The following is a 69,511-nucleotide window of genomic DNA, read 5'->3' on the forward strand; positions in this document are numbered from 1 at the left end:
TGGGTGTGGGACAAAATTGCTTCCACCAGGCTTTCCGTGGTCCACGTGGCTTCAGTGGATGTGGCCACTGCTACTAATGCCTTCACCCACCCCTGTTCATTTCCTCTTCCTCCCCTGGTTGAGCCAAGGAAACCGGATTTGGAATCTGCATTTCGGCGCCTGCATCCCTGGCGTATGGGATTGCAGCCTTAAGATTTGCTTTGCAGATTAAAATGTACACCCTCAATTCATTGCTGCTGGCATGGCAAATAATAATAATAATAATAATAATAATAATAATAATAATAATAATAATATCTGGATCGAGGTGGGGTACAGCAAATAAAAACACCATAAAATACATACAACTAATTCAAACGTTTAAAACCAGTGCATCATTAAAAGCAGCACCCCATTTTAAAAAAAGCATCTTAAAATTCAACTGGGTAGGCCTGCCGGAAGAGATCAGTCTTTATGGCTTTCTGACGAGTCTGTCCCCATGAAGCCAAGGGGAATTAATAGAGCCTCCCCATTTAGGGGTAGTATACCTGTGAATTACCAGCTGCTTTGGACAAACGCTAAGGCAACGCTATCTCTGCTCCGTTCTTGCTTAGGCTCGCTGGTAGAAACCGGGAACAGGCTTAGTGGCTTTTTAGCCTGATCCATCAAGGACATTCTTGCACTTTTAACATTGACATAAACGTGGCCTCCCTACATTCTTTACTTGCTACCGGGAAAAGAAGTCACTGGATTTTTCAAGGCTAGATAAATATGAGTCCTGTTTCCTTTTTGCAGGGGCGGAGGGGTGGTGTTCATGCGTGTGGGTGCATCAAGTACCTGGCATTCAAACATCAAGGATTTTGTGAGAATATATGTGCCAAATGTTTCTTCAGTACGTTACGAGGAAACTGCAATGATTCGCATAAACCGAAAGTTAGGGTGAGGGGGAAAACATCCGTTCTTGGCTGAATTCCTTTTACCTGACTGAGCTGCTTCAGGATTTCCAGGGAAAAGAAACAAGTGATTCACTCATCTGTGTTCTAGTAAATATGCTAGTGTTCCACGGATCTCTCTCTCTTTCTCTCTGTTCATGGTTCATCATGCTTGGATATTATTTTTACTGACCTGGATGACTACTTTTGCATAATTCAAATTGTTTTGAAAACCTGCTGTCTCAACATTCTTTTAAATTGGTGAATGCAAATTCACGGCGCTTCTCCGTGCCTCCCAAATGCCGGGTTTTCTGTTCCTTCAGTGCAGAGTCAAAAGTGGCTTTACTTACTTAGGGTACTATCTTTAAGACACATTGGGAGTTGCAGGACTATTTTCCGTCTATACATACATAGGATTGTGCCTTAAGTCCCTTTCTTCTGTTGTCTTAGTTATCTTGGGGGGGGGGTGAGGGGGGTTACTTGGCCCCTCCCCTTTCCCCTAGCCACACCCCTTTCCCCAATCGCCTACAGTTCGGATGTTTTGTCTTTGGTACAGATTTCCCCCTTTCTAAAAGGTTGAAATGCTTCTACGTTTCCGGCAATAAGAGCTCTAAGCTAAACTACACCGGCATTTCGGATGTTTTAGCCCCGCCTTCTTTGGCCTTCAGCCCTCCGCACCACAGATGTGGCCTCCGAGAACTTGAATTCAGCACCCCAACCAAAGGGAAAAGATAGCCGTTCTACAATTCTCATGCGGACTGCCACCTTTGTAGGTTCGAGATTTCTTCTAGCCCATACTAGAGCACAGGCTAGTTTTGTCATTCGGCGTGCATCGTCCCCGCAGCGGTGCCACCACAGAGAAGGCCCTGTCCTTTGTATATGCGTGGTACGTATCTCCCCCTGATGCTATCTCGAAGGGCGTCTCGGCGTATCCCAAAGGGCCTCTCGGCTTTTTGGAGCCAGAACTGGCAAAGAAGCTGTCCAGATTATGTTCCGGGAAAGGGAGGGAGAATTTAAGAAGGCCCCAAGGAATGCGAAAGTTCCCTGCTCCTCCTGTGTCCTTTCACTTTTTTAAAAAAAGGAAGAAATGAATTGTGGATTTTCTCGGGCACTTGAAGAAATTCACGCAAGGTTATGAAAGGTTTGCCGTGTCCCCCGCGTGCGTGGACTTCGCCCCCCCCTTCTTTCCGATTTTAATTTTGGAAGCTGCAAGGGGGCAATTAAGTTTGCAAAATGCAGCCTGCGTTTGCACAGAAGCCTCGCTGTTTATTGCGCTCGCCTCTGGAGACGCTCGTATCACTGTAGGGGAGCGTCGATTTTTAATTAGTTGAGGTTTTTATTATAATGAACACTACATATTAGCTAGAAAAGCCTCCCACACACACACACACACACACCAAAAAACACACCCTTCAGTGGTTAATATAACCAGACTTGTGTTTCTCTAAGCCGTCAAAATGATAAATAACTTAAATGTTTTCCTTTTATGCTTGAGGCTTTTTAAAAAAGGCTTAACATGGTGGTATTCCGTATGACTGGCATAGAAAACAGGCATGCCAAATGTCTCTGGAGAGGTTGCATCTTAACTTCATGCCCCATGTTTTAGCCAAAACTGGCTCTTCAAAGCAGCTGGACAAGGCTCTTCCAAAATTCTATTTATGTACATCTACGGTATTTGGAGTCATTAAAACAATATCTTAAGCATGTGACAGGAAAGGGTATTTTCACATGCTCAGAGGTATTTTAAGAATACCATGGGCAGAAGATAAGTTGGTATCTGTTTATTTATTTATTTATTTAGAATATTTATATACCGCTCCCCATTGAAAAATTTCGGAGCGGTGTACAAGGTAAAATGAAAATAAAAACAGAATAAAAACAGTTCAAACAAAATTTAAAAAGAAGCAATAACAGTAATCCAAGGCTGCATGTTAAAGAAAGGCTTCTTGGAATAAAGATGTTTTCAGGAGGCGCCGAAAGGAGTACAAGGTCGGAGCCTGCCTGACCTCCAGAGGCAGGGAGTTCCACAGGAGGGGGGCCACCACGCTGAAGGCTCTTCCCCTGGTGGATTCCAATCGGAGGATGGATCTAGGTGGAACCACCAGGAGCAGGCCCTCGGAAGACCTCAGTGACCGGGCAGGTTGGTAAAGGAGAAGGCGCTCTCTCACGTATCCTGGTCCCATGTTGTAATTATCTGTTGTAATTCAACACAGTGATTTGCACTAAATTTGCAAGGGTTTCTGAGTTTGAGCTGTTTAACAATAGCTGTAACAGAATTACTTTTGTTCTAGTTTGATGAGGCTGCTGAAATGAAGAAAACTTGGGGGAATGTTAAACTTCAGTTTTACAATCTAAAAAGACGCGACACAAAAGGAAGAGGGAACGGGCAGGGCAGAGGAAAGCATCAACAGATCTTTCGACAAAGCTGATGGAATGGCCCTGTTTCCCCTGCCCTTCTTTCGGCACAGCCAGCTGAAATGTCCAGATCTGAATGCTGTCTCTTTCTTTCTCCCTAGGTCAAAAAAATGACACATTGCCTTTAAAACGCAAACATCCTGGTTCTTGTGCCAGTTCCTGCTTTTCAATGAATTGAGTCATTTTTAAATTTTTAAGGTTGCGCCATGAGGAAACAGAACGATAGGGTTGTGACTGCATTTTGGTGCGAAATTGCTAAGAGGGCTGTTTTGTGTGGGACGTGCACGTTGGCCCTAAGGATGTGTGTTTGTATGTGTATGTATAAATACATAAATCAAATTTTCAGAACCTAAGAAGAGCTCTGCTGGATCAGACCGAGGGTCCATCTAGTCCAGCACTCTGTTCACACAGTGGCCGACCATCTATTGATCAGGGACCCACAAGCAGGACACAGTGCGACAGCACCCTCCCTCCCATGTTCCCCAGCAACTGGTATACACAGGCATATTTCCTTTGATACAATACCTCCGTCACCCCCTTCCAAGAGAGGTCTGTGTGTCTTCTTTGGTGTCTTTTTAAAACGCTGTATAATTTTTATTTTATTCTTGTACTTTATTCTCTAATTGTTATGTTTTTATTGCATTTCAACGTATTGTTTTAATTTTGTCTAAGCCGCCTGGAGTGCCATTTTTGGGTGTGTGAAAATCAAATAACTCAAAAAATGGTGTTGCGAATTTACACTGTAAGATACTTGGGGCAGATACTTTTCTGCTGTTTTGGTGAAAAATACTGCATGCATTGTTTTCTCATTTTTGCTTACAGGCTATAATTCTGGTACACTGGCTGCTTACATCATGGTGAGTGAACTTCAGTGGTGGTTTTTTTTGCTCCCTTGTGATTTCCGGATCTGTCACTCGTGAATCGTGCGACGACAACACAGGATGAGTTCAGTTTTGTTTTTTAAAAATGGAAAATAACGTCCTGTGATGACTCTCTTTCGCAATGATGTCAGGTCATCTACGAAAGCGATGTGAGGGGGAATGACAAACTACAAGCGAAGTCGCATCAAAGAGGGACTCATTGCCACATGATTGGTAAAATGGGTTTTCCACATGCAACAGCAGAGGGCGCTATGGTGCATTGTGGTCAGTCAGCAACAAGGAAGAGGCGGAGACAGGAAGTGGGCCAAAAGCTTCCTGTCTGACCATCTCTATTGTTACAAAAAAACATCCAATATCTTCCTATTTTTTTTTTAATCTTTTCCTTTTTGTGGATGGAAACGTTGCTTTTAATGGTTTTTTTAATAGATACAGGGGTCCCCAACTTCTTTGGTCCGATGGGGGTATTTTGAGAGAACAGTGGGCGCTCTCACAAAATGGCCACCCTAGCGAGAGGCTTGCCCGTTCGTAAATTGACTACCGCGGCGGTTTTACAAATAATTCAAATATTCTTAAGAAATAAAAGTCAGGAGGGGCAGAGAGCCAGTCAGACACTGGGAGAGGTGTTTTGGGCACATAAATCACATTTGATTTGGGAAAGGCCATTTTTATATACCTTCCCCCCCCCCCCAGGTGTCTTCAAATTGGTTTATGCCAGGTGTGTTCGGAATTGCTTCTGTCCCATTTTTCTTTTCTTCCTTTCCTCCACAGGGCCTGCATGGTGGAATGGTTACCTACTTCCTATGCATGGGGCAACTTTACCACACTTGCCGTGGGTGTTTGGGCAGTGGCCCAGAGAGATTCCATTGATGCTATTCTCATGGTTGGTTTTTAAAACTTTTTTTCCGCTGTGTGTGGGTTAATGTTGGAAGTAAAGTGTGTCAATGGAAAACCAAGTCTTGGCATATCACCATAAGAATTTTCCATCTCCGTCTTCAAAAGGTTCTTCCCTGCCAACTAGCACATAACCCGTCCCCTCTCTAAGCCCTGTGTGAGATTTCTCCTCCAAGCCAAAAGCTGACCTTTTCCCTTCTCTCACAGAAGCTGTGCTGTTTGTGAACATTCAGTTGCATGCATGTAGTGCAAAAGGAAGCAACCAAGCTGAATGCAATGCAGCAGCCAAAGGTGGTGATTTTATATGCATTTTGGTGTGTTAATTCCAAATGTATCCCTGTGGCCTTACCGATGTCGGTGGACCACAACACCTAGCAGCCCTAGGCAACGGTGAAGGCTTGATTGGAGTCCAACAACATCTGGCAGTCCAGCAACATCTGGAAAGCCGCAACACACACACACACATCCATCCGTTTCAGAAGGCTTTTAATAGATGAATAAATTAAGGGTTGAGTCCCCAATTATTAAAGGTTCATTAAAGATGACACCAGACCTTTAGTCTGATGCTTTGGCTATTATATTTACTGTGGGTTATTTAATATTTTAAAATGTTTTCACATCCTGATAGTTTCATTGTTGCATTTATTGTTTGGGTGGGTGTTTTATTGCTGGTTTGAGGTTTGTCGGTATCTGTTGATTGAGTGGTATATAGATTTAATAACAACAACAACAGCTGACAACTGCTCTGAGAAAGGAGGGAAATAGGAGCAGACAAAGGGGACATCTGGGCCTGCTCCAGTTAGACTTAGAGGGCCTAAGTGGAATGGCCCTGCCAACAACCTACTTCTTCTTTTTCCTCTTCCCTCCCCATCCCCTTTTCCTTGCGTGCCGTGTCTTTTTCTCCCCCTTATTTTTAGATTTGTAAGCTGTTGCGCAGGGACTGTCTCGTTTCACCGATTGATTGCAAGCCATTCCGGGAGGGATTTTTTCTTTGCTTGTTTTTGTTTTGGCTGAGGAGCAGGCTAAAAAATACTTCAATTAAATCGGAAAACCTATAAATGAAAGACCGCTAATAATAAAGACTAAAAGACTTTTCCGGCAGGCCTATCCAGATCAATGTAAAATCAAGAATTTTTAAGATGATGTTTCTTAATAATAATAATAATTGCAAAAAATGACAAAATCAGAAACTCCTGAAGACCAACAGCTTGTGTGTTCCTTGTGTGTGTGTTTTTCCTTTCCAGTTCCTCACCGGCCTGCTGCTGACGATCTTCATGGACATCATTAATTTCAGCCTGTTCTACCCTCGCCTGGCCTCGCATCTGACCGACACCGTCCGCTTCAGCACCGGCATGGCCATTTTCAGCCTCCTCCTGAAGCCCTTGTCCTGTTTCTTCGCCTACCAGATGTACCGGGAGAGGGGAGGCGAGTACGCCTTCAACATAGGTAGGCCGCCGTCGGTGGCCAATGGAGACACATTGTCCGGTGTTTGGCGCAAGGGATTCCCTCCACGTTTCTTGACACAGCCTGGGACGGTCTTCGGCTCGGTCTTCCTTTGCTACGCTTCCTCTCATTTTCTCCTTCCTTTTGTCCTTTCTCCATCTGTCCGTCCACCCTCCTCTCCTGATTTATTCACTTATTCCTTTTTTACGTTCACGATACCACCCAATAGTCGAAGCTCTCTTGGAGGATCACAACAATTTCTTTGCCTGTACCATCCATCTGTCCTTCATTCCATCCATCCATCTCCTCTCTCTTTCTGTGAACCTTTTTCTATTCCTTCCATTCGCATTCTTCCTATTTTTGATTTTTCTCTTCCCTTCCAGACATGGAGTCTTCGCCGGAGAGCCGTTTTGCCCGCGGTGGTGTTCACTCCACCTCCATACCCCTTGTGTGCCGCTATTGAAACAACTCCTCCTCTCGTTCGCACATTTCTTTCCCTTGCTTGTGCGTTGGCCATTTTGGAAACATTTACGTGGCCCGCCAACCTCTTGCCTCCATCTTCCTCCCCATTTTTAGACGCTCAAAACAGCTAGAGGAGGCCACGTATCCGAGGTCAAGATGGCCGCCCTGACGGCCATGCGGGCCGTTCGGATGTGCAGGGTCACGTTGCCCGTGCAACAACTCCCAGCACCTTCACCCTCGTGGCTTCTCCAAGGGCCTCAGAGGTCTTAAGAACTGTAGCTGTCTTTTTAGGAAGGAAATAAATATTACTTCCTTGTACAAACTACACTTTCTTTGCCCCGCTACAGTTCTAAAGTACCTTTTTTTTTAAAAAAAAAAATGGTTTAAGCTTGAAATGTAAACACGGCCTAAACGTTGATAAGCCGCTTCCGTTTCTCCAGATGTTCTGGTCTTCAACACCCATCAGCCTGAGACAGCACAGCCAATAGTGAAGGATCATGGGAGTCGTAGGCAAAAACACGCGGAGGCCTGCCCCTGTCCTGGATGTAAAGCCTTCAGCCTTCCTTACTCTAGCTGTTTCTCCAGTCCGTACATGGGCAGATGCCATCCTCAGAGAGGCGGTGTGAGAAATAAGGCTGGCTTTGATGATCCTATTTTGTGTGTAAGGGAGAGTTTGGGCAATAAAACCCCTTCACGTATTCTTTGCACACTTACTGATATGCCACCTCCCTCTGGTGTGATAGAACAGTGCTATAAACACAGAACATCTTCATTTTTCATTCCGCGGCTGTGATCTCTCTCTTGCCAGCTGGGAAACTTATTTATAACAACGTTGCGAGAACGCTAACGCTGGTTTCACCTTGTGTTGAGGTTTCACTGTTGTTCAGCGATGGCAATTGCTACAGTTCGGTTATAGTCAGGGCCGGCGGACGCTGACCAGAGCACCCTGGAGTTGTGCCTCCTCTTCTTCAGCGTTGCAACCTGTTTGTTCACTTGCTTCTCGCTCTGGCCCTGACAACAGTGGTGGTGTGAAGGAAAAGGAGGAGACGCCACGGCCTCCTCGCTCCCTGGCTCTCTGCCTGCCGAGCAAGCAAGTGGGAGCCGTGATTTATTTATTTATTTATTACATTTATATCCCGCCCCATAGCCGAAGCTCTTTGGGCGGTTTACAAAAGTTGAAGCAATGAACATTAAAAAGTATACAAATTTTAAGCCATCCAAAATATAAAAACAACCGTGTAAAACGGTATCCATTTTAAACAACGACAGTTCTGGGGTCCATTAAAAACAAACAAACTTAGCGTTGTTAACTGCTGTTAAATGCCTGGGAGAAGAGAAAGGTCTTGACCTGGCACCGAAAAGATAACAATGTTGGCACCAGGCGAGCCTCATCGGGGAGATCATTCCATAATTGGGGGGCCACCACTGAAAAGGCCCTCGGAGTAGGAACTCAGAGGAGGACCTTAGACGTTGAGCGCAGTGTACAGGTAGGTTCATGTCAGGAGAGGCGTTCCGTCAGGTATTGTGGTCCCAAGCCATGTAAGGCTTTATAGGTTAAAACCAGCACCTTGAATTGGGCTTGGGAACATATAGGCAGCCAATGCAAGCGGGCCAGAATCAGTGTTATATGTTCAAACCTCCTTGTTCCAGTTATCAATCTGGCCGCTGCATTTTGTACAAGCTGCAGCTTCCGAACCGTCTTCAAAGGCTGCCCCACGTAGAGGGCATTGCAGTAATCTAATTTGGAGTTTACCAGAGCATAGACGACTGAGGCTAGGTGATCCCTGTCCATCAGGTTATCCCTGATGAGGAAGAGGAGGAGGTACAACAGCAGCGGGTGACCATGGCAGTGAGAAGGTGGACCCGCTGAGGAAAGGAGAACGTGACTTGCCCAGCGGCGCTCAAGACCCTGAGCGGCATTTCCTCTGGCGCTAATAAGTGGTCGATACGACATCCACGCCCAAGCTGGGAAGTGCAGAACACCACATCTCAAAACATGTCCACGTTCAGTGCTCCAACCACGTCCCAGTGGGAACTGCAGTTTCAGATCTATGCACCGTTTTCTTAGCATCGTGGGACAATGCTCCTCAGATGCAATTTCCCATAAAAAGAATCTTTATTAAGTCAAGGACATTTGGGAAGAATTTGGACTTGGCTCCTTAATGTTTCATGTCCTGCTTCTTGTAGAGATGAGGCCATCGTCTCTTCCAAAGGACTCTCTCTCTCTCTCTCTCTCTCTCTCTCTCTCTCTCTCTCTCTCTCTCTCTCTCTCTCTCTCCTTCTCTCCATCCCATCTTTTGTTCTTGTACAAAATGTCCCCTTAACCTTACTTGGCTCTGCTTCAGCTCTTATCAGTATTTCCCGACTCGCTTCTACCCCCTACAAGACAGTCATTCTACGGTTACCCGGGCAAACGTGATTTTGACATTGCAGCAGCCACGATGCTGGCTGGCCTCTAAAACAAGGGTGGGGAAACTTTTTCAGCCCGAGGGCCAGATTCTATTCCGGAGAAGCTCTCGGGGGCCGCATTTTAGGGATGGGCGGGCCCGAAGACAAAAAGAAGCAGGCAACAAATACCAGCATGTTCTAGCTAAAGTTCTTACTGCCAGTAGCGTAGCCTGGGGAAGGGAGATTTCAAACTTTCAGAATGGGGGGAAATTGCACACAGCTGGGAAATCACCAAAGTTGGGGGAAAGCAGGTGGGGTGGTGGAAGTGGTTATGGATGGTGGCAGAAGTGGGATGGTTAGTTGCGCAAGAGGAGGCATGATTGGAAAGCTGAGCCAAACAGCCTCACCCTGATCTCCGTGCGGATCGTGACCAAACACGCTCCCTGTTCTTCATACCAGCTTCCATGTAAGCCACACTGTATCTCCGAAACATAGTCTCTTTGCATTCTCAATTTCACTGTGCGATATTTGTGTCTTTTCTCCTGTCTACTTCCTGGGCAGTTCCGTAAAGTGGACAGAGTCAGAGACAGCTGCCAGTGTGGAAAAGGAAGCATTTAGTTTAAGGGTGGGCGACTTTCATTTTCATTCGTTCGCTTATTACGTTTCTACACCTCCCAAAAGCTGACGCATTCTGGGCAGTTCATTGAGCCTCCTGGAAATGGTACCCTGCCCCAGCAGGAATACAAATCTGTTTTGTCACTAAATTCTGGTGACAAAGCACTACGGTGGCCGAAGAAGCCCAATTTTAGTTTTGAAACAAGGCTTTAAACCTAAATTTTGCCCTTTTAAGCTGCTGCTGCTGCTGCTGCTATTTGCTGCCGAAATTTGGAGGCAAAAATGCCAGCTTTGTCTGTGCTGTTGCCACAAAAACAAATTTTGGTTGTGGCAGGGGCTGTACTTAAAAGATGGGGAGGGGCCCCCATGATTCAGTAACTGTTCTTCCCTACTGTGTACATGCACGCTCTATTAAAATATACTTTCCAAAGAAGCTTGTAATGAAACAGAAGAAAAAACCTTTGGGCTGCATTAATAGAAGTATAGCTTCCAAATCATGTGAGGTACTGGTTCCGTTCTATTCGGCCTCATCTAGAGTATTGCGTCCAGTTCTGGGCTCCACAATTCAAGAAGGACGCAGACAAGCTGGAGCATGTTCAGAGGAGGGCAACCAGGGTGATCAGGGGTCTGGAAACAAAGCCCTATGAGGAGAGACTGAAAGAACTGGGCAGGTTTAGCCTGGAGAAGAGCAGATGGAGGGGAGACATGAGAGCACTCTTCAAATACTTAAAAGGTTGTCACACAGAGGAGGGCCAGGATCCTGATGTCCAGCCGGATTCCTCACAGATTCCTCACCTTTGCATGAAGGGTTCCTTTAGCCCAGGAGTGGAGAATCATAGAATCATAGAATCATAGAATACTAGAGTTGGAAGGGGCCTACAAGGCCATCTAGTCCAACCCCCTGCTCAATGCAGGAATCCACCCTAAAGCATCCCTGACAGATGGTTGTCCAGCTGCCTCTTGAAGGCCTCTAGTGTGGGAGAGACCACCACCTCCCTAGGTAACTGGTTCCATTGTCGTACTGCTCTAACAGTCAGGAAGTTTTTCCTGATGTCCAGCCGGAATCTGGCTTCCTGTCACTTGAGCCCGTTATTCTGTGTCCTGCACTCTGGGAGGATCGAGAAGAGATCCTGGCCCTCCTCTGTGTGACAACCTTTCAAGTATTTGAAGAGTGCTCTCATGTCTCCCCTCAATCTTCTCTTCTCCAGGCTAAACATGCCCAGTTCTTTCAGTCTCTCTTCATAGGGCTTTGTTTCCAGACCCCTGATCATCCATCAATGTGGCCCTTGAAATGCTTTTCCCCTAAAATTCCTATCAGCCGTTTTGAAGCATAGCCAGTGGTGAAGGATTATGGGAGTTGTGAGCTTCCAGATGCTTTGGTTTTCATGTTGCCAATCCCTGCTCTAATCTAGCGTTCTGTTGCTAACCGTGACTCGCTGTACACTCCTGAGAAGCCCATAAACCAGGCCTGTGCCAACAGCGGCCTTTATTTTCTTCTGGCATTTAGTGTTGATAAGATAAGGGGGAACAATGCCTGCTAGTCGAGATTGCGATATATTACCACCAGGTTTAGGGGAAATGAACTTTCAATACCATTTGCTGGGGAACGCGACAGGATTGTGCTATTTTGCCCTTCGTCCTACTTGAGGGCTACCATTGCAGTATCTGCTGGGCCACCGTGGGACCAGAACACAGGACCAGAGAGGCCGTCGGTCAGATCCAGTGCGGCTCTGAAGTTCTGAGGTAGACGGTCTCTGGATTCAGGGTTCCGTTTAGCTGTTGCAGCTATATAATTGTCAATAGGACGTGTTCTCCGTAAATAAATTTGTTCCCCCATCTAAGATGGGGCAGCTGACCCCAGAACACACAGATAAAGGATTTCCAGAGGGGTACAAACACAGCCTTAGTGTGTTGCAGCAAAAGCAACAGAGAATTGCTTAAAGGTTGTCGCATTTGTTATGGCATAAACGCTAAATGCACCTCCCAAGTACACCTGACCAAATAAACCACTCAGAGAACCGTAACTTGACCACCCCCAATTTGGAGGTAAAGCGGCCTCTCGTAGGGTACCACATCTTGTCAGCCCTATTTTGGATTGAGGAATTAAAATCCCACGGGCAATGGACATTGAGCAAGACGCCTTGAGTTACCTAGAACGTGCCTTGAGTTACCTAGAACACCGGTGAACAGAAAATAGATCCTACATGGTTGGCCACTGTATGAAGAAAACGTTGAACTTGATGAACCCTGATCCAGCATGGCTCTCCCTGTGTTCTTATGTTTTGGACTTCAACTCCCATAAGCCCCAGCTAGCATGCCCCAAGGGTGGAAGCTGAAGTCCAAAACATCTAGAGACCTACCTTGTACCCAACCTTGACCTAGAAAGCCCCTGGGCAGAAAGGAAAGCTACGTCTTCTCTTCTGGGAATGATTTGAACCTGGTTTGTGGCATCTGTGATGCTAAATGTTCTTGCTTTATCGCTCTTCCTTTGCAGGCGTTCTCCATGTCGGCCAAGACCATAGCGCCTACCAGACTATCGACACACCGGATCCACCACGGCCCTACCCAGATGTGGCTAACAAGGCTGGTCCACCTCGTCCTTACTGAGTGTTTTCACTCCCTTTTCTTTCGGCGTTCAGGCCTGGGGAGGGAGAAAAAACGGTTTCCACGTCCTCCCTGTTCCCTCCGTCCCGTCGAGGAAGTGCCGTTTTTTAAATCATCTGCGAAAAATCCAGGCGGAAATCGAGAAACGCACGTGAACGGCTGAGGGGGTGCTCAGACCTTCCCCCGCCATGAATTCGGAACCGTTGCGCACCTTCACGGAGAACAGCGTTGCTTTTAAACTCTTCTCTCTAGAGCGTCACATGCGCAGCACCGAACGCGCCCCTTCTAATGTCTGTATTCCCCAACCCTGTTTCCTTTCCCCTTTGCCGTTTCAACGGCACCGAACCTGTAGTTGATTGATCAAGCCTCTAAATGCATCCGTTTCGACGGCCGCCCTAAGAAAGGGGTTCTTCTCGGGGGTCAATCAAACTTTGCCTATGAAGGAGGTCGTTTTGCTGGAGTGCCTTTGGGCGTCAGCCGTGCGCTGGGAAGACCTCATGCTCTAGCGAGTGTTGTGTGATGGAGGGCTGTCCGCTAGCAGGACGTGACTCACTTTTCTGTGTTGAAGGATCAACCCACCTTCCCCCACTACACCACCCTAACCCCTACCCCAAATGCTGAAATCTGTGCCATTTTCTGCCAAAGAGTTGCACCTTCTGATGGCTGTACGGGTGCCAGTCGGTTTATCTGTTAGATGTACTTTGTGCCTTAAAATACACAGCCTTCTCTCCCTCTGGTTTTGTGGTTTTCGTACTCGAGTGTCTTTAAAGAGAATGAGAGCACATACTTAATAAAATGTTTCAGGCAAAACTATGCAAACTAAGTGAGACCATTGTCCTTTCCAGAAGAACGGAAAGCCCTTTCCCAAAACACGTTAACTTCAAAGAGACTAGTTCTGAGGCGGCTTCTGACGGGATGCCAGACGGGCTGACTTTCTCTCGCCTTCTTTTAGCTCTGCCCGTTTTAGTCTGTAGCGCATTTTAGGATCAGCTAACCTCTCCGTGCTCTCCCCTTCGGAAGAATATTGGCTTCCCATGGACTGTGTATTATTTGCCCTTGAGGAGATTAGCTCTGGAGAGGGTTTGCTCCCAGCTGGTGAAGAGCCCGTGAGAGCTTTCTCCCCCACTGGTCCAGGCTGGCCTGTGTCTGGCGCCGACTCCTCTGCTTCAGAGTCTGATTCTGACTGATCACCTGAAACACCTTCCAACCCAAGGGGAGCAGGGCAAAGCATGACACATGGCAGCACTGACAGTGAAGCTAAGGTGGCAGGATTGGGACCCCTGGCTTGAGATTTCCCCTCCTGTGTAGGAAATGGGGGGGGAGCACAGCTTGGAGAGCTTAGGGAGGCTGGGGTCTCTGGACAACAGTGCACCTGTGCATGCTGAAAGCGCATATGATTGTGCCCATGCTCTCCATGTGGGAAGATATCCGTGTTTTATCTTTGGGTAGGGGATGGAGGCGTGTGCTCATAAGCAGAGCCTCTCTGGATCAGATTTCCTAGGGCTTCTCTGAAACGGAAACCAGGAATTCGCCCCTCTGGAAGCGGTTCTGAGACAGTGGTTGTATTTGTGTCCATGGAAGGGGGACTGAGAAATTCACAGAGCTGCTGCTGCCTGCCAGTGTCAACAATACTGGTCTAGAAGGACCAAGACTCTGAGTTGATAGAAGGCAACTTCCTATGTCCCTATTTAAGTTAGTGCTTTCTCCAGAACTATGAGGACCAGAAACTTAGGGAAGGGCTGCAACACGGTGCACCTGCTTTGCATACAGAAAGTTCTGGAGTTTGCTCTCTGGCATTTCCAAGTAGGGCTAGGAAAGCATCCTGCTTGAAACCCTGGAGAAACGCTGCCTGTCAGTGTCGGCAATACAGGGTGAAAGAGATTGCAGGTCTGTTTCAGTAGAAGGCTTCTTTCAGTGGCAGCTGGTGGCTCCGATTTCAATGGGGCTGTGAATCCATCCTGGGTTTCAGTCCGAACTCTAAAGGAGCTGGACCCAAGTCCCACAAATGCTTTCAACACCTTGCCTCGCTCCTTCGGAGTATTGGCTGGTTGTGATTGAAACCCCGAGCGGATTCGCAGCCCCACTGAATTCGGAGCCACCAGCCGCCACTGAGTTCTCTGTGCGTTCCTCGCGGAGTCCCTGCCGGGGCCCCCAGATAGGCTTCCGCGGCGGCCGTGCGAACCCCCCCTGGCTTCCCCCCGTTGCATTTCCGTCGGTTTGAAGCCAGGCGCGGGGAAGCGAATAGAAGAGGGAAATGCAACGGAAAACGGGGTTCCTTCTCTGCAGGGGAAGATTCCCGGGGGTCGCCCCCCCCTCTCCATCCTCCCCCCCAGTTTAGGACAGCCTCCTCTCCTTCAGGACAAATGCATCTGATAATTCTCCCAAGGACCTTTTCAGCAGAGGCAACCCAACAGGTAAGTTCCCTGCTTGCAAAGTCCCCCCAATTAAAGTCCTACTTACGAGTAGACCCATTGAAATAGTCGGGACTTAACTTAGCCACAACTCGCTTGAATCCCATTAGTTTCCATGGGTGTCTACTCTGCAGTAGAGCGTAGGTTGGATCCTACCCAATAGCACTTCTGAGCCTGCAAAAAATTGAACCAGGAAAGAGGTCGTGAACCCCTCTTTTTCTGGCCTCCCACTTTTTTCTTTTAAAAGAAAAGCTTTATTTATTTATACCCGTTCAAAATGTTTCTAGGCTGGCAGGAGGCTTAATGACAATAAACATTATTATTATTATTATATTTATTTGTATCTCGCCTTTTGCCCAATGCTGGGCCTCAAGGCGGCCTTACAGAGTTTAAAATATACATGGGGTGGAGGGGAGAAACAAAACCATAAACAATTAAAAAAATACCCAACAAAATTATAAGACATTAACATAGATGGAGGGCTGGATTATTCCCCAAAGGCCTGCTTGAACAAAAAAGTTTTAGCCTGCTTCCGAAAGCCCATCAAGGAGGGAGCCAACCTAGCTTCCCCGGGAAGAGAGTTCCAGAGCACCGGAGCAGCCACCGAGAAGGCCCTGTCCCATGTTCCCACCAAGCGTGCCTGTGAAGATGGTGGGACTGAAAGAAGGGCTTCTCCAGAAGATCTCAAAGCACGGGCAGGCTCATAAGGGAGAAGACGGTCTTTCAAATAACCTGGACCGGAACCATATAGAGCTTTATAGGTCATAACCAGCACTTTGAATTTTAAACGTCCCATATAAAAACTGATACAATGGTGAAATAGCAAGACTTCATGAAAACACACACGTACACACACACACACCCCAGCCATGTATCCCCTACAGGGCCCTGAAAGGGTTTTTACCCTTTAAAAAGCAGCCTAAAAATATTGTTAAATAAATAAATGGCTTTATAGGCCCCTTCCAACGCTACGATTCTATGAAACTGGTGGCTCTTCTCATATCTCATTCAAAGTTATTATTGTTGTTGTTATTGTTATTATTCATCATCATCATCATCTGTCTTTTCTTGCTCCTGGTGGATTTTCTAGACCAGCCTTCCTCAACCTGGGGCGCTCCAGATGTGTTGGACTACAACTCCCAGAATGCCCCAGCCAGCTGGCTGGGGCATTCTGGGAGATGCATTCCAACACATCTGGAGCGCTCCAGGTTGAGGAAGGCTGGTCTAGATGGACAAGACAGGCTTTGCCAGGTCCTGCTGTCTGTTACTGATTCAGGAATTATTATTATTATTATTATTATTATTATTATTATTATTATTATTATTATTTTGTATCCCACCTTTTGCCCAATGCTGGGCCTCAAGGCGGCCTTACAAAGTTTAAAACATACATGGGGACGGACGGACGGACGACAAAACCATAAACGTTTAAAATACACAGCAAAATTATAAGACATTAACATAGATGGAGGGCCAGATTATTCTCCAAAGGCCTCCTGGAACAAAAAGGTTTTAGCCTGACTATTGAACATGTTTTAAGTAGGGCTGCTTTCTGGATATTGGGGCGGATGTATTTGGGTAGGCCCAGTTTCTAAAGGTTTTCTGTATAGTTTTTTTTTAATGTGATGCCAGTGACTGATGTGACTAATGGAATAATTGTAACCTTTTCCTGTTGCCACAGTTCTTTAACTTCAATAGCCAGTGGTGTGTATTTTTCTCTCTTTTCCTGTTCCTTTTCTACAATATTTTTGTCATTAGCTATTGCTATGTCAATGAGGTAAGTGTGTTTTTCATTATTATTACTACTACATATATATGCCGCCATCAAACCCTTTTATTTTTCACACTGTTTGTTTGTTTATCTCCTGTCTCTTTGACCTTCCAGGTAGTCAGTTCGTGTCCCAAATTGGGATTGCCGTTTCTCTGAATCTTTTTGGAAGAAACGACCTTACCGTTACACGGACATGGAGAACCCGAAAAGGGTCCCGAGAGGCATGAAGAAAGAAAATATACCGCCGTCTTTACGTAGCTACTTGATATCAGGTAAGCTGTTTAGTTCCAGGATTCTCTGGAGTCTAGTATACCCTCCCCTGTGAGAGAAAAGGTCCCTCCGAGTACTGTGTCCTGTTTCCTGAGCAGATGCTTCTGAGAAATGCATAAGCAGAGCATGCATCTGGAAATCAGGTAGCCTGCCTCTGAAAGTGTAAGCTCCATTGAGTTCTATTGATATAAGAAACATTCCTTTGGACCTGGTATTTTTTTCTTTTGAACTTGGTTAAAATACTTCCATATTTGCTGCTGCTAGGTGATTGTATTTATTTGTCTAGCTGCCTATTTTGCATTACAATATATTGTTGTTGGGAAAATTCATTTCTGCCCAGCCACTGTGAGGATTGCAGCTAAACTCAGAGGGAACAAGGGCTTCTGAGGAGGGTGGCATATGTTGTCAGGGTCCCCGCTCATAAAAAAGTCCCAGGGCTGTGTTCCTGCAAACCATGCATCCGTTACACCGCCGTTTACCTGCTAAAGCCATTTATTATTCTCCCAGCCGTTTTAATCCTCCAGTTAAATAAATGAGACTGTTTCTTTGAATCTATTTGGAAGAAACGACCTTACCGTTACGCGGACATGGAGAACCCGAAAAGGGTCCCGAAAAGGAGACGGAAAAGGCGTGATTGCCATTTTTAGGTCTTTACACTGCTGCTGACTTCTGCTTCTTCTTTTTTAAAAATTGTTTAATTCCGTTTTAAACGTTTTAACTTAAAAAAAAAAAAAGTTTTATTCCATCGTTGTATTTTATGGGGTTTACGTTTTGTGAAACGCCCGGAGAACGCTTTGGAGGCTTATTAAAATAAGTCTCCAACATTAAAATCACTCCACTGGCTGCCAATGAGTTTCCGGGCAAAGTACAAAGTGTTGGTCATTACCTTTAAAGCTCTACACGGTTTGGGTCCAGGCTACCTGCGGGATCGCCGTCTCCCATACAGTCTGCCCCGCACACTCAGGTCCTCTGGGGAGAATCTACTTCAGTCAACCAAGACTAGGCTGACATCACTTTCCCAGAGGGCCTTTTCTTCTGTCACCCCCGGATTGTGGAATGGCCTGCCGGAGGAGATTCGTAAAATTAACTCTCTGTGATTTTAAGGCAGCTTTGAAGACGAGCCTTTTCCGGCAGGCCTACCCAAATCAATGTTAAATCAAGAATTTTTAAGATGTGTTGATTCCTGGACTAATGTTGTTCTCCGCCTCGATCCAAAGGGAGAGGCGGGTAAGAAATTATTATTATTATTATTATTATTATTATTATTATTATTATTATTATTATTGAAATGTAATCAATGTAAATATGAAATAAAGTCAGTTTTGTTTTCCTAGCTGTAAAGAAGGGGGTTAAAAATGTAGGCAAAATATCACCGTGTGTGTGTGTGTGTGTATGTGTTTCCTAGCCGGGATGATTGATTGGTTTGTTGTAGAGCTAATTTTTCCAACCCATCCCCAGACGGCGCCTTAATTAGGGGTTCGATCAAAGCCGCCCCTCCTTTCTCCCCTCCTTGAATCCCGGACATCTGGAGTCACAATGACTAACTGGCATCCTTTAATCGGGGGCTTTAAGCCGCTTAGGGTGAGTCAGCTGGCTCGTGGACTCTGAGCATTAGGCGCACGGTCACCTGCCGAGGCGGGCCGAAGACGGCGCAAAACAGCAGGGCCTTTTTTCCCCCTTTCTTTCTTTTTATCCATCAAGGTCGGAGGAACAAAGACAAAGAGGTGTCTGCTTTGCCCCCGAGGTTCCCGGACGGAGCGAGCGGGATGTCCCACCGCGGCGAGAGGAGTGAGTAAGGCCGCTTTCGGGAAAGAAGGCAGAGGACGCAGGAGGTGCGTCACCGAACGCAGTTGTGCTAGGAATGGACCTTATTAGAATTTAGCTTGGCTTGGGAGAGGGTCGTCCCGGATTTGTTCAGGAGAGGGGCAAGCAACGGCGTGTCCGGTGAGAACTGCAACGAAATGTTGCAGCGTGCTCTTCTCGCCCTCCTAGCAGGAGTTCAGAGTTCCCCCCCAGGCAGCCGTGTCCTCCGGCAGGATCCAACAAGCTTTAAGGAGCTATCACGCAACATTTTATTCTCACTCCATACATCCACACACACTTTTTTCTTTCTTTCTCAGTTGCCACTCAGTATTCCATCACTACCGGACATGCTCAGTTCTCAGCGGGAGATTTTTGGAGGTTCCTCCCTTAGGTGTTTTATGTTTTCATTGAACCCCTGCTAACTTCGGAATACCCCAACCGTGTTCATACGGCCCCTTTCTTTCTCGGCGGACCCGTTTTGGCTGCATTTCTGTTGGTGCTCACCACCTATCTATCTAAGCTGTGTGCGTGGCGTTCATTTCAACAGGCCACGGGCGGAGGGTGTTCCTAGCGGACGGGTTTCTTCCTTTTCTTAAAATAGCGACAGCTGCTAGGCTGCCTTGAGTATTTCAGGGGGAAAGGCCATTGAGAGTTTTTAAAAAAATGTTCTTGGGAGTTTGCAACCAAGAGGCAGTTTCTGAAAAGATTGTTATAACAAAGAACGCAGATTCCTAGTCGAGACTTCAGAATATAAGAACAGCTATGCTGGATCAGGCCAAGGGTCCATCTAGTCCAGCACTCTGTTCACACAGGGGCCAACCAGCCATCGGCCAGGGATGAACAAGGCAGGACATGGTGCAACAGCACCCTCCCACCCATGTTCCCCAGCAATTGGGGCACACAGGCTTACTGTCTCTGATACTGGAGGTGGCACACAACCATCAGGGCTAGTAGCCGTGGATAGCCTTCTCTTCCAGGAATTGATCCAACCCCCTTTTAAAGCCGTCCAAATTCACTGTATATCCACCATATACACTAAAAACGTTTCTTTTTTCTAAAGCTTTTAAAACTTGATTTTGATCTGACTTTTATACTGCTAGTTTTACTCTCCCCTGTGCCTGTTTGGTGCATTCTCTTCCCCTTCTTATTGTTTTATTGTGATTTTATTAGAATGTAAGCCTATGCGGCAGGGTCTTGCTATTTTATTGTTTTACTCTGTACAGCACCATGTACAATGATGGTGCTATAAATAATAATAATAATAATAATAATAATAATAATAATAATAATAATAATAATATAGTTTATTTTCCCGTTGACTCTGCCGAAGTGACGTCATGGAATGTTCATAGACCTCCCAACTGGCGAAAGAGAAGATTCCGTCATAGGATCGGTGTGAAATATCAGTTGCTGGGGGAAATTGGAAAGTATGTGAGGCACATGCTCCAAAATTTAATGTGTTTGTGTTCCCTCCCCTCCTCCCCTTCTCTGCAGAGCAAAGAAACGTCCAGAGAAATGTCAACATTAATCTGTACCTGTCTGCTGGAAGTCATGTTACGGTGTCCCGTCACCAAGCTGGCTCTGCTGTCCCTGGATCACACCGTACTGGAGCGGCCGCTCAGGAGAGGCTACGAGCATCATCGGTGAAGAACAGAGCCGCTGAGCCACTGCAACACGATCTGGTTCAAACCAATCTCTCTCGTCCGTATTGGCCGCTCCGGGACACCGCCGTCGACCCTTCGTTCCGTCAACAAAGCAACCTCGAATCGAAGCGGAGCGGATTGGAAACGGTGGTACCCATTGGTGGCACTTGCCCTCCCGCTGCTGTGCGTTGCTCGTGCCCGGTTTGTTCGAAAAGAAATCCCCCAAACGACCTCTCGTACGGAAGCCGCGATGTTCCCTGGACCTACGACGTTACCTTCAAGGACCAAATGGGGAATAAAGACCAGCAGTCCTTAAAACAGCCGAGAGGTTGTTCGTCTGTGTGGGAAAGAAGCAGTGGGAATCTTGAGGCCGATGGAGAGTCCTTCTCTCCAGCCAAATTGTTACGGGTAACGTCTCTGGGTGGCCTTCACCCCGACTGTCGTTCTCGCTCTACGAGCCCCGACGGGAGTGTCGACTCTCTGCCTCCGGGGCCGGCCCTGACCTTGGATCATCTGAGCACTTCCCCCGTGGAGAAACAGCCTTCCTCCACGACACTCCAGACCCTCTTACACTCTTCCCAAACCTCCGCCCAGCTGTACGGCTCCATCCAAAGGCTCAAGAAAGAAGCCGCTGTGATGGGAGCGTTGAGTTCCTTCCCATGGGAATCCAAGCCGTCTTCTCTAGCTTACCGGCCGGGCTCCGACTCCCGGGTCCCGACCTCGGCTGTGCTAAGCATCATGGAGCAACTCGCTGTGGAAGAGAGGTATGCCAAGCAAGCCGGCGTGAAATGGCGCCCGCCTTTGTCTGGGGGTTGGGCCCCCGGTTCTACAGTGGGCACTTTGGGAGACGGGGAACCCTTCGCTGTTGCCTACGGGTACGAAAACGCTGGACCATACGCAGCCCCAAGGGGGGTCTCGGACGGAGATTGGCCGAGCGGTTTCTACGGCGGTGTCAGTTCAACCACGCTGGCGCTTCAAGGAAAAGAAAGTTACTCCAGCGCTTCCTTTTGCTACCTCAAACCTTGCTCGGGTGCACAGCAGGCTTTAGAAGGAAAGGGCCGCTGTGGCTGTGTAAAAACCCACTGCCGCCAGAGGGCGATGGATCCGGAAGAGCCTTCTTCCGGAGTCTTCCATTGCTCTGAGTTGGGTCACAGGGACCTTCCAGTGGGTCTCCTCTCAGTTGACGGTTTGCAGGTCTCCCTGGAGAGGTTGCGTGCGAAGACTCCGGTGAACGTGGGGGTGTCCGTGTACGACGCCCAACGGGAAGTGCGCCTGACCGTCTGTTCTCCGGGAGGCCCAGAGGTTATTCCGCCCAGCCGGTTGGGTAACGCCTCCGAGAACCTTGGCATCTGTGAACTAGGAGAAGCCGGCAGGGACACATTCATTGCAAACTCCGTGGGCGAATTCACCCCGTTTTCGCCCCGTCCGAATTTCGACCCTGTTGGGGCAGCAGGTCTCAGAGAACCATCACAGCTTGCTGGCAGCGCAAATAATTTCGTCTTAACAAACCTCGTGGGAGAGCGTGCCCTAAACCCCGTCTGCAGTGACCATTGGCCTGGTGTGGGAAGAGGGCGAAGAGAACCGCCATGCCACGGGGAGAAAGACGGTGGGGTAGATACCGCGCGAAAGGAGGTGAGCGAAGTCCGTTGCCAAAGTTTGGATCGGGGAGCACGCCCCACAGAAGGAAGCAGTGAGATAGATAGCGTGCGAAAAGCGGTGGGATGGTTGCATCCTGACTTCTAGTGGCTGGAGAGAAGTCTCAGGGGTACGTTAGGGTTAATCCTCGGATTAGGGTTAAGGTGGAGGAGGCGCGGCTCTCCCGGCAGAAATCAGGGCTGCAGAAGAACCTCTTTTAGCCAAAAAGGCTCTCAAGGTGGCTTACAAAAATATCTCTTCAGACAGCCCCTGCCCACAGGCTTACGATCTAAAAAAAAAAAAAAAAAAAAAAAACGACACAAAAGGAAAGAGGATTGGGAGGGAGGAGGAAAAAAAAAGAAGCAAATTCAGGCCCTAGATTCTTAGTTGCAAAGTTCAGCAGTGAAAGTTCGTAGCAGGAAGGAGGGGGCTCTCAGCTGGAGCTGGACCCAGGCATGATGGGATAGATACCATGCAAAAAAGGGGTTAGCTAAGTCCATTTGCTTTTATTTGAAACACTGCAGAAGAAATGGTAAAGTTCCAGAGACGACCGGTCTGATGGCACCGTACAAAGCATTATTTATTTACTACATTTCTGTACCGTCCAGTAATTGGAGGTATTTTAGTGTCATCTATGTCTACGGTGCTTCAGGATAGGTCTCTGCCTGAAGGAGGTTACAGTCGAGATCAGCTAAATGTTGGGAGAAATATCTCCTTTGCTAGAAGGGTTTAAGCCAGCCTTCCTCAACCTGGGGCGCTCCAGATGTGTTGGACTACAACTCCCAGAATGCCCCAGCCAGCAGAGCTGGCTGGGGCATTCTGGGAGTTGTAGTCCAACACATCTGGAGCGCCCCAGGTTGAGGAAGGCTGGTTTAAGCAGAGGCAGGATGGAATTTGGAGTTTTTTAATGCAGACTGTTCAAAGCCCTGAGTTGGCTCCAGAGGTTCCAAATAAGAACGGTGGGCTTATCTAAGATCTGTCCGGAACTGCTGTTGCTTTCTCTTTGTTCGTAGAACCTGGAAGGAGGTGACACATCGATGGAGGAGACGAGAGAAGACAGGTAATTGCACGATTTGAGCCTGCGGTGGAGAAAATGGCCGCGCTACAACGAGGCGTTCCGTCCCGTGGGCTGGAGAAACAGCGTGCCTCTTCTTAAGACGATCCTTGCGGTGACGGCCACGCCCATCCTTCACAAAGCCACGCCTTTTCTTTCAGGACGTGTTTTGGTTCTCGTACGCAGCTCGGAGCGAGTCGATTCACGCTTCCCCCCATTTTAATGATTGACGGCGTTTTCTTCCTGCTCTTCACACACCCACAGCCCCCCAAAAAAGGCTCCCGGAACGCCTTTCGAAAATTAAGCATGAGACAGTTCCAGTTAAAGTCTAAAAGACACGACACAAAAGGAACAGAGATTAGGAGGGAGGAGGAAAAAGAAAGCCACAGGCAAAACGCAGGCACCAGTTTTTAGTTTCAAACTTCCGAAACGTGTTCTTTTGGGCAGGAAAAGGTGAAAATACTGCCCTGGCTGTATTCCTGATGTATAGGACCAGATTGGTCTCTTTTTTGCCATAACTTCTTTCGAAGAGGCAAAGGGGTGCACTCAGGGACCGACAGATGTGGTGATGAGTCGATTTAAGAGTTCTCAAACCGAGTCCTGGCCCTTGATGTATTGATTTATTTGCAGGACTTTGCCTGGGAGGAGTGACCCGCTGCTGGCGAAATGTTTTACGGCCTGGCGCGAACACGTCTCCGGAAAGCAGGCCGCGGCCCGAGCCCTGTACGAGCGCCAGCTTTTACGCAAGGGGTTCAGTGCCCTGCAGTGGGCGGTGCAGTTGAGGAACGTCCAGGTGGGTGTCGCCCAAAGAAGCCACGCCTTGACGCTTCTGTCCGTCAGCTTCCGCAAGGTAAGAGAACCCGAGGAGAGAGGGAAGGAAAGGTGGTCGCGGTCGGGACGGAGCCGTCGTATGGGATTTTGACACTGCACAGGGATGGAGCACACGCTTTGCAAACACAAAGGTCACGGGTTCAATTCCTGGCATCTCCAAAAAAAACCACCAAACTGATCCCAGAGACCTGCTATCTATCAGAGCAAGCAATAGTAGCCCAATGGCAGATTCTTATGAGGGCATGATCGAAAAACAATTGTCCTTTGAGTTCTACCTAGATAAAAGGTTTATTTATTTAGTATTTATTTATTTAAAGGGTGTGTATCCTGCTTCTCAGCAAAAAAACAAAGCTCTCTTAGAGGAGCTTAAGTGCAATCCGTAAAAACAAGACGGCCCATCCCTGCGGGTTTACAGTCTCAAAAGCCACGACATATAAGGAAAAGCCATGGGGAGGGAAGAGGAAAAATCATTTTCAAGATACCTTCTGAAAAGGTTGCCATTTGGCATAAGAAACGTTTTGAGAGGTGGATTTGAAATGTAAGGCGAAGTCCGGTTCTTTGTCAGTGGCAGGATGCCGTAGCTAAGCGGCAGAAGGCCCGAACTTTGCAGCAGCAGGAGATGGCCACCAGCGCAAAAGGTTTACCGGAAAGAGAGAGGGTAACAAAACTCCCGGGTTTTTGCCAGCTTTCTGAAGAGGAGATGCAAGACGTCGCCCGGTACAGCAGGTGGGCAGAGGCGAGGCAGGGATTCGATTCTTCCATCTACAGATGGAATAATTTTTCTGCCGGATTCGGCAATTGGATTTCATGGCGGAACTGGGCCTTTTAAGAACACATCATTAAGGGGAAAGAAAACAAGTTTCTATCCCTTATGGAGGCAAAAATATTTAATAGAGAAAGTGAAAAAGTGAAAAAGCAGACTTCCTCAATGTGGTACCTTCTGTTGGACTGCAAATTCCATCATCCCCAGCCGGGATGGCCAATTGTACCACACAGACAGCAGCACCTTCCCCCTTCTCACCGCTGTGGGAAGGCGATCTTTCTCTAGAGAATGGGTGGGGCATATGAGAGGGGGCGGGGCTTGGACTGGGAGAGGGGGCGGGGCAGATTGGGAACTCCTATGGGCCCTAGGTCCCCCCCACCCCTGCTCTAACTACTAAACCATCCTGCCCCTCTACGTAAACAAGTCGTCTTCTTGGTTTTTCTTTAGGGCCGAGGGGGTTCTATGGTTGCAGCTCCGCCACACGCATGGAGCGGAGGAGCTGTGCAGGAAGGCGGAGGCAGTCCGAGACGTGAGGCGGCTGGCTGGTAGGCGCTTCCGTCCGGGGCAGCTGTTGTGCATGCGTTTGCCGCTGCGACAAAGCTTTGCAGCGTTCAGGGCTCCCGTTCAGGCTTCTATGGGGCCAAGCATCCCAGGATACGTTTATTTCTTCTAAAAATTCTTTGTGTTTATGTTATTACATTTACGGCCCGTTTTTCCTCCAAGAAGTTCAAGGTACGGTTCTTGCTCTTCTCTCTTTTATACTCACGCCAACCCTGCGAGGTAGGTTAAGTGGAGAGAGAGAGAGAGAGAGCGACTGGCCCACGCTCACTCGCAGGGGGATTTGAACCTGGATCTCGCGGGTCCTAGTCTGGCACTCTTAACCCAGCTTCCAGATGTGTTAGCCTGCGTGACGCCTGACCTTTGGCCATGCTGCCTGGGGCGGATGGGAGTTGTAGTTCAAAACAGCTGGAGGGAAACTCCATTGGAGAAGGCTGCTCGGACCGCCACCATACAGTCAGGGTGGCCATGGAGGAGCCTCAGTCCTCATTGACTATTTTGGGGTGCTGAATACCTGGCTATGAAGTTTAGCAAAGCTTTGAATGTCCCCGAACCGGTTGATCTCTCCCCTCTCAGGCATGGGTGGGGTCCTGTTTTGGCTCCATAAGGCTCCACACTCAGAGAATTTCACTGTATAGAAGGTGAGTTCGGTGTTGCGTTATCTCTCCGTGAACCAGGCATCGCATGGTTCCCCTAAGCTGACATCCTCCAGACGCGACAGACTACAACTCCCATGTGCCCCAGCCAGATGTGCTGGCTGGGGTCGATGGGAGTTGTAGTCCGACCCGTCTGGAGGTGGACACTGATACAGCATACAAGGAGAGGACGTAACTCACCTTTGTCTGTCCGCCGAGCTTAGAAAACGCCGTCCCGTTACACCCCCGTTGCTCCAACTGCGGCGTCTCTTCCTTCGCCCTGTCGCACAGCAGCTTTCCGTTTGTGGCGCCTTCAGGCGGAGCGCCTGGACCAAGCGGAGGCCCGCACCCGAGACGCTCGTGCCATCCTGGAGAAGAAGAACCTGGCGGCGGCTTTCGGGACGTGGCGTTCCCGCTTCCGCGCCAGCAGGCGGTTGTTGCCACTGGCGGCGCGCATCCAGAGAGGGCTGATCAGCCGGTGAGCAAAGCATAATCATGATGCATTATTTGCAATCCTTATTGTCCTGCCTTTCATAGAACCATAAAATAGCAGAGTTGGAAGGGGCCTACAAGGCCATCGAGTCCAAATCCCTGCTCAATGCAGGAATCCACCCTAAAGCATCCCTGACAGAGGGTTGTCCAGCTGCCTCTTGAAGGCCTCTAGGGTGGGAGAGCCCACCACCTCCCTAGGTCATGGGTTCCATTGTCGCACTGCTCTAACAGTTAGGAAGCTTTTCCTGATGTCCAGCCGGAATCTGGCTTCCTGTCACTTGAGCCCGTTATTCCGTGTCCTGCACTCTGGGAGGATCGAGAAGAGATCCTGGCCCTCCTCTGTGTGACAACCTTTCAAGTATTTGAAGAGTGCTCTCATGTCTCCCCTCAATCTTCTCTTCTCTAGGCTAAACAGGCCCAGTTCTTTCAGTCTCTCCCCATAGGGCTTTGTTTCCAGACCCCCTCGAAGCAGGGCGGGTGCGGAGAATATTGACGATACAAATACCGAGAGGATCCTGTGACAGCCAAACTGTTAATAATCGGTCAGAGGATTCGTACGCCAGTGGCTGGGGAACATGGGAGGGAGGGTTGCTGTTGCATTTGTGTCCTGCTTGGGGGTTTCCCAGGGGCAGCTGGGAAAGCCGGATTGAATGGACCCTTGGTCTGATCCAGCAAGGCTTTTCTGAATTTTCTAAGCACAGAAACCAATGAGCCAATAGCCAAATGGTTGTGGAAATTGAAAGGTTGATAGATAGGGGGATGAGAATAAGAATAATTATGCTAACGCAACCTTGCTAATGCAAGGTTGTCACACAGAGGAGGGCCAGGATCTCTTCTCGATCCTCCCAGAGTGCAGGACACGGAATAACGGGCTCAAGTTACAGGAAGCCAGAATCCGGCTGGACATCAGGAAAAACGTCCTGACTGTTAGAGCAGTACGACAGTGGAATCAGTTCCCTAGGGAGGTGGTGGGCTCTTCTCCCACACTAGAGGCCTTCAAGAGGCAGCTGGACAACCATCTGTCAGGGATGCTTTAGGGTGGATTCCTGCCTTGAGCAGGGGGTTGGACTCGATGGCCTTGTAGGCCCCTTCCAACTCTACTATTCTATGATTCTATGAAATAGTGCTTCTTGATATAGTGCTACTTGATCATGCACAATAACTTCAGCCCTGCAATTTTCGTAACGACCCTTGTCAGTTGCGCTCAACGCATGCCCGGCCGTGCCTACTCTTGACGCTGCCCGTGATTGCTCCCACTTGCTTGCTTGGCGGGCAAAAGCCAGATAGCGAGGAGGCCACAGCCATCTCCTTCTCCTCCTCCTCCTCACCACCACCGTGGTCCAGGCTGGAGTGAGAAGCAGATGAACAAGGAGGAGAAGGTGAAGAGGAGGAGAAAATCTAGGCAGATCGGCGACGGCCCAACCATGCTGACCCGTGGTATTGCAGATCGAAAATAGGAGGGAGACTTGTGTGTATTCCCTGGCTATCGAGAGAGTGTGAGCAGTATCAATGCAGTTAACGTTTCCGCCTGAGCCAGTATCTCTCCATCCCCAGTTCTCTCTTTCCGGGGTTGATGTCTCTTTCTCCTTTCCCTTCCCAAGGTACTTCCACGCGTGGAAGAGGGTTACCGAAAGGGAGGCGTTGATCCGGCACAGCCTGGAACGCCGGCAGGCCGGATCTTTGAGGACGTGGTTCCAGCAGTGGGCCCTGATGGTGCAGATCCGGGGAAAAGCCCAGCAGACGCTGCTGGAGCTGTTGACCTTGAAGCAGAGGAATTTTGACGGTGAGGAAGGGGCGATTCCTTCCGGGCGATTGTGACTGGCGTCGGTCTCTCTTTGAGATTCTCGAAGGTTGGGGATTTAAAAACAGCAACAACTCGTCTCTGCGTTTGGAATTCCTTCTAACGAAGAGCTAGGAAATCTCCAAATGTTGCTGTTAAGTTACTACAACTATTATAATCCCTGTCCACTAGCCAAGCTGGGGCTGATGGGAGTTGGGGTTCCACTTGAAATTACTGGGGGTCTCAGTGGACAATTTCTCAGTGGACAATTTGTAGGACAAACTTCTTTTTTGTCCTACAAATCAAAGCCTATAACTCATATTTTAAACATTGCTGTCCAAACCAGTGCTCTATGATGAAAATCATGGATCTTAGAGGTTTGCAAAGGACTCCTTAAATTGGTAAATATTTAGGGGAAAGCTAATAGTTTGTACCACTACTGTGTTATGAAAATCTTGGGCTGTGGACAAGTTGACCTTTTCGATAATCCTGCCCTGATCAAAACTGCAGCAGTTTCTCCTTTTCTTCAACTTTTCATGGACAACCTAAATGAATGAACTACTGATCTTTGGACGACCATTTGAGAAACTCAACGGATTCTTTTTTTCTTCCTCCTCTCTCTCTCTCTCCACCTTTTTTTCTCTCCCTTTCTCTTTCACCTTGAGGACTTTACAAAAGCAGTAAGGTTAGGCTTAACTCAAAATGCTCCCCTGGCACAACCGTGCCTGAACGTAGCGAGGCCGTCCCAGAGGAACGGAGCCGGCAGCTTGGAAGGCCTTTTCCGTACCCTGACGTTGCAGAAGGCATTCCAGGCCTGGAAAGCGAGATGGCAGGAATCTCAGCTAGCTAAGTAAGTGCTTAACACAAGGCAAAGAGCGTGGTAGCGGGCAGAGATTTTAGCTTCCAAATCCAAGTTTTGATTTTTTAATATATGTATTTGTGAAAGGTAAGTTTCTAGTCCTTATGGATGGAAAGATAAGCTTGAGAGTATGAAATTGCACAAGACAGAGGTGGGTGAATAAGATTTTTATTTGCAGGGATGGAGGGCATTTTCAGCTGTGGCCTCACCCATGACTAGCAACACAATAACAACAACAATAATAATTAATTATAATGTGCCTTAGGAATATAGGAAGCTGCCTTTTTTGTGAACTGCCGATAGAGTTTTGGCTATTGGGCAATATAGAAATACAATAAATAAACCAATAACTGAGTCCATCTAATTCAGTATTGTCAACACTGGCTGGCAGTAACAGCTCTCTGGAGTTTGAGGCTGGATTCTTTCCCAGCCCTAGCTGGAGATGCCTGGATTCGAACCTGGGACCTTCTGCCTGCAAATTAGGGCTTCTTCCACTCACCTGAGGTCTCTTCCTCCAGCGTATTCAACGCTTTACAGAGTACAAGGGGACAGGCGACGCCGAATAAGTGATGCAAAGCAGGAAACATTGCAGAATAATTTAAAAAAAAAAACATGGGAAATGATGCATATTTACCTTTTTGGAGTAAGCACAGCCTGACTGAAGCCCCTCCTCCCTTACATGTTAGCTTTCTACAGGCAGGGAGATTTTTCTTCTTCTTCTTTCCATAATGGGCTACACCCAAGCTTGCACTCCCTTCTCCTACAATGCAAAATGGTACAGCCCCAGCCAGATCCTGTGGTTCTCCTGATGGTGTGTTTCAGCACTCGCTATCCGCTGGGAGCTTGGGAGTTTGAATAGAATCCGGGTCTGTTGTTGTTTTTTCTGAGTACAGAATCTGAACGCTCATAAAAACACTTTCCAGTGTTTTCCAGCGAGTCGTGGCACAGCGGCAGCTGAGGGAAGCCCTGTGCCGATGGCGCTGGAAGGCCTCGCTTAATCCTCTTGGGCTCAGCTCCAGGGACCTCGTTGAGGACCATCTCCTTGCCTCGCTTCATTCTGAAGAATCTTCTCTGTCTTCTGGCTTCCATAGCGACTCGCCTGCCCCGCCCGTCTCCGGGGACTCGTTGGAAAAGGTGAAGAAATATCATCAGTAGGCCCAGGGTCATTTTCGGTTGTCTAGTGCACAGTCATTGAACGTCACGCTGTTTTGAACTCGCTCCTTGACTCTCCCTTTTTTAGCTCCAGAATCGGAGGCAACTCCTTGCGAGATGCTTTGCGCTGTGGTCCGCTTGGACTCGTCAAACCCTGCAGGCGAAGCAACATCACAGGCGTTCTCTCCTGTCCCGGTAAGAGTCCTGAGAACCAACGTCTGCGCTTCTGTTTGCTGTATTGGCATGTGGTTTTGTACTGGCCTGTTCCCTGAATCCGGAAGCATTGATTCTCTTGCCTTGATTGTTATTATTATTTCTGTATGTATTTAGCACCATCAATGTACATGGTGTGCATTAACACTAGTGGGCATTTTAAAAATTTATTTATTACATTTATATACCGCCCCATAGCCGAAGCTCTCTGGGCGGTGTACAAAAGTTAAAAACAGTAAACGTCAAAAGTATACAAAACTTAAAACCATCAAAAACAACAGTATCCATTTAAAAACAACAGTTCTGTTGTTTTCTAACAAACTTAGCGTTGTTAAATGCTGTTAAATGCCTGGGAGAAGAGAAAAGTCTTAACCTGGCGGCTGAAAGATAACAGTGTTGGTGCCAGGCAAGCCTCATCGGGGAGATCATTCCACAGTCGGGGCGCCACCACCGAAAAGGCCTTCTCCCTGGTTGCCATCCTCCGAGCTTCCCTCGGAGTAGGCACTCAGAGGAGGACCTTAGATGTTGAGCACAGTGTACGGGTAGGTTCATTTACACTAACAGGCATAAGAAGAATGAAATTCTTGTATGTACCTAAAAACAAAATCCGATCAACTGGCGGACGAAAGATGCAAGACCATCTGCAAAACACTGACAGTCTGGACTACATCACTACCCTGTGGCCACGGCCTGGGCTGCTAGCTGAAGGCCTCAAAATTGCTCAAAGGGAAATCTCGCCACCCGGGAGTTTCAAAACAAGTTCCCCTTTTTCCATCGTTCCATATTCCAGGGCTTTCGTTTCCTGGTCTGGTGCCGCAGCCTGTAATTCTGCCCGGCGCAAGGCCCTGGCTGAGTGTGAACACGCCGGGCGGCAGCGTCTTCTGGCGTCCTGCTTCAAGAGGTGGAAAACGGAGCGCCTGAAAGCCGACCAGCAACGGGAAGAGCAGCGCCCTCGACGGGGACCCGCGGGGTACAGAGCCGTCCAGCGCTGGAGGAAAGCAACCAGGGGGCGTTGGGCCCTACGCTTCAACTCTATACACCAGGTGAGTCAAGGTGGGCTCAGTCATGTCAGGGGCAGGCCGGTTAGGTGGGATTTATGGATTTACTTGTTACGTATTTTTATCCACTCAATAACCAACGTTGTGTGGGCGGATTACAGACCGCAAAAAGTTGTCGTCGGAATAGCCAATGATGGGGGTTGTGGGACCAGCTCTACTTTAGGGCGGCAGTAACCCTCCCTAAGCACAGTGGACTAGCTACATGGAGTTCAAGAACGAATTGATACCGCCTTAATTTTTCAGGCCTGCAACTATTGGACGAAAGCGGCCGGTTTTCACCAGTGCATCCAGCAGCGGATCTGCCTCGTCGGAGTCCGGAAGCTCACGAAAATGCCCCTCTCTTGGCCAAGCAGTAAGAAACCTAGCTCTCGTATCGCTCCCTCTGGGGGATTTGTCCTGTGATGCGTTTGCCGATATCATCACGACGGGAATACGGCTTGCACACTCCCCTTCCCTTTTGATTTCGGTTTACCCAACCCCAAGACGTGCGTCATCTCAACTGTGGTTTGTTTGAAACAAGCCAGCTTCATAAACCAGGATTCGACGTCGGCTTCTTTCGAACAAACCACAGTTACAGCTTAACCACGGTTTGCGGGGTTTGGATGACACAACAAGCTGCGGTTAAGCACAAAAGGAAGCGGATGCTGCTGAATGCCTCATCGCAGCCACGGGGGAGGAAGCGGGGGAGTACGGAGCGAGGGGTTTCGGGAGCTGCGCAGACATCAGGAGGAGTCCCCGCTCCATGGCAAAAAATAATAAGCAGAGACTTCGTAGGATGGGGCAGCTGCCAAGAAAAGAATTGAATTCAGTTCAACCATTTTGCATTAATCGAGGGTCTCTTCTTCAAGGGCAGAGCCGGAAGAGAGAGAAGAGGCTGGATACGGACTTGGGAACTCATTCCAGGTTGACCTGCAGTTCTTTTCACATCTGGCTGACAACCTACAGATGCCAAAGCAGGGCTCTGAGGCCTCCGGAGAGTCCGGATGTAGCAGGACGGATAGCCGGAAGTGGCTGGACGCAGGGAAATGATACGGAACTGGCTGCAGCTGAGGGTCACAGGCAGCGGCTTGAGTAAGGCTCAGGATCAGTCCGGTCTGTGGTGTATTCGATCAAGGGAGAGAGCTTGTAGCTTGCATTAATGCAGAGATGGGCGACTAAATTGGTGGGCAAGGGAGAGATGACCCTCCCCCAAGCCCTCTGGGGGCTGGATGACAGGCGTGGGCCGGACACGGCTGGAGGTTTCCCTCCCACACAGCACAGAGTTAAAACTATGGAACTCACTACCACAAGACATAGTGATGGACACCAATTTGGATGGCTTTAAAAGGGGGTTGGATAAATTCCTGAAGGAGAAGGCTATCCATGGCTACTAGTCTTGATGGCTCTATGCTACCTTAAGTATCAGAGGCAGTAAGCCTATGTACCTCCGTTGCTGGGGAACATGGGTGGGAGGGTCCTATTGCACTCGTGTCTTGCTTGTGGATCCCTGGTCGACGGCTGGCCACTGTGAGAACAGACTGCTAGATGGACCCTTGGTCTGATCCTGTATGGCTCTGCTTATGTCCTTCTGTGTCCCTTGTTTTAATGGTTAAATTCTGCTGCAAACTTCAAGTGTCATGCTGTTCCGTCTCTCTCTCTCTCTCCCGGTTCCAGGAGGAAGTATTTGAGCTTGTGGAGACACAACGTCCTCGCGCGCCGTTTCCAGCACGCCAGGGACACGCGGCACCTGGCGAGGGCGTGGTTGTCCTGGAAGGACGCTTGCAGGATGGAGGTGGTGGTGCGGGCCTTGGTGAGCATCCATGAGACTCGGGGAAGCTCAGGGCTGCAGGGAAATCGGAAAACTTTGCTTTCAAAAGGGGCGTTAGGGTGCTAGTCCACATGGACTGCGGCGAGCTTGAACAAAACGATTCCCTCCCAACAGGCGCGTCAGAGGCTGGTTGAGTGGAGTTGGAAGACGTGGAGGCGACGCTGCCTGCAGAGCTGGGTGGCGGAGCGTTTTCGGGAAACTGGAGAAAAGCACCTGCTCAAGATGGTAAGCGTTCCCTCAGTGGTGCGATCTGGGTGTACGAATGGGTCTATTTTTTAAATGTTTACATTTATATCCTGCCGTTGCTCCAAGGAGCCCCCTGCGATGTACATGATCTCCGTTTTATCCTGACAACAACCCTGCGAGGTAGGTTAGGCTGAGAGCCTAAAGTGACTGACCCCAAAGTCACATGGCTGAGTGCGGGACTTGAACCCGGATCTCCCTAAAAGAGTTTGCCTGCTGTCTCTCTGTGCGTGATTCATCTCTTTGGCCTTGCCTCCTTCCAAACTACCTCACGCAGAAACATCTTCTGGGATTATTTGTTTTGGCGGGGACATAAAGCCGGTTCCCACAACCCCCCCTGTGAAGAAACTGAGGTAAAAGTTGAACTGTTTGCGTTTTATTTCAGCTCTGCTTTTTATCTAGGCTTTTGTCTGAAGAGAATTACGTTGTAAATATGGTGTGCTGGCAAATGGGCACTTAACTATGAGGTGAAAATGAAGCCAGGTTCTCTCTATTTATAGGGGAAGGTAGGATCGAAATTGGTGCCATCTGATTGGGGAATGACTAAATGTTCTAAAAGGTGCCCATTGGTCGGAAGTTGACACAGAGGTTGAGCAAGTTGAGCACCTCAAAGCTGATTGGCTGGAGGGTTCTGGCCGGAGCGAATATAAGGGGCTGTGGAGAGGCAGACGGAGTCGCCTGAAGAGGAGTCTTTGTGATGGGGAGACTGAGGAAGACGTCGGGCAGGAGGCAGAAGCTGGAGAATATCTGCATGTGGAGAGAAGAAGACTCTTGGAAGAACCTTCAGAGGAAAGAACTGAAGCCTCAATGGCAGCTAGTGGTAATGGTCTGAAGACTGAGCAACTGCTGGACCAGACTGAAGACTTCAGGAGCAGCCTTCAGAGGAAGGAGCTGAAGCCTGAGTGACAGCGATCTGGAGATTGAACAGCTGCTGGACCAGACTGAGGACTTCAGGGGAAGCCTGGGGAGCCTTGAAGCTTTCAGGAGAAAGTCAGACCTGACCAGAGAGAAGACTGCCTTTCAAGCCCTCATAGCTAGGCCTCTGCATTAACTGGATGGAGCTTGATAGGGAAATTGGTGTAAGTTTAGTTAAGGGTAGCAACTGGATCTTCTAGCACCTGATTGGTGTGGAGCAGAAACCCTGTTTGAAAAGCAAAAACATTCCTAAAATAAGCGTTCTGGTTTTCTTTTTAACGGAACGCCACTATATATCTTTGTTTATTTCTGTGGCATCTCTGTTCAGTTTTGTTTCATGATCTCCAGGGAAAAGGTGGATCTTGAGTATGATGCAGTATAGATTTTAGCTTAATGCTTTTACTGCCAGTGACCTAAAGCTTTGGAGAGGAATTTCAACCTTCTAGAATGGGAACAATGTCCTGGTTTATGGACAATCTCTGATATTTTCCCTCCTCTCCCCTCAGGCTTTTGCAAGGTGGCAGCAGCGTCTTACAGCAGCGGAGAAGCACACTTTTAGCAGGCTGGAACACTTTTAAACATCTCCGCAATACTTTTAATTCTAATTTCAAGATCAGGTTGGATCCTGCGTGCGAGAGAAGCAACAGCGTCCCTGTCCGCTCTCACCAATCACCCTCAGAAAAGGAAGCTTTCCAACCTGTCGGAAGCCCTTCGCAACGGCCCTCTGAAAACACGGACTATCCCATCGCTCAAGGAGCCTTGAGCGTCAATATGGGGCATGTGCTTCCCGCCAGCATTTTGGAAGGGTGGGGAAACGACACGTTGAAAAGCAGACCCGGCCACAAATGGAGCCGGCTCATCTCACCAAACTACGGTTGGGTCAAAACTTTCGTGCATATTAAAACACTAACAGCCTCATTGTCTTTTTATTTCACGTAGAATTCAGGAATACTGCTCTGGAAGGAAACTTCCTTTGCCACATCACCCGGAGGATAGCTTGCTTCTTTGCTCCATTAGCCCCTCCTTCGTTCCTTTGTACAGGCGATCTCAGTCTTCCTTGAGCGCAAAAGTGTTGGTTTTTTTAGACAAGAGTTCTCTGGCAGCTGGAAATTCTCACTCACCTACCCCCTGCCCGTGCTGAAGTCCGTGGGCTCTTTCCACGCTCAGCTAAGCAGGCAACCTCTCTTCCCCGCAGGGTTTTTTCTGCTGATTAGCCAAGATGATGAAGTAACCTGGGAACAGCTGAGTCCACCCTGCCCCACACAAAGGCCCCCCTCCCTCCCCAGAGACGTCTCCCCCGCTATAATCGATCAGCCGAGATTAAGCTCTCATCAGCTGTTTCCTCCTGTACTCGAGAGGGTGAGATTGAGCAGATCAACAACAAAAGCTCTTGTCCTGCTGTAAACCAGGGCTGGAAAGGTTTCAGGGGCAGTCAGGCCTGTCTCAAAACACCCACCTTGAATATACAGGGTTTGGTGTAGGTTGCGATTCTGCCAGAAAATGGAAGTGAGAGAACCAACATGTTGCGGGGATCAGATTTTCAATCTGAACAGCTCAGCTTTCCTTGTTATTTTACACTGAGATGTATATCTTACCTCTTTGCTGAGGGGAAAAAAACGTGGGGGAAAAACCCCAAGAAAAGCCTACAGCTGTAGGAGTTAAAAACACATGAAATACAGAGCAGGAGCAACCGAGACCTTCATTCAAGAAGGAAAACTAAGCAGAAAATAAAAATGCCTGCGTTATGGCTGCAATCTTACTAGCCAGATAGGAGATGTTCAAATGGTGTGTTTTTTTTCAATTGGAAGTTTTCAGTGCTCCCGTTCTATTGCAAGGAAGGAGAGGAGAGACGGTGGTGATGCAGAACCAAAGCGAAGAAATCTCTAGGTCGGACTTCCCTTGAACTCTAAAATGTTTAAAAAGGAGAAAGGATGCTGCCAGCCCGAGCGTGTGGAGGTACCCTGCCCCATGGAGCCCCAAGAAGAAATCCTCCCATTCCATAAAGAAACTTTATGGAGTATTTTTATTTCGTTAACGGTCTCCTTTCTTCTGTTCTTTACAAACAATTTAAATATCCAAACTCTTCCCTCCACACACACACACACACAGAGGAAACGAGAGGCACAGATTCTACACGTCCAAAATAAAAATATAAAATAAATAGCAAACCGAACCACCACAGAGATTTCTGTTGCAGCCCAGCAGGGCGATCCGTGGCTTGGAAGGCCCTGGCATGATGGCCTTACTGAAATGAGAGAACTATCGATCGCATTAAGCACCGGTCAGGAGGTGTTGCACTGAATCAGCAGCTGGCTAAGGGTTTTTAAAGTGCAACCCGGGAAGGGAAGCGATCCAGAGGTAGACCATTAGCTGCCATTTAAGTTACAGGTGGACAATTTGTGGCCTTCCAGATGTTTCGGCCTACAGTTCTCAGCATCCCTCTTTGCTGGCTAGGGGGCTGACGGTAGTTCCAGGTCCCAACCATTGGAGGGCTACAGTTGCCCACCCTCTGGTCTTAAACGAAGAGGGGGAGGCTCTTAACAACTGAGGAAGGGTCTTTTGGCTCAATGGGGGAGCACCCCTGCGAATGGCGATGGGCCATCCAACCAGAAGAGAAAGGAAGGGCCACCAAAGGAACCTTCCAGGGGAGTGTCTGGGACGCAGCGGTTCCGCCTCACATCCCAAGGCTGAGTGTGCTTCCAATCGCAACGAGGCCAGGCGGATGCCACCTTCACTGCCCCACCGCGCAGTTCAACAGCTCGTACATATCCTCCAACACCTGCCAGAGGCAACTCTGAAGGGGGAAGTCATTGTCCACCAGGTTGACCAAGTAGTAGTTGTCGTGGATGTACTGGATGATCATGCGCGAGGGGGACTCCTCCTCGTAGAGTTTCGCCCACTGCTCGATCCACAGAGCAAAGGCCTCGTCCTGGGCCAGGGGAGAGAGTTCGATGTTATTCGTTGCATTTTTAGACAGCCCCACAACCAAAAGTTCTTTGGGTGGTTTCCAAAGATGAAAAGTACAGTATGCAAAGTTTAAAAAACATTTCTGTAAAACCACACACAGAGACCACATACACCCCCCAAAAAACCCACACACAACTTTATGGCACAATCCTGGGAATTGTGGGGCGTTTTTCTGACAGGGTAACTGTCCGTCAGGGCAACTGTCATGTTTCTCAGAAAACTGCTTTCGATGGGAGACAAATGACGAGGCTTGCTAAGTAATCTACAAAGCTTTTATTAAGCAACAAACATCTCTTCTACCTGAAGAGAGTCTAACCTCTTGGAAACGTCCCTTTAGGCAAAACTATGCAAACTAAGCAAGACAATTGTCTGCTCAAGAAGAATAGGAAACCGCTTCAGAGAGCCTGGTGCGGAAGCAGGTTCTGGCGTAATCGAACTGACTTTCTCACACCTTCCTTTCGCGCCGTGCATTTGAGCTTCCGGCGGACCCTAGCATCACCTAGCTTGTTGGGATGCTCACCTCCAGAAGAAGGCTCACTTCCCACTGAGTGTGTAGGATTTGGCCTTGAGGAGATAAGCTCTGGAGAGGGCTGACTCCCAGCTGGGGAATCACCCATGAGAACTTCCTCCCTCACTGGTACAGGCTGGCTGGTGTCTGGCGCTGCGTCTTCAATTGTTTGTAGATATCTGGAATGCAGCCTCCTCTAACCTGGAGCCCTCCAGATGTTTTGGACTACAGCATTCTTGCCCATTGGCTACGCTGGCTGGGGCTGAAGTACAAGACATCTTGAGGGCACCGGGTTTGGAGAGACTTATAATAAAGATTCCTCTCACCATCTCGCTCTCCAAGAAGTAACTTCCTACGGTTCAGAGGGAGGGAGGAATTATGGGAAATAAAGGGAGAGCTTTGAAATTCACCCAACACCACCACATGACTTCACGGATCTTGTGGAGACTTTGCCCCAATATGGAAAAGGAACAGGAGGAGGCGTTCAGAGGTAACCACACGCTTGTTTTTACAACGCCGAAGGGGGAAAAGTGCTTCTCTCCTCTGACCTCTGCTCACAAATGTGAAAAATGCCGACGCGCCAGTTCTGCACTTTCCAAACCTTCTTACCTTCCAGTACATGAAGCTAACTGGATCCACAACAGTCGGCTGAATGATCTCCCTGCCGGGGAAGATGCCCCAGGTGACGGCGTTTGGCTGCATCTCATGGGCATTGGTGATGTTTTCACCCTACCGTGGGGAACGAGAGAAAAGAGGGAGGCATGATCAGGAAAGGAACACAATACTTTTTATTTATTTATTTATTACACTTTTATACCGCCCAATAGTCGAAGCTCTCTGGATGGTTCACAATCTAAAAACACAAATACAAAACACAATATATAAAAAGCACAACCAGGATAAAACCACACAGCAAAAATTGATATAGGTTAAAATACGGAATTAAAACAAGGTTTAAAATTAAGTGTTAAAATGCTGAGAAAACAAAAAAGTCTTCAGCTGGCGACGGAAGGAATACAGTGTAGGTGCCGGGCGAACCTCTCTGGGGAGCTCGTTCCACAGCCGGGGTGCCACAGCAGAGAAGGCCCTGCTCCTAGTAGCCACCTGCCTCACTTCCTTTGGCAGGGGCTCACGGAGAAGGGCCCCTGTAGATGATCTTAAGGTCCAGGCAGGTACATATGGGAGGAGGCGTTCCTTCACATAACCTGGCTCCAAACCGTTTAGGGCTTTGAATGTTAGTACCGGCACTTTTAATCGGACCCGGACATGAACTGGCAGCCAATGAAGTTGTAAAAGGACTGGCGTAATGTGATCTCACCAGCCAGTCGCTGTTAGTAAATGGGCTGCCCTGTTTTGTACCAGCTGAAGTTTCAAGACCGTTTTCAAAGGCAGCCCCACGTATAACGCACTGCAGTAATCCAGACGAGAGGTTATCAGAGCATGGATCATTGTAGCTAGGCTACAGTTTCATCGGTCATTAGTCCTCATGGCTCCATGTCACTAATCCCTACAGATTTTATGCCCATTTCTTTCTACTTCTAGCTGGGTGGGGTAAGTCCAAAGGCCAGCTGGGCTGTGGGGAAAAGCTGCTAGTGTGGTGTAGTGGTTAGAGTGTTGGGCTGGGACTTAAGAGACCCAGGTTCGAGTTCTCACTCAGCTATGAAGCTCATGGGGTGACTTTGGCCCAGTCACTGATTCTCAGCCTAAACTACCTCGCAGGGTTGCTGTGAGGATAAAAGAGGAGGCGGAGGAGGACCATGTAAGCCACCCAGAATTCCTTGCAAAGGGAAAAACGAGGGTTCCAGTTCGAGCCCTTCCCGGTTTGTGAGAGAGGCAGGCCTTTCCGCGCAATGCTTTTGCGTAACGTAACGTGAGAGTCTGCCCAAATGCAATGGCTGCTTTTCTTTCCCACCCTTCTTTAGCTGAGCGCTTTTGCATTCCTCTGCCCACTGGACAAAGACAGAGAATTAATGGGTCCAACCTGTCCAACTCCCTCCTTGGTTCTCTGAATTGCGCTTCACAATTTCGTTAAGTCCCTGCCAGGAAAATTGAGTTTATGTATGACTACACTGGTATCCTAGCTGATACTGTTTTAAGACTTTACAGGTCAAAAACAGCACGTTAAATTGGGCTTGGAAACGCACCGGTAAGCACAGCTGCTGCTTCTCAGCCTGCCGGTATCTTCATTCTAGTCATCCGCCAGACATCTCCGCTCAGACACTGGCCTCTAGTCGGCCTTGTGTGGGGGCTGGGCTGCCGTGCCCTCAGCACCTCATCCGGACGTGGCCCCAATCTTGTCAGGGCTTGAGCACCTCCTGGCTGCCTACAACACCTCCTCGAACACCACACCCTGTCCTTCCTTCTTCTCTTCGGAGAGCCTGGGCATCTTGGTTTTGTCACGTGTTTGTAGCAGGGGTGTGGAACCAAAGGCCCGTGGGCCAAACCAGGCTGTCAAGAGGCTTGCCAAATGACCACACCTCTTTACCTGGCCCCACCCACTTCTATTTATTTATTACATTTATATCCCGCCTTTTTTCCTTCATATATAATCCTCTCTATTTTTATCCCCACAACAACCCTGTGAGGTAGGCTTGGGCTGAGAGTCTGTGACTGGCCCAAAGTCACCCACGGCCGAGTGGGGACTAGAACCCGGATCTCCCGCCTCCCAGTCCGACTCTCTAGCCACTACACCAAACTGGCTTTCTGGCTTCTGTGCAGTTTTTTCCTAACAGGTTGAAATGCTTCTCCTAAGGGCTTAATGACTGGAGGCATGAGCCTCCAGCTAAAATATGCTGGTATTTTTGGTACTTCAGCCCCGACCCTTTTGCCATTTGTCACGCCCACCACTGGAACACGGCCCCAGAGGGCTCCTCCAAAATGGAATTCGGCTCTCTGGTGTGAAGGTTCAACACCCCTGTTCTGTAGAAATGTTTTGCAGCGACAGGTCAGGGAAGGTTTGTACCTTGACGTTGACGATGTGGTAATTCACTCGCTGGCCGTATTTCTTCAGAACCGTCTGGAGGGCTTTGACGTTCTCGCTGGAGGTGAAGAACTCCAGGTAAGCCTGTGAGAAGTCGAATAATGGGCTCAGGTTACAGGAAGCCAGATTCCGGCTGGACATCAGGAAAAACTTCCTGACTGTTAGAGCAGTACGACAATGGAACCAGTGACCTAGGGAGGTTGTGGGCGCTCCCACACTAGAGGCCTTCAAGAGGCAGATGGACAACCCTCTGTCAGGGATGCTTTAAGGTGGATTCCTGCATTGAGCGGGGGTGGGTTGGACTCGATGGCCTTAGAGGCCCCTTCCAACTCTACTATTCCATGATTCTATGATTCTAGGAGATGTTCAGTTGGAGATTCGTTCACAGACTACAAAGATGACCTTTTACTCCATTCTCTGGGGATTGACTTGCGTATATGTTTTTAAAAAATCTTTCCTTTCTACTAAAAGTAGCCACAAGAAATAGTACGATCAACCATTAAAAACCAATTAGAAATGGTAACGTTTAGTTTAAAAACAGTAGCAAAGGGATTTATGCCTTCGGCACCTACATCTAACACGTGGGGCCATTTCATTGTTAAACAAAATTCTAATAGCAGCTGATCAACCCATAGAACAGGTGAGTTGGCTGAATAGCAGCACTCAGGTATGTTCGGAAATACAGATTTGCCACGTTCATTTACTTAAATAGAGCCTTTCCAGCCCGGGCCAGTTTTCTGTTGCATGTTAAGTAGAAACACAAAGGAGCCCATTATTCTCTTTGCTGTGTCCATAATTAGAAGTTTCACTTTTGCTTTGTGAGGTTCTTTGTTTCGCTCTTACGGAGGCTGGAAAACACGAGCAACTCAGCCGTATTTCTGGGTTGATGAAAGAGCTGCTCAGAACTGGCTTGAAACACTGGTGCAGTAGACAGCAGGATAGGACCCAAATTTACCACTGAAGCAGGGTAAGGGGGGAAAGAACGGGCTGATGTGGTTGCCATTGGGCCCCATCAGGTGGTACAAGGAAAGAGGAAAACCCAGAAGAGCACTGAGAGTCTTGGAAGCACGCTGGGATCAGGGCTGAGGACAGGCCTTGAGGTGGGGGGGGGGGGGTGCGACACTCACACAACATCCAGGAAAACAGGCACACGTTTAAGGTGCCCCCCCCCCCAATTGTTCTAAGAGATTTGTTTTGGCAAAAACTTGGCAGATTATGTTAAAAAAAAAACATCTCTCTCTCTCTCTCTCTCTCTCACACACACACACACATACACACACTCATTCTCTCATATACACAGTCTCATACACTCTCTCTCTCTCTCTCACACACACACACACAGAGTCTCTCACACACACACAGTCTCTCTCTCACACACACATGCATACACACAAAGAGAGAAACTCTCTCACACACACAGTACACACACACTCTCTCTCTCATATACACAGTCTCATACACACACACAGAATCTCTCTCACACACAGTCTCTCTCTCTCTCACACACACACAGTCTCTCTCTCACACACACATGCATACACACACAGAGAAACTCTCTCACAAACAGTACACACACTCATTCTCATATACACAGTCTCATACACACACACTCTTTCTCTCTCACACACAGTCTATCTCACACACATGCATGCATACACACACACAAACTCTCACTTACATACATACACACACACTCATTCTCTTTCATATACAGTCTCATACACTCTCTCTCTCTCACACACACACACATGCATACACACACACAGAAACTCTCTCTCTCTCTCTCTCCCTCTCTCACTTACATACACACACACACGCACACAACCAGAGACTCACACACAGAACGTGTCTCACGCACACCGGCTCCCTGGACTGGCATTAGAAGGTCTGGGACATTACACACTTGACCTTAATCTCACTGGGTTAAGAGACGACAGACAGTGGGGGCTAAGGAGGTTATCCGAGGCGGCTTCTGCTTCTGGAAACCGGGGGGGGGGGGGAGAGGGAGAGCTTTACGGGCAACGGAGGCTCCCCGCATGCTGCGTTCTTGGCCACAATCAGCTCGTCTTTAACCATTTAAGGAAAGGAGGCAGCAAAGATAAAGAAGCTGCTTTGAAGAAGAAAAATATGGGGCTAATGTGGGACTTCTGTTCCGGGCTGCACTCTCTCTGGGGGGGGGGGGGGTTTCACCATGGGGGCGCTCAGCTTAATGGGGTGACCAGCAGCGGCCGTGGCTCGTAATGAGGGCTTTGAAATTCACAGCCCGGCTCCTTTTGTCTCAGACACACACAGACCCGCTAATCACGCCTAATCTCTCCACTGCTTGCTTTTCTAACTGGCTGGTTTCAAGGATCACCGTGCCCTGTTAGCCCCCTTAGCCCTATTCCCTGTTCATTGTACTAGGCTTGCGTCGTTCGCCCAACACACACACACACACTTCCAGGTGGGACTCTCTCCGACCTTCAACTGCTCCTGACACCTGCTGGCATCGAGCGGACAGAACGCTCCGATTCCGCCCCGTTGTGCAACTTTAAAGCGGTGTGGAGAACCTGGGAGCGTGTGACCCCCTCGGATAAAAGGAGAAGGAATTGATCTTGCTGGCATGAGAGAGAACCTCTTTCACAAGCATCCTCCGTGGCTGCAAGCCTGCGGGCCACAGCGATGGGTACGCCTTCAGTTCACGGAAATTATTATTATTATTTATTACATTTATATACCGCCCCATAGCCGAAGCTCTCTGGGCGGTTTACAAAAGTTAATGTGTGTCAACTCCTTGCCTGATGGTGCGCCTAAACGCTTTCCCCGAAGCAAGGGCCCACAATCACTGCAACGAACACCTCCATAGTCCTAAATAGGCATGATTTGTTTCTGCAGCTGAAACTCTCCCCATGGCCTGAGTTCGATCCCAGCGGAAGCTGGTTCTCAGGCAGCCGGCTCGGGTCGACTCAGCCTTCCATCCTCCCGAGGTCGGTAAAATGAGTGCCCAGTTAGCTGGGGGAAAGGTAATAACAGCCGGGGAAGGCAACAGCGAACCACCCCGCTATAAGGCCTGCTAAGAAAACGTCAGCGAAAGCTGGCGTCCCTCCAAGAGTCAGTAATGACTCAGTGCTTGCACGAGAGGTTCCGTTCCTTTCCTTTACGCCGTATCTGTAAGGCTGCACCTCCAAAGGCAGAGAGGCGGCTCCGCCTTTCACATAGAAAAATCAGGCTTAAACTCAGAAATGTTTGTTAAACAGAGAAAGCAAAAAAGTTTCGGGCCAGGGGGTGAAGAGAGCTCTGGACGCAGGTATTACCTTCTGGAAGACGTAGCCTCCGTCCGGACCCCAGCCCACAATGGGGTCTGTGGACGGCTTGCCGTTGATGTTGGGCTGTGAATTGATGGTCAGGATCCCCCTCTGGTTCATCTTGGCCAGTTCTTCCTGCATGAGGTTGGTCTCGGCAGCCAGGGGGTCATCGTTCCAAGGGAGGCAGGTCACCTGCAAAGAGAAGACCAATCTGGTCAAGATCCTGGAAAGGTGATATGTGCAGCAGAGGTCGGCAGGCAGGCTGCACACCTGTGCGCGTGCACGCACACACACACACACACACTGTCTTGATGAGTAACCCTTTACTGCTAGGTTTTATTATTGTTTTAAACTGATGGATCATAGAATAGTAGAGTTGGAAGGGGCCTCTAAGGCCATCGAGTCCATCCCCCTGATCAATGCAGGGAGATGTGATCATTCAGAATGCTATCTTGCTCGGGTTTTTTTTTAATGTGTTTTGTTTATTGTAGAGCTTTTGCACATAGAATGTCACGGTTCAATACCGGATTTCTCCTGGCTCTCAGAGAGCAGGGCTCGCAAAAAAAAGACTGCAGTTTGAAACCAGTTGTTGAGAATAGACAGCAACAAGGAAACGGGTCTTTGTTCGTTGATCTGTGGGTTAGCGTGTTGTCTGAGGGGCTGATTTTCTCGAAAAAGGCATGGCTCACCGTTGGGCTGTTCAGGGTGGTTGACAAGCCGCGCTGCATGACGAACAAGCCACTCTGGCTGCGTTCAGACAACATGAAAACCCACCCTGCTGAAAACGTGCTGCGTTCGGACAACACGCTAACCCATGTTTGGAGAAACAAACTATGGTTCAAGGCAACCCACTCTCAACCACCGAGGGTCGTGTGAACTGCCTCGTTGAAGCTTTGCTGTCAGCTGCTCAGAGACCAGAACTATCCTCAATCGGTTGGGACTAGGGCTGTGCACGGACCCCCGAACTGCTTCAGGTCGATCCGACCCTCCCCCGCTCCGCGGAGCAAGATCCGGAGGGGCAGATCGAGATTTTGCCCCCCCCCCTTCCCTACTTACTTGCCTCCACAGCGGGCAGCGGAGGCAGGTAAGTGGGGAAGGGGGAGACAAAATGGGGGCTGAATAAGACCCCCTCCCCCCTGCCCCCTTACCTGGCTCCGCCACCTGCACCAGGTGAGCCCCCCTCCCCCCCACTTACCTGTGTTCAGAGCTCCAGATGGAGGTGAACCGCTTCGCCTCGATCCACAGCTCCCCTGAGCGACCCAATTCGGATCCGCCTTTGGCGGAGGCAAATTGAGCCACTCCGCTCCCGCTTCTACAACCCGAAACAGAATGGAGCAAAGCCCTAGTTGGGACTCCTCCATCCTTCCCGGGTTGTGGTATCACAGGCTCCAATCCTGACATTTAAACCCGATCGCTTTCCCTGCAGGGCGGACGTTCGCCATCTCCCATGCTCTCACCTTATGGCCATCTTTGTTGGGCTCCCTGGCGATGTAACACCTGAACACCTCGAAGACGCTTTCCTCACTGGTTAGCTCTGCCCCCCACATCTTCAGGAGTTCGTCCCGGGGAGATTTGCTCTTCAGGTAGAAGAGGTAATAGTCCTTGAGCTCCCCAAAGGCTGGAGAGGACGAGTTACCCCTGAAGGTTTTGGGGAGAGAGAGAGAGAGAGCGTCTTAGTGAGGAGGGTGGCAAGGAAATCACACACGGGAAGGAGAAAGGTGATCACGAGAGAGAGCAACAGGAATATTTGACATAGCAGTAAGAGCTTGAATCCAAAATAGGCTGAGGTTTTGGGGATTGGGGGCCTGCCCTGTTTTGACTTCCGCGCCGCCCACCATTTAACTTTAGCTTCTCCAAAACTGAATTCAGCCCTCGGTCCGAAAGAGATTCGGCACCCCTGATATAGCAACACACACACGCCCAACGCTCCCCACTCACCAACGTCCGTTGGGGAACTCGTCCCATTCCTGAGTCCGGTAGATGTAACTCTTCGGCCGGGAGGCCCAGAAAATGGGCCGGACATCTTCAACGCGCCGCTTGGGATGAGCGCTGACCGCCCAGGGCAAGGGGCGCCTTGCGGGGGAAGGAGGACGGAGAGAGGATTAAGAGAGTTGCACGGTTATCCGTTGACTACACCTGTGTCCGCATTTCACACGTTTCCCGACGGCTGCGTTCAGGCATCCAGCTAAACCAGGGGTGAGCAACTTCGGGGGACTCGGGGCATTTTCACACACACCCATGACCCCCTCCTATGAACTGCATTTCTGCCACCACTTTCTCAAATTTGGCAGTGGCAGAAGAAGGGCTGGTTCTCTTGCCAATTTTTGGCAGCAAGCCCCAAACGGCCAAATTAGGCTGGCATATGTAGCAGCGTACCTCGGGTTGATTTGTTATTTACAACACATTCATTATTTTATTTTTATGTCCGTGTCCCTCCTGGCTTTGATTTTTATTTCTTAAGATTTTCTAAAAAAAATATTAGTGGTATTAGTCTTACTTCACTGGTACTTTCTTCTCTTTTAGCCTCACCTGTTTGTCTTCTGGGAAACTGTTTGTGACTGGACAGGCCCGCCACAGCAGCCGTTTTATGAAGAGGCAAGCTCCACCCCCATGGCAGCCATTTTGTGAGAGCGTCCGCAACCCTCTCTCAAAATCCCAGTTTGGGGGTCCCTGAATTACAAGCTACTCCAATCCCTGCAAAGCCAGTTCCGTTCGCTAGTAAAGGAATAATAGACACCAGACCAAATCTACCGAAGGACAGGAGGAAACTGGGATGTTCGCTCAGTCCTCACCTTGGATCCTCTTTCCAGATGCCCAAACGTTTCAACACCTCCACGGTAGCCACTTCCCGGTTCAAGGTGTAGAAATGCAGGCCGTGGACCAGGCCGCTGTCCAGAAGTTCCCGGCACATGCCGACAGCCAGTTCGATGCCGTAGTTCCGGATGGCCGCATCGTTGTCCTTGATGGGCTCAATGACATCTTTGATTTCCTGAGGCACCTCTAGTTTAGACAGCTTCACAAGCTGCCGCAGGGAATGATAGCCCTACGTGGGGGAAAGGTTGGTCCTGAGTTTAGTTATTTGCTTTTCCCATCTGTGGTTAAAATGGCCGGATCTAGACATGCAGCTTACTCTGTTGCTGTAATGCACTCTACATAGGGCTACCTTTGTGCCTAGTCTGGAAACTTCAACTAGCTCAAAATATGGCAGCCAGTTTGGTCACTGGTACACCTAGGGGTGACCACATTACACCAGTCTTAAAATCTCTTCACTGGCTGCCGATTAGTTTCCGGGCGAAGTATAAAGTGTTGGTTATCACCTTTAAAGCCCTACATGGTTTGGGTCCAGGCTACCTGCGGGATCGCCTTCTCCCATACAATCCGCCCTGCACACTCAGGTCCTCTGGGAAGAATCTACTTCAGTCAACAAAAACTAGGCCGACAACCATTACCCAGAGGACCTTCTCTTCTGCTGCTCCCAGACTGTGGAATGGCCTGCCGGAGGAGACTCGTCAGCTTGACAGTCTTTTAGCATTCAAGAAAGCTATCAAGACTGATCTCTTCCGGCAGGCCTATCCAGTGGAATTTTAGGATACTTTTAATATGCTTTTAGGATGTTTTTAAAAGTGTTTGCTATGTTTTTAATCAGTATTTTATGTTTGCTGTTGTTCCCCGCCTCGATCCAATCAGAGAGGAGGGTAAGAAATATATTATTATTATTGTTGTTGTTATTATTATTAGGCATCCTTCTCTAGGTGCCTACTCCAAGGGAAACTCGGAGGACGGCAACAAGGAAGAGGGCCTTTTCTGTGGTGGCCCCCCAATTATGGAACGATCTCCCCAACGAGGCCCGCCTGGCGCCAACATTGATATCTTTTCAGTGCCAGGTTAAAACTTTTCTCTTTTCCCAGGCATTTAGCAATATGCGATGAGCTTTACTAATCCTAGATTTGTTTTTAAAGCTGTTTATAGTTGTTTAAAACGCATGTTTCTGTGTATGTTTTTGTAGTTTTAAATTTTGTATGGTATGTTGTTTTTTAAATGTTTTAATCTTTTGTAAACTGCCCAGAAAGCTTTGGCTATGGGGGGTAGACAAATGTAATAAATAAATTCTTACTAATATAGCGCCATCAATACACATGGCACTGTACAGAATAAAATTCTCAAAAGCAACAAACCCCTGCCACAAAGGCTTACATTCTAATAAAATCACAAAATTCAACAAAAAGGAAGGGAAAGGGAACGCAGCAAACGGGCAGGAAACACAATAAAAATAAATAATCAACATTTATCAACAATGAAAAAAACCTAAAGGTTCAAAAAACTTGAAAAGGTTCAGAAGCTGCAGGTCGTGCAAAATGCAGCGGCCAGATTGATTTTGGGAACCAGAAGGTTCGACCATATAACACCTGCTCTGGCCCGCTTGCACGGGCTGCCTGTATGTTTCCGAGCCCAATTCAAGGTTCTGGTTTTGACCTATAAAGCCTTACATGGCTTGGGACCTCAATACCTGACGGAACGCCTCTCCTGACGTGAATATACCTGATCACTACGTTCAACATCTAAGGTCCTCCTCTGGGTGCGTACTCCGAGAGAGGCTAGGAGTGTGGCAACAAGCTTGTCTCTTCTCCATCATCCCAGAGTGCAGGACACGGAATAACGGGCTCAAGTGACAGGAAGCCAGATTCAGGCTGGACATCAGGAAAAACTTCCTGACTGTTAGAGCAGTACCACAATGGAACCAGTTACCTAGGAAGGTGGTGGTCTCTCCCACACTAGAGGCCTTCAAGAGGCAGCTGGACAACCATCTGTCAGGGATGCTTTAAGGTGGATTCCTGCATTGAGTGGGGGGTTGGACTTGATGGCCTTGTAGACCCCTTCCAACTCTACTATTCTATAATTCTATGATTCTATGACTTGAATGGTTGTCAAACAGAGGAGGGCCAGGATCTCTTCCTGATCCTCCCAGAGCGCAGGACACGGAATCATGGGCTCAAGTTACAGGAAGCCAGATTCCGGCTGGACATCAGGAAAAACATCCCGACCTGTTTCCTTGTCCCTTTGGTCAAGCCCACCCCTGGGATGCCTCACCTGTATGGGGAATATCCCCGGAATGATGGGGCAGGTGATGCCAATGGCTTGGCAGTCTTTCAGGAACTTGAGGAAGGTCTCTGACCGGAAGAAGAGTTGTGTAATGACAAAGTCAGCCCCGGCCTCCACTTTGTGCTTCAAATGCTTCAAGTCATCCACGTAGCTCTCTGCCTCGGGGTGTCCCTTGGGATAACCTTCAGGGTGGAAAAGAGGCAAAAATGAACCCGGGGGTTTTCTCCCCTTTGAGCTAAGGCACCTATCATTTGCACAAAACAGCAGGACTTACTTGATCTTAGCCAGGTTGACAGCCAGCAGTCTTAAAACTCACATTTAAAAATCTGGGAGACTGTTGTTGAATTGTGGGTTGTCATTAAACTGTGGGCTGTTGTGTGGTGTGAACCCAGCCATACTAACAAATCATAGTTTGTTAACAACGAAAAACCCATGGTTCACAACCCAACAAGAAATCATGGCTTGTGGGTTGTTTGTGATTAGCATGGCCGGGTTCTCGCAACACAACAATCCACGCTCAACCCATATGCAGCAGTATTCTGGTTTTGTTGTGTTGTGTGAACCCAGCCATAAAAATGGTTTCTATCTGCCGGTAATCTATTTATAATTCCCATTTAAACTGACACCGGAGTTAAATCGACACATGGGGCATATCTTCTCTGAAGCCCTGAAGCAACTTTCCCCAACAGATGGACTGGACAACTCCCATTATCCCCAGCCACCGAGGCAAAGATGGGAATTGTAGTCCGACCTATTTGAAAAGGCACAAGGTTGGAAAAAGCTGCCATAAAGATTAGAACCATTCTGCAGAATTGAAGCAGGCGTACAGCCCGGCATTTCTCACCTGCCACGCAGATATCAAAGTAATCCTCAAACTCGCGGCGGATGTGCTTCACCAAGTCGACAGCGTAGTTGAACCCCTCAACTTCCTCTTGCCACTCTTCACCAACAGGATCTGTGTGAGGATTGAGAGAGAGAGAGAGAGAGAGAGAGAGAAACCCCTTTCATAAAACTCAACTCCCCCACGGTACAGCAGTTTACATAGGATAAAAACACTCAATATGCAAAAATTTAAAACCACAAAAACATACCATTTTAAACCACAAAAACGTACCAAAACAAACCCAGGCTAATTACACATTGCTAAATGCCTGGGAGAAGAGACTAGGATGCTTTAAGGTGGATTCCTGCACTGACCAGGGATTTATTTATTACTTTATTTATTATTGCATTTTTATACTGCCCAATAGCCGAAGCTCTCTGGGCGGTTCACAAAATTAAGACCAAAGTGTTAAACAACAGTATAAAACCATAATATAAAATACAAGATAAAAACACAAACAAGATAAAAACAGCAGCAATGCAAAAATACAAATTTAAAACAGCAAAGTTAAAATTAATTTATAGACTGTTAAAATACTGGGAGAATAAAAAGGTCTTCACCTGGTGTCTGAAAGAATATAGTGTAGGTGCCAGGCGAACCTCCTTAGGGAGCTCATTCCACAGCCGGGGTGCCACAGCAGAGAAGGCCCTGCTCCTGGTAGCCACTTGCCTCACTTCCTTTGGCAGGGGCTCATGGAGAAGGGCCCCTGTGGATGACCTTAGGGTCCGGGCAGGTACATATGGGAGGAGGCGGTCCTTCAGATAGCCTGACCCCAAGCCGTTTAGGGCTTTAAATGTTAATACCAGGTTGGACTCAATGGCCTTATAGGCCCGTTCCAACTCTATTATTCTATGATTCTATGGGTTAGAAAATGCCCATCCAAGGTCAGGATTCTCACACTGCCATTAACTGCCCTGGCCCTCCCGCAATCTAGCTACGATCTTCCCTCAATTCCGAGCAAAGAAGTGACTCACCTCCCCGTAACGCCATGATGTTCTTGAGCCCCAACCGCTTGGCCTTCTGCAGGTGCGCCGTGATCGTCTCCTGGGTCTGGTTGCAGCAGGTCATGTGGAGGACGGTGTCCAGGCCGCAGTAGTTGAGCGCCGTGCTGGCCATCATCATCGAGGACGTCTCCTTATCGGAGCCTGGGTCTCCGGCGGGGTGCCAGGTGACGTCGATGAAGAGCGGGCCACCCGCCCCCATGCGGTCAAACCTGCGGAATTGACCCCCACGGCAATGAAGGAACGAACAAAAATTCCACCCAACCCCCCTGCTTCGCCTGGCAACGAGGAAAGCTCCAAAAACAAGGGACAGGCGACGACAAAGAGGTCCTTCTCGGTAGTGGCCCCTGAAATATGGAACACTCCCCCCAGTGAAGCCTGCCTGGTGCCAACATTGTCAGCTTTTCAGTGCCAGGCGAAGACCTTCCTCTCGGGCATTTAACAGCAGACGATGGGGCGTTTTAGTTTTAGTTTTCTTATCAGATCCTGGTACTTCTATTGGTTTTTTTTAACCTGTTTTGTGCCTCGTGTGGCACAGAGTAGTAAAGCAGCAGTTTCTGCAGCTGAAACTCTCCCCACGGCCTGAGTTCGATCCCAGCGGAAGCTGGTTTCAGGCAGCCGGCTCGGGTCGACTCAGCCTTCCACCCTCTCGAGCTTGGTAAAATGAGTACCCAGTTAGCTGGGGGGAAGGTAATCACGGCCGGGGAAGGCAACGGCAAACCACCCCGCTATAAGGCCTGCCAAGAAAACATCAGCGAAAGCTGGCGTCCCTCCAAGAGTCAGTAATGACTCAGTGCTTGCACGAGAGGTTCCTTTCCTTTTCCTTTGTATTTTCAAAGGTTAAAGGTTTTATATTGTGTTTTATCGCGCTGCAGACAACCCACGGAGCTTTGGCTACTGGGTGGTTTAAAACGAAATGCCGCGCTCGGCCTCTCCCGCCACCCACCTGGAGATGAGGTTGACAGCTCCGTTGGCGGTCCGTGGAGGAAAGAACTCCAAGGAGAACCACTTGTCCCCGGAGTCGTGCCGCCGGCGCATCTTTTCCCACAGGCGGTCGTGCCGTTCGGCGTCGAGGACCGGGGTGGAACACCGGGAACTGTCCTTGGAGCTGTCGCTGCCGCTGCTGCTGCCGCCACCGCCCTCGGACCTGGCGACCCCATTCCCAGCGGTGGCGACGCCATTGTTCATGCCGTAGGACTCATTGACCATGGTGAGAGACCTGGAGGTGGGGAAGGAAGAGGGTATTAAGCAAGCAGGGCCAACATGCCATCAGTTGCGTGCTCTGCGCTTTGATCTTGAAGGGCTTCTTAGCATAGCTGTGAAAAAAGAGGGGGAAAGCACCGCGAAAAGGCTGTAGGAAAAAGGGGCGACTAGCTCTGGTGCCTTGAAATGTCAAAACAGGTTTCTTTATTTTTCTATACGAAATATTAACAAATGTTCTAAAAACTTTAAACCAAACTTGCACAACGCTCAACGTTTCGGATCCTGTGGATCCTTCATCAGGAGCGATAAGACATTCAAGACATACATATATATAAAGTCAAGGTAAGGACCTATGGAGTATAGTTCAAATTGCTAACATATTTAAAATGTTTATATGGTGAGATATTTGTTGATTCAATCATGTATATTTAACAAATAAATACTTTTACCACAGTCATTGTGTTAATTTTTTATCTTCACAACCACCCTGTGAGGTAGGTTAAGCTGAGTCAGCGTCTGGCTCAAAATAACCCAGTGAAGCTTCATAACCGAGAACCTGGACCGTCCCAAGTCCCAGCCCAACACTCTAACCGCTACACCACACTGCCTCACCGCGTTTCTAATGGCATGTTCACAAGCCTACAAGATCATCCTGGTGCTTGTGAACAAAGAGCTATTAAAAAGAGCTATTGTGAACAAAGAGCTTTTTTTAAAAAAAATGTGAAAAGTATTCAGAAGTATTTTAACTGCTGCTGGCTTTATTTTTAGTATTTTAACTGCTGCTGGCTTTATTTTTAGTATGTTCCATGCTGCTTTTTGGAACCACCTTTTCCAAGTCATTTCTCCCTTTTCAATGCTGGATTTTTGTTGCTGTTTTTCAAAAGAATACTTTTCAATGGGTTTAATTATGTGGTTTTACCCTTGATTTCACTTTCTTCCTTTTTTTTGCTTTTTTGTTCTGTACGTCCTGTGCACTTTGGCTCTAGGGCGACTCTTAAAATGAAGAAATGAAATGAAATTCAAAACTACTGCAAATTCTAGGGGGTTCTGTGGGGCTGCATTTAAACCCTCTAACCCAGACTAAACTGCAGATCAGCCTTTCCTAATCTAGTGTGCCCTCTGAATGTTTTGGACTACAACTCCCAGAATTCCTCACCCTTGGCCATGCTGGCTGAAGGGAGTTGAAAACACCTGGAGGGTGGGTTGGGTTTTTTTGGGGGGTGGTGGTGTTGGACTGCTGCTCTTTATCCAGTAGAATTTTAGGATACTTTTAGGATGCTTTTAGGATGTTTTTAACAGTGCATGCTATGTTTTTAATCAGTATCTTATGATTGCTGTTGTTCCCTGCCTCGATCCAATCGGAGAGATAAGAAATAAATTATTATTATTATTATAATTATTATTATTCAACCAAACCAGCAACCCTGTCAAGCTAGGCTTTTGACGATCCCATTTTACAGATCAGGGGAACTGAGCCTCGCCCCAAACTATCCACCAATAGCGGGTTGCTCAGCCAATTTGAGAACCCTTCTCCAAATCCAAAGCTATGCAAGCACATGCCTAAAATTAACGGGATGGGTTCATTGCATTCTCTGCCCTACGCGCAAAACAGTGAAGTTGCAAAGCTGATTTAGCGTCATCGTTATTTATTAAGTTCAGATATGATTCAGGCGACTTCATCAGGGGACGCCGTTTGGCAGTTAGCTGGACACATGAAACGTTTAATAAAAAGTGCGTAGAAGAGCACTTTCCTCTCCCATGTCTGCCCAGGCAAGGAAATCCCCAATCCATACTGGTCGGCACCAGGACTGTCATAAACTATTTCTGTCACTGGCTGCTTCTTCTGAAAGCAGGGCTTGGAGAAATTTCCCAAGGATGCTTTTCATGCTTCCCCAGGGAAGACAAGAAACTGATTCACGACAGGTTTCTTCCAAAGAGGAGAAGTGGCAGAAAGAGAAAGTTAACGGCACAAACATGTGCCAACCACGCGCCCCATCATGCGCCCACTTGCCTGGTGTTGTGGTCTTTCTCCTCAATTGCCCACTGGCACCTGGAATTCCTCTCCCGCACGGTGGCCTTCCTAGCGCCCTCCAGTTTATTTACACCAGCTGAGATCCACGTGTACAACCGAGGGGCTCCGTCTTTTGCAACCAGCCTCCAAAATGGACTCTAGCCAGCAGCCCTGCACACACCACAGCAGGCAAACAGCAGTGCCCCAGATTCCCAGGTGGGTTCACATCATACACAAAGCCTAGCCATGTAGGTGTGGGCCAAGGTGTCTCCCTCCAATCAGAGCCTAGGTCTCACCTGCAGGTAGCTGCTAATTGGAAGCTTGCCCCGGAATCCCCTCCAATCCAAGGCGGGATTTGGGGGCCCCAGTCCACCAATGGACAGCATGCATCCTGAAATCCAGCCCCCATTCTGTTTACTTAGCAGCCAGCCTTGAAAGCTCCATTGATTGAGCTGCTCTGAATGTCCCATTATCTTTGAAGAGGATGTTCCCCCACAGGGCTTTGCCAGGGTGATTATCAATCAATGGAGACAATCAGAAAATCTCCTCCCTTGCCCCACAAGCAGGCAGTTAAAAAGAAAAGACACACACAGAGAGAAAAGGAAACATCCAGTATTCTCTTTAAGACTGTGTTTCTTCTGATTTTTCCAAATCTACATTAGAAGCGTCCCTCAATCTTACAGCCAAAAGCTCACCTATAGTGGGTTGAATCAGCTCTTACAGTCTTTTGAAGACTGTATGAATATTGTACAGAGAAGGGAGTTGGACGGAGAAAAGCCACCTGCTCCTGTCACCTGAGCATAAGTCCTGGCAGTCGGATTTCATTCCTCACTATGGGCAAGGATTCAGTTTGCAAAAGAGAGACGCTTATCTTAGCCCCCTTGACTGGGGCGCTTTCCAGCTGGCATAAGCTGGGAAAAAGTAGCACATCCTGGTGCCAAGAAGGGCAGGGTGCTTCAAGACCTGTCCCGCTAACGGAGGCAGGAGCACAAGCCCAGCTCAGACACTGCAATGTGATACATAACCCCACTGAAGGAAAATGTTGGACAGATACACACCTCGGTGTCCGTTTCGGCCCTACGTTAGCGGCCGTCACCATAATCTGCAGCGACAAATCCCACAAGTGACTTGTGCATGCCGCTATGCGGTTCTTTTTCGTCTACCTTTGGGCTTTGAAAAGCAACTTTCCCTTCAAGCTTGGCCTGAGATCTTGCGTCTTCCTCTGAATCGGAATGGACATGCAGTGCCTTGCATGAGCATGAATTGCCAGTTTGCGTTTGTTTACTTAACTGTTGTGCCGCAATAAAAAATTTGCGCCTGCAAGTGGTAAGTATGTTGTGTAAGCATGCCGATTAACTCCACTTTAACTCCAGGTTGCAAAACAACAAAATGTGGACAAGTCAAAGGAGGGCGAATATTTATGCAAGGCGCTGTATACGCCAGAAGCAGAACTAGGAGGAAGCTTAATCAATGTAAGATCAAAGGCCCTATTGTTATTTGCCTTAAGCTCTTAGGATAGGGTGGGCTATCAAAATTAAAAAAAATGTCCGTCCTCTCTATATCCATGTCAATGCAGGCGCCGAAATTACTGGAGTCAACTGGTTCATACATGACAAACCAGAGTAAGGGCTGAGTGTGGGTTGTCGTTGAAGCATGCGTTGTTGATGAATGGTGGGTTGTTGTGTGAACCTAGCCACACTAATAAACCATGGTTTGTTCATCACGAATAATCCACAAAGACAACCCACGGTTTGTTGTTGGGTTGTGTGAACCCAGCCACACTAACAAACCATGGTTTGTTCATCACGAACAATCCACGAAGACAACCCACAGTTTGTTGTTGGGTTGTGTGAACCCAGCCACACTAACAAACCATGATTTGTTCATCACGAACAATCCACAAAGACAACCCACGGTTTGTTGTTGGGTTGTGAACTCTGGGTTAAGAAAGATATTTGCGGAGAGGATAATTATGAGGCAGAAAATATTAGAGAAAGGATATTAAGGATTTTGGTTATTTGGATTTATCATGAGCATTTTTTAGAATGACTAAGGGAAAAGTGATTTTATTGCTTTCTTTCTGTTGCCAGCTGAAGACCTTTTTATTTTCTCAGTATTTTAACACCTAATTTAACTTGAATTTAAACTCTGCTGTTTTAACCTCATATTTTAACCTATATTAATTTTTGATGTGCGGTTTTGTTCCGGTTGTGCTTTTTATATTGTATTTCGTACAATATAATGTGTGTTTTAAATTTGTCGGTTGTTTTTATGCACTTCATGGTTTTTAATTTTTGTGAACCGCCCAGAGAGCTTCGGCTATTGGGCGGTATAAAAATGTAATAAATAAATAAAATAAATAAATAAAAATTGTTGTTTATGTAGTGAGGGGAAAATACAACCAAAAAGGGTAGGAAATGTGTTTGTGGAGAGATTAGATTTTGTTTGCGTGAGAGAAAAAGTGATTTTAATTCTCTGATGGAGGATTTCAGAATGAAGGGTGAAAACTGTGTGTGCTGGGGGAGATTTTTAAAATATATATTATTGTGCATAAGGAAATTAATATTTATATTATTTTTTCTCTCATTTTTGGTAGTTGGGTTAAACGTCTTTTTTATTTATTTATTACATTTATATTTTATACCATGAACTGAGGAGCCATTATTTCTTTTTTTAAATGATTGATTTCTCCATTCAGTGGAAGAAAAATATGTTCTGGCTGCTTCCTGTCCCTGAACCACCATAAAAGGAAAAATAAACAAATTAAAATGTGATTTTTCTTTCCCTTTTTTTGTCTCTCCGACGCTCCCCTACCATTTCCCCCAAATGGTCTCTTCCGTCCTTTAATGAAAAGCCTCCCGTGGGAAACGGGGTCCCTTCGTCGTCATCGTCCCCCCCTCCCTCAGTGGCAGTTGGGCCCTCCCTCACGCACGCGCAGTCCTTCACTCACCTGCTCTGCGGCGCGTCCCCACCTAGGGGGATTATTTTTTCGCGGCGGCGCGAGCTCCACTCGGCCGCGAGGAAGGACAAAATGGGGAGGAGAGGCACAGAAGCCTACGCACGCACACAGTCCGATCCCTCCGCCCACCGCCCTTTTTTTCAACTCCCTGTTAGAAAAACCTGACGCTGCCTCATAGCCACGCCCTTTTTAAAGACAAACCCCGCCCCCGTGGAGCTGGTGCTTCTTGGTGCCCGCTTCTAAGATGGCGGCGGTGGGATCATGTGTTTTATGTTCCCTTCCCAAATATGGAAGTTCCCTCACTTCCTTCCTGTTCTGGTTAATATCGTTGCCTGGATACCATCATAACACTTGGCTATTACACACACACACACAAACAAACAAACACACACACATTCTCATAATGACATAAACAACTACAATATTAATATGTGCCAATTATTCAATTATTATCATCAATCCCAAGAAAAAATAGACCATGTAACACAGCCTTCCTCAACCTGGGGCGCTCCAGATGTGTTGGACTGCATCTCCCAGAATGCCCCAGCCAGCTGGCTGGGGCATTCTGGGAGTTGTAGTCCAACACATCTGGAGCGCCCCAGGTTGAGGAAGGCTGATAACAGGAGGATATAAAATTCTGGCAGTATATGAACAGACACAATATAGCTGCAAAAATAATTCACCAACAACTGGCCATCAGATTCAACCTCATCAAACAACCTACACCCTACTATCCGTACTCACCCGAAACATTCTTAAAATATACGGGGACAGAACTATTCATACAGACAAGCCAATACTTTGCAATCGACCAGACATCACAGTTATAGACAAAAAAAGAAAACACATGTACGTCATCGACATAGCAATACTGAATGACAAAAAATGTTGTAGGAAAGGAAGAGGAAAAGAAAGAAAAATATACACCACTGGCTATGGAAGTTAACTATGGCAACAGGGAAAAGTCACAATTATTCGGTTAGTGTCATCAGTCACTGGCATCACATAATAATAAAAAAGTACAGTAAACTTTCAGAAGCTGGAACTACCAAAATACATCAAGAAAGCACTCATACTTGAAACATGCTCAATAGTCAGGAAATTTCTGAATCAGTAAAATGCGATTTGGCAAAGCCTGTCATGTCTGTCTAGAAAAACCGCCATAAGTGAGAAAAGAGCGATAGTAATAATAATAAATGTTCCAATGATGTTGTAATAATAAGGGAACATTATATTCTCTTCTCCACACACATAAACACTTCTTCATAATCACATAAACACACTAATATTAATATATGACTGGTATTCAATAATAATAATAATAATAATAATAATAATAAATGTACCAGTGAAATAATAGTAGTAGTAATGCTGTACTAATATATTACAATATAATAGTAATAATAATACATAACAGGAACTCTTTTGTTTCTGACTCCCTAAATTGTGGTCCTTTAGAGTTGAGACTTTGGTTGTTTTAAACTGTCTTTAAAGACTAGTGATAAATCGTGATTTTGTGACTATACGACATCAAGCCAGCTTTGTTTAGTTCTTTATTTGCAATATTTATAAACACAGCTTCTCATTTGAAACAAATCTTGAAACAGTGTATAGAAGAAGAAAAACAAAAGAATTGTAACTTACACAGTATTTGTAACTTACACCGTTGCAAACCCAGGCTGCTGCTGCAATACTCCACAGTATGCACACGTGATTATCAAAACGCAGGCAGACTGTAGAAGAATTACGTAATGGCGTAGCTGGATATATTTCGCGTGAACTGATTTCGTGTTGAAATCTTTGCACCGTCAAAACAGACGCTGCGGCACAAACATAACCCACGTTCCCCAACACGCCACAGGCAAAGGTCAATCTGGTTCAACTGCACCTGCAATATTCTCCACACCCTTTTAAATCTGCTCTTTCTCTCTGTGTGTGGCTGCTACGTATTTCTTGCGGCTCTGGTTTTCCTTTTACTGTTGCCCTTTAGGGTACAATCCTATGCATGTTGAAACAGGAAAAAAAAGGTCCTCTAACTCCCAGCATGACTTTCTTCTGTCTAAAAACATGCACTCTTAGCTTGTTTTTGCTTATAGGCATCTTGAGTGTGCCTTTGACATAGAATGGAGGATTGTAAATATTTATTTATTTTATTTCTTATCTCGCTCCTCAGCGAGGGAGGGCTTGCTTTTGCCCAGCTGATTTCATAGAATCATAGAATAGCAGAGTTGGAAGGGGCCTCTAAGGCCATCAAGTCCAACCCCCTGCTTTGCCCAGGAATATCTAGGTTTAGTCATTTCTGTGGCCGTAGCTAGACCTAAGGTTTATCCCAGGATCACCCAGGGTTCGCCCCTGCCTGAGCACTGGATCCCCTGTGTGTCACCTAGATGAACAGGTTTGACCCATGGACGGTCCAGGGATAAACCTTACGTCTAGCTATGGCCTGTCATGTTGAAGACCTAGAGGAACAATAACAATGAAATAAGAACATCAGAAGTGCCCTGATGCTGGATCAGACCGAGGGTCCATCTAGTCCAGCACTCTGTTCACAAAGTGGCCACGCAGCCATTGGCCAGGGATGAACAAGCAGGACATGGTGCAACAGCACCCTCCCGTCCATGTTCCCCAGCAACTGGTGCACACAGGCCTCAAATACTGGAGGTAGCACATAACCATCAGGGCTAGTAGCCATGGATAGCCTTTGCCTCCAGAAATGTATCCAACCCCTTTCAAAGCCATCCAAATTGGTGCCCTTCGCCACATCTTGTGGTAGTGAGTTCCATAATTTGACTATGCCCTGTGTGAAGAAGTACTTCCTTTTATTTGTCCTGGATCACCCACCAATCAGTTTCATGGGATGACCCTGGGTTCTAGTATTTTGAGAGAGGGAGAACAAGGTCTCCCTATCCACATTCTCCATACCACCCCAGGTAACACCACCACCCATTTGCCTGGTCGCCTATGGATGATTTCCCCTCTGCCACAAGCGAGTAAGCATTTACAAACCTGCTGAATAGCATCTGCTACTGGGCTCTTCTTTTTTCATTGGTTTTTCTAGCTGCTTTTAGTCTGGCTGGGGAAGATGGGCCAGGCTAGCGGGGATGATGGGTAAGACGACTGGAGTGCACCAGTTCTGGAAATGAAAACACATTCATGTCCACTTGGCTCTGGGGAATAGTTTCGGGGGCTAGGGCTCTATGACCCTTCCGGTCCCACTAAAAAATGCTCCATTTACAGCTACCTAAAGAAGCAAAATTGCCATCATTTGGGGCACAAAATTCCAGCCCAGCTGCTTCTGTGACTCCATGCGTCTTCCTCCTGTTACACAGCTTCCTCCCCCACCCCACCCCACCCGATTTAATGGTGGATCAAGGCCAAAACGGCTCATGACTGCCACCTTCTGGAGGGGGGGAACTCACAACTAATTCTTACGAGCTGGCATAGATGCCAGTAGCTTCAACAGATCTGCATCGCACTTCTAAGAATGGCGTTTCTAAGGTCTGTGAATGTGGAGAATAAACTCCAATGAAAAACCTTGAAGCTCCGGAGCTCATTAAAAAGAAGGCCTGTTCTAGACTATATATCCGACAATCCCAGACAAAATGGTCTCTTGTTCCATCTGCTCCAAAAACCTCACAGAGAGAGCAGGATCTTCCCCAAAATAACCAGGTTGCTAGGTCAGGCAGGAGCAACGTCCATCCAAGACCTGGAACAGAGCAACCTGCTAGATGTGGCCACGTTGGTACAAAATCCAAAAATCATCCAAAAATCATCATAAACAGAAAAAACCCCTCCTCCCCACAAACCGCCCACAAACAATGTTGTAAACCGCCCAGAGAGCTTCGGCTGTGGGGCGGTATATAAATGTAATTAAATAAATAAATAAATAAATAAATAAATAAACCCACTGTTTCACGCCAAATCCAGTTGATGGTGACAAAGAAACACTGTCGGATTTAGGAACAAGCCAAGTAAGCCATGACTTAGGTCTTCTTATTGTGAGTGGCCTTTAAATATGTTGCAGATAACGAAGCTGTATAACAATTGAAATGGGTTTGGCTTAAATATGTCGGAAAGTCCGGTGTGGCTTACAGCAGAGTTGACTTATATATGGAGAAAGCGTGGCAACACAGCATTTAGTATTGGAGTCAATAAGCACAAACTACCAGTTTAAAAGAAGTTAAAATCAACTTACTTTATTAGTGCTTTTATACCAATCTTCAGAGAAGGCTATTTAATACTATTTAACTGAAGCAGTCCCTAATACTCAGCAGTACACTTTCTATTCTAATGTAATACATCTTTTTCTCCTTTTTTTTTTTTTTAATACTATGGGCCCCCTGAATCTTGACATGGCTAAGGGCCTCAGCATGTCTGAATCCAGCCCTGGAAAGAAATATCAATTATGTCATGCCTCAAATACTTCCTTGGTTGCCTGATCCACCAATTCCTTGCCACAAATATTATCTACATGAGCTGCATTCCAAATAAACCCAAACTCTATGCCTTGCAAGATCCTGGCCATAGCTGGACCTAAGGTTTATCCCTGGATCATCCAGGGGTCAAACCTGTTCATCTAGGTGACACACAGAGGATCCAGTGCTCAGGGGGGGCGAACCCTGGATGATCCCAGGATAAACCTTAAGTCTAGCTGTGGCCCCAGTTCAAAACTGAGAAGCAGTATCTCATTTCCTAAAGGAGATTTATTTCCCAAACCAGGTTCCCCTCTCCTGTCTTTTTCCGAAAAAGCCGCGAGAAGCGACATTTCTCCAGCTGCAGCTATGCAAAGCAGCGGAGACTTTTACGCATTCCGATGTGTGATTGACAGTCACTGTGGCCTCTCTTTGCAGAGGAAAAGAGCAGAGGAGGAGGAGGAGAAGGCGAGGGTGGGAGATATCAGAAGCCAATCAGGGCTGACAAATGCTTCAAAGGGCAAGAGAGGAAAGCAAGGGGGGGTACAGTCAGGAACGGGGGCGGGGGCATCGTGGTTCAAGCGACATCTCCTCGCCCTGCTGGGGCGCATTTCCCCAAAAGGTGACCTGCCAGCTTGAAGTGCAAATCTGCGCTTTCCTCCTTGGATGCGAAGGAGTGCAAGATACAAGAAGTTGGTAAATGTCTCCTTTTACGTGGGAAGGAAGAAAGGGAAGGGGTGCTAAAGCGAAACTCGCACCACTAAGGTTGGACTTTGGGGCCCAGACCTGCAGCCTGGGGGCCCCCAAATGACCAGCCAGAGAGTGGCAGGTTGTGAACAAAGCTCCATGTTATTCCTGTAGTCATTTTAAGTGAGTTGAACATTGCAAATTACGCATGCTCAGAGTGCTGTTGCTGCTTCCTTTTTTTAAAAAAAATTGGGCTTGGCCAAAAGTTGTGTCGTCGTTCTAATATGTCCGGAATGGAGAAGCATGGAAAGGAATTTCAAGTTTTAAAGCACTTGTAGGGTTTTTCTGTCTCGGGGGGGGGGGGGGCAAAATAATTCGGCCTGTCATCTGTCCAGTGGTCTCATGCTAAATGTTGAAGTGCAGGGGACGAGATCCACCCCCACCCCCAAGGAGAGTCCAGAATTACAGGCAATTTATCGATCCATATCAACAAACCAGTTTTGATTTCCACCAGGAGCAGGATTTCTTGGGTAAAGTGAACAGTTCTAAATTGCCTGTTCAAGACTAAGTAATCCAAAAATGCTTTGCTTTACAAAAGGGGGCAATGTATTGCTGTTCGGGAAATCCATGTCCGTCCATCCCCCAGCTACTTTGAAGATTGCAGCTAACTTCTGAGAGAACAGAAGTTTTTATTAGATGATGTCTAATTTATTTATTTATTATTTTATTTTATTTATTACATTTTTATACTGCCCAATAGCTGAAGCTCTCTGGGCGGTTCACAAAAATTAAAACCATTTTCTTTTTTGTCTATAGTTGTTATATCCGGTCAATTGCAAAGTATTGTCTTGTCCATATGAACTGTTCTGTCCCAGTATATCATCACCATACATTTCTATAGTGCCCAATAGCCAAATCTCTTTGGGCAACAAAAAAAGATTAACATCTTAAAAAATCAATATAAAACAAAAACTATTTACATACATTAAGGAAACTCAACAATAGAATTCTTAGGACCAGTTAAGGCATCATAACATGCTATCAAATGCCTTGGAGTAGAGGAAAGTCTTGACCTAGCATTGAAAGGTTGACGACATTGGTGTAAGTGGACCTTACTGGGGAGCATGTTCCAAAATTGGGGGCCACCACTGAAAAGGCCCTGTCCCTTGTCGCCACCCTCCAAATAACATCAAAATGGCCTTCCCAATGACATAGAAGTGAAGCTTATATTGTACATTAATGAAAAAAATAATCATTTTATAGAATGTCTGAGAAGAAGAGGAGTCTGAGAAAATGGGAATGATTAAATTTGAGAATCCTATCAAAGTTGGTTCAAAAATGAAAGAAGGTCATCATTTCGTTAAAATCCTCCCAAATGGACAAGGGAACTTTGCTTCGGCACATGGGGAACAAGAATGGACATCAGCAGGAATAAACTTCAGCATGAAAGGTCCTCTGATAGTCGTACTAGCGGCTTTTCTTTTAGCCTTGATCTATGTCGGAATCCATATAGCTGGTGAGTTCTTAATTCCTATTTAATTGCCACAGTTCTCTCCCTTCTCCCTTTGCCTCCTCTCTGGGCCTCAGTGTGTTCACACAACATTTCTCTGGTCTGCACCGAACTGTGCTTTGTAGATTAACGAGTCTGTGGTTCTTTTTCTCTCATTTCCCACAGTTTCTTCTGTTTCCCAGCTTTAGTTGTTAGGGGGTGGGTGGGTAGGAAAAGCAAAGGGTTCTTAATCTTGAACGATATCAATGAGTCCCTTTCTTGCTTTGCTGTTTATATCCTTTGAACTGTCTCCTCTGGAGCAGAGCAGAAGGAGCAAACTGGTGGGACTCCTCTTTCCGGAAAGACGCCATAGCAAACTTATGCAAACCTAACCCTATTACTTATCCGCTCCTGCTTCTCTAGCGGAGTCTTGGAACGTCTAGTGGGGTGGCTAAGGTGTTGGACTGGGTGTCAGGAGATCCGGGTTCTAGTCCCCTCCTGATGCTGGCAACCCACTGGGTGACTTTGGGCCAGTCACAGACTCTCTGCCCAACCTACCTCACAGGGTTGTTGTTGTGAGGATAACATGGAGGGGAAGAGGATTATGTAGGCCGCCTTGGGTTCCTTGGAGGAAAAAAGGTGGGATATAAATGTAATAAATAAATATTTTTTCCCCAGACCTGCAAGTCTAAGAGGAGTTGGTGGATAACATGTATTTCCCCTCTCTTTTTCCCCTTAGTTTCATCAGGACACCATGAGGAATGGCCAACTCCTCTGTACCCATCAGGTGTCACTCCCAGCCCACAAGTCTGGATGACGTATGGCAAAAGGACGTACTTTTTCTCTGAAACTGAAGCGAACTGGACTGCCAGTCAGAACTTTTGCTCTTCCTACGGGGGCTCCCTAGTGATACTGGACACTCGAGAGGAAAAGGTGAGAGGGCTTCCCTAGTTTTGTCCATCCATACTTGGTCAGTCCATACGAAAGAAAGACTTTTAAACCCCTTTGTCCAGTTGATCTGACGCAAGTTGTCAAGTCTGCTAGCTGAGACTTGAGACGGGTAGCAGCGAAGTGACATTTGTACGCTGACGATCCTGGGATCGCTGCCCTCTGTGCAGCTTCTGCAACTGGCCAAACCAATGGAAGGTTGATCCAACACAAAGCCAAAACAGGGTTGGCGTTAAGTATGGTTTATAAAATATCTGCTTGTTTTTCTTTTTAAGGATTTCGTAATGCGCTTTAAAGGCAGTTCTGACTCCTGGATTGGCCTCCAAAGGAAGGAAGTAGGACAGCCCTGGAAACAGCCGGATGGTTCCCTCTTCAGCAACTGGTGAGGGTGGTCACTTTATTCGGAATTTTTTAAAAACAAGTCATTGGTGAATTAAATTCTTTGTTTCTGGTGGCCATTTTTGCTCAATTTAAAGGCAGAGGCAACTTAAGGTCCTACTCCGAGTGCCTACTCCGAGGGACACTTGGAGGATGGCAACAAGGGAGAGGGCCTTTTCGGTGGTGGCCCCCGACTGTGGAATGATCTCCCCGATGAGGCTCGCCTGGCGCCAACACGGTTATCTTTCAGGCGCCAGGTCAAGACTTTTCTCTTCTCCCAGGCATTTAACAGCATTTAACAACACTAATTTTGTTTTTTAACAGCCCCCAGAACTGTTGTTTAAATGGATACTGTTGTTTTTATACAACAGTGTTGTTGGTGTTGATGGTGTTGTTTTTGACGGTTTTAAATTTTGTATATTTTTAATATTTACTGGTTTTAACTTTTGTAAACCGCCCAGAGAGCTTCAGCTATGGGGCAGTATATAAATGTAATAAATAAATAAATTAATAAATTAAGAGGCTTGCTCAAGAGGAAAAGGAAGCAGCATTTACCAAACATTTGCTCCTCAAAGACCATTTGTCTACTTTGGTACAGAGCATAACAAAAAAACTCTCTCCCTCTGGTTTGATCTCATTGCAGGTTCCGGATCCGAGGCGACGGCCTTTGCTCCTACGTAACTCAAAGAGTGGTCAACTCCACCTGGTGCTACAATAGTCGATATTGGATCTGCAGCAAACCAGCCCATACTGCTTGAGAAACATATTCAGTATATGCCCCTGCACCAAATAAACCCTATGAAAGAACTGTCCCAATTGTAGCTTCTTCCACATTTCTCTCACTCTGTCCTGAAGCATTCGAACCTTTTCAAATTCCTATCTCCAGTGTTTCTAAATTGCAGACCACAGAAAGACATTCATAAGACCTGGAACACAGAGAGGCAACTTGGCTTACTTTTGAGAAACTTGTAATTGACCAAAAATGAGCGAAAAGAAATATCATTGTCATATTCTGTCTGGGAAGAAACTCGAATGCAGGTAGAAAAAGGTGATTTGCAAGGAAAAGACTTAGATATTCTTTCTTTCTGCTATCAGAACATGCAACAGTTGCATGTTCTGATAGCAGAAAGAAAGAACATCTAAGTCTTTTCCTTGCAAATCAAGTTGCAGTTCTTCATGGAGGGTGTATAATATAGGCTCTGATTGCTCCTGTTGTGCAATGTGGGGCAAATTTATGACAGATGTGGGGCAAATTGGCCCACCCAAATGGGGCTGCACTCCTCCATTGCCCAAATTGACACTGACATAAATTGACACTGACCAATTCTCAAGAAAACAAGGAAGGATGTTGACTAGGAATCTACAGATTTGTGGTGTGAGATATTTCAAGAATATATTTATTGCTTAAGTGTGATGAATTATGTCCACAATTAAAATGTGTGCATGATGGTATCACAGCACTTAAGAGATCAATGTTGTTAAAATTTAATTAAATATCCCAATGTGCTACAAGTCCTTATTACTGTAACTGTATGAGGCAGGTTTTTATCCAAACAATTGCACTTTTCCTATTTACTATAAAGGTTTCTATTTTCGACTTTTTGTTTCTACTCCTCAGAGGGCAAGGTTGTGATCCTTTTGCTATTATCTGTCATATCACAACGGTCTCCATTTCACGCATCCAGTCAAAGTCATCACTACACACTTGGGAATATAAAACTTGAAAAACCCAACAGCTTTTTCCAATTCCTTTGAGGGAGGCAGAGAATGTATGGAAAGAGGAGAGAATCGTTTGAGACCCTTCATTCCTCAAACCATTTCGGAGAGTTTAAATCATTTAAACTCAGTGGGTTAACTTTTCTAGCTTCTTCACCAATGTTCCTGAGATAAGTACATCTTTTCATAATCACAAAGGTGGGTCAACTTCAGTCTTGTGCAATCCACTTAGAATCATAGAATAGTAGAGTTGGAAGGGGCCTATGAGGCCATCGAGTCCAACCCCCTGCTCAATGTAGAAATCCACCCTAAAGCATCCCTGACAGGTGGTTGTATTCTTGTGTAGGAGAGCCCACAACCTCCTTAGGTTCCATTGTCGTACTGGTTCCATTGTCGTACTGCTCTAACAGTCAGGAAGTTTTTCCTGATGTCCAGCCGGAATCTGGCTTCCTGTCACTTGAGCCCTTTATTCCATGTCCTGCACTTTGGGATAATCGAGAAGAGATCCTAGCCCTCCTTGGTGTGACAACCTTTCAAGTATCTCATATCTCCCCTCAATCTTCTCTTCTCCAAGCTAAACATGCCCTGTTGTTTCAGTCTCTCTTCATAGGGCTTTGTTTCCAGACCCCTGACCATCCTGGTTGCCCTCCTCTGAACACGCTCCAGCTTGTCTGCGTTCTTCTTGAAGTGTGGAGCCCAGAACTGGACGCAATACTCAAGATGAGGCCTAACCAGGGCCGAATAGAGAGGAACGTGATTTGGAAGCTATACTTCTATTAATGCAGCCCAAAATAGCATTTGCCTTTTTTTTTGCAGCCACATCACACTGTTGGCTCATATTCAGCTTGTGATCTACAACAATTCCAAGATCCTTCTCATTTGTAGTATTGCTGAGCCAAGTATCCCCCATCTTGTAACTGTGCAATTGGTTTCTATTTCCTAGATGTAGAACTTGACATTTATCCCTATTAAATTTCATTTTCTTCTTCTTTTAGAATCCCTGTTGGCTCACTGAGGTGTTTTAAAAATGACAAGAGTGTAGAACTGATCCATATTTGGCATCCACCTCATACAGAAGTCTTGGCAAAAAAAATCCCAGCAACCAGCAGGTGTTAGCTGGTCCTCTTTCAATCCAGAATTGTCTCTAAGCAGTCTTTTGAAAACCCCAAAGTAAATTTTAGCATTCCCTTATGTACAAAAAGGACTGGGAGAAAACTGAGGAGAAAATGCATAGCTAAGGCCTGAATATGAAACTACTCCTCTGTGGGATAGCCATGTAGTGTGGCTACTTTATGCCGGGCAGCTGCCCTAAGATCTTGTCAGGTGGAGGTGATACAAGCAGATAGTAAAAAAATGTACATTTTGCTCAGATAAATTGAACATGCAGTCATGAGTACAACATAAACACAAACGCTGGGAGTCAGAGGAAGACCGTATCCAAGAGCTGGATCTGTTTGTGGGTGTATTTGGCCAGAGTTAAGGTTTTGGAAATATGACCTGAGGTAAAATAAGTCATTAAGAGGCCTGTAGGAGCTGCAGCTTCTCTTGAATCCTTCAGAATTGTCCCTAAGCAGTTTTTCGAAAGCCCAAAATAAAAATTTGCATTCTCTTATGTACAAAAGATATCTTTAATACATTAATTAGTTATCCCATTGGTGCTAGGGAGAGGAAATTTCAGGGAACAAGTAAATTCATTTCTAGGGAGTGTAACTCATTGGAAAAGCGGAAAAGGACCGCTGTAAGTCAATGAGGGAGAATTTGGACGATGTATTAGAAGGACTCAAAGAAAGCTGAGGAGAAGGTCTGGATATTAGACTGTTTCTTCTCTGTGGGATAACCACGTAGTGTGGCTATTTTATGCCAGGCTGCGGCCCTAATAACTCGTCAAGAGAAGGTGATTTAAGGAGGCTGTGAAAAATTGTACAATTTACCAAGATAAATTGCACATGCAGTCATGAACACAATATGAAACACAATAAGTTCTGGGAGTCAGAAGAAGACTGTGCCCAAAAGCTGGACCTGTTTTATGCCAGAAAACTGCCCAAAGTTCTTGCCAGAAGAATGTGCCACAAGCAGGCAGTAAAAATACAGAATAATTGTCCAAACAGTAATTAAAAACAACTTTTTAAAAAAATGTCCAAGCAGTTTTATTATGACTTTTTATTGTCCAAGCAGTCATAAAACTAACTTAAATACAAGTTCTGGGAGTCAGGGAAGATGGTACCCAAGAGCTGGTCCTGTTTTGGGGTGTATTTGATAAAGGTGGTTTAGGGAAATTGGCTTGAGGTAGGGTGACCATACAGAAAGGAGGACAAGGGTCTTGCATCTTTAACAGTTCTATGGAAAAGGGAATTTCAGTAGGTGTCATTTGTTTGCGTGCAACACCTGGTGAAATTCCCTCTTCATCACAACAGTTAAAGTTGAAGGAGCCGCTCCATCTTTTGTCTCTGCTTTAACTGTTGTGATGAAGAGGGAATTTCAT

The 69,511-nt window shown here is 47.3% G+C and overlaps 4 protein-coding genes and 1 long non-coding RNA gene across 10 annotated transcripts in view; 4 read left to right on the plus strand and 1 right to left on the minus strand.

The window, feature by feature from the left end:
- The window catches only part of AGTRAP (angiotensin II receptor associated protein), an 18,530-nt gene extending 5,107 nt beyond the window's left edge, over positions 1-13,423 (plus strand). For both annotated transcript variants that reach the window (XM_063145091.1, XM_063145092.1), the window contains 4 exons: positions 4,149-4,183; positions 4,976-5,087; positions 6,343-6,544; positions 12,501-13,423. In XM_063145091.1, coding sequence (XP_063001161.1) covers positions 4,149-4,183; positions 4,976-5,087; positions 6,343-6,544; positions 12,501-12,613 — 462 coding nt within the window. In that variant the 3' untranslated portion in view covers positions 12,614-13,423. The remainder of the gene's footprint in view (positions 1-4,148; positions 4,184-4,975; positions 5,088-6,342; positions 6,545-12,500) is intronic.
- Positions 13,424-24,004: 10,581 nt separating this feature from the next.
- LOC134411318 (uncharacterized) lies at positions 24,005-25,323 on the plus strand. The gene is made up of 3 exons (XR_010026338.1): positions 24,005-24,047; positions 24,594-24,754; positions 25,239-25,323. It is a non-coding gene; the product is annotated as an uncharacterized LOC134411318 (long non-coding RNA).
- A 6,119-nt stretch (positions 25,324-31,442) lies between these two features.
- C20H1orf167 (chromosome 20 C1orf167 homolog) lies at positions 31,443-35,353 on the plus strand. The gene is made up of 6 exons (XM_063145204.1): positions 31,443-31,523; positions 31,782-31,890; positions 32,387-32,609; positions 33,192-33,327; positions 33,460-33,570; positions 35,010-35,353. Exons 2-6 carry the CDS (start codon positions 31,869-31,871, stop codon positions 35,079-35,081), a joined length of 564 nt encoding a protein of 187 aa, XP_063001274.1. The 5' UTR covers positions 31,443-31,523; positions 31,782-31,868; the 3' UTR covers positions 35,082-35,353.
- Positions 35,354-36,509: 1,156 nt separating this feature from the next.
- MTHFR (methylenetetrahydrofolate reductase) lies at positions 36,510-57,471 on the minus strand. The gene is made up of 12 exons (XM_063145478.1): positions 57,391-57,471; positions 52,173-52,445; positions 51,200-51,438; positions 50,187-50,297; positions 49,331-49,524; positions 47,035-47,285; positions 46,181-46,315; positions 45,700-45,880; positions 44,252-44,434; positions 40,941-41,042; positions 38,588-38,707; positions 36,510-37,432 (listed from the first exon to the last, which is right to left on the minus strand). Exons 2-12 carry the CDS (start codon positions 52,433-52,435, stop codon positions 37,235-37,237), a joined length of 1,977 nt encoding a protein of 658 aa, XP_063001548.1. The 5' UTR covers positions 52,436-52,445; positions 57,391-57,471; the 3' UTR covers positions 36,510-37,234.
- Positions 57,472-62,367: 4,896 nt separating this feature from the next.
- LOC134411429 (early activation antigen CD69-like) lies at positions 62,368-66,124 on the plus strand. Of its 5 annotated transcripts, none has more exons than XM_063145212.1 (5): positions 62,368-62,507; positions 63,762-64,014; positions 64,727-64,920; positions 65,211-65,317; positions 65,957-66,124. In XM_063145212.1, the coding sequence occupies exons 2-5, from the start codon at positions 63,792-63,794 to the stop codon at positions 66,069-66,071; spliced, it is 639 nt and encodes a 212-aa protein (XP_063001282.1). In that variant the 5' UTR covers positions 62,368-62,507; positions 63,762-63,791; the 3' UTR covers positions 66,072-66,124. The 5 variants fall into 5 exon arrangements, with proteins under 5 accessions (XP_063001282.1, XP_063001284.1, XP_063001285.1 ...); XM_063145214.1 differs by having other exon boundaries at positions 63,775-64,014; XM_063145215.1 differs by having other exon boundaries at positions 62,368-62,503.
- The last annotated feature ends 3,387 nt before the right edge of the window (positions 66,125-69,511 follow it).

This window comes from Elgaria multicarinata, chromosome 20 (assembly GCF_023053635.1).
Source record: "Elgaria multicarinata webbii isolate HBS135686 ecotype San Diego chromosome 20, rElgMul1.1.pri, whole genome shotgun sequence".
NCBI classification, from domain to species: domain Eukaryota; kingdom Metazoa; phylum Chordata; class Lepidosauria; order Squamata; family Anguidae; genus Elgaria; species Elgaria multicarinata.

Bases quoted from the DNA above. Each gene is read 5' to 3' on its own strand.
- C20H1orf167 (XM_063145204.1), top strand. From the start codon at position 31,869: ATGCCCCTCTCTTGGCCAAGCA. The intron at 32,610-33,191 runs GTAAGGCTCAGG...TCCCGGTTCCAG, and splicing joins GGTCACAGGCAGCGGCTTGA to GAGGAAGTATTTGAGCTTGT. The intron at 33,571-35,009 runs GTAAGCGTTCCC...CTCTCCCCTCAG, and splicing joins AAAAGCACCTGCTCAAGATG to GCTTTTGCAAGGTGGCAGCA.
- MTHFR (XM_063145478.1), bottom strand. From the start codon at position 52,435: ATGGTCAATGAGTCCTACGGCATGAACAATGGCGTCGCCACCGCTGGG. The intron at 51,439-52,172 runs GTGGGTGGCGGG...TCAATTCCGCAG, and splicing joins GCTGTCAACCTCATCTCCAG to GTTTGACCGCATGGGGGCGG. The intron at 49,525-50,186 runs GTGAGAAATGCC...TCCACCCTGAAG, and splicing joins CTTTGATATCTGCGTGGCAG to GTTATCCCAAGGGACACCCC.
- LOC134411429 (XM_063145212.1), top strand. From the start codon at position 63,792: ATGGGAATGATTAAATTTGAGAATCCTATCAAAGTTGGTTCAAAAATG. The intron at 64,921-65,210 runs GTGAGAGGGCTT...TTTCTTTTTAAG, and splicing joins TGGACACTCGAGAGGAAAAG to GATTTCGTAATGCGCTTTAA. The intron at 65,318-65,956 runs GTGAGGGTGGTC...ATCTCATTGCAG, and splicing joins GGTTCCCTCTTCAGCAACTG to GTTCCGGATCCGAGGCGACG.